Source organism: Callithrix jacchus, chromosome 14 (assembly GCF_049354715.1).
Source record: "Callithrix jacchus isolate 240 chromosome 14, calJac240_pri, whole genome shotgun sequence".
In the NCBI taxonomy this organism is placed as follows: domain Eukaryota; kingdom Metazoa; phylum Chordata; class Mammalia; order Primates; family Cebidae; genus Callithrix; species Callithrix jacchus.
In genome coordinates, this window is record NC_133515.1 from 84,240,958 (window position 1) to 84,312,361 (window position 71,404).

Consider the following 71,404-nt stretch of genomic DNA (forward strand, 5'->3'; position numbering starts at 1 on the left):
TCTGGGCTAACTTGGACCCACCTTTGAACTAAAGAAATTTACCTGCACACGAGATTTTGCTTTTTTAAGCAATGGGGCAGGCTCTAATCCTGGTGCAGTCAGAAGCCTGCAGCCTGGGACCACCTCTTATATATATATGGGTCCTTTCTACACATGGTGCTTGGCCAAGAGTCTGCTATCCCACCTCCCAGGACCTTGGCTCCTCCCTACCCTGTGTTCTCTGGAAGGGAGTGGAGTACCCACAGCTTTGTGACGGGATTACACAAATCCAATTATTTCTTCAGAACACCATACAGAGAGAACCTGTTCCAGTAATGCCTTAATAAAAGAGAGTTAGTCATCTTCTCACTTCCAACCCTGGGGAGGGCATTTGCAGATGTGACCTAGGAAAGCATTTTACTGCAAGAGTACATGACCCCTCTTGCTTACCTCCCCACCACTCCCAGGTCACCAAAGGACCAAGAGAGAGATTCCTGTACATTCCTATGATTAAACTAGACCTTGACAGAAGCCTGGAAAGTATTTTCAAGAGGTGGCTGTGGGTTTTCTTTATGGTTGTCAGAGTCTGATGCAGCCCTCAGGGATGTTTCCTGCTAAGGAGGAAATCTGTGATTCACTTGCGCTATTGAGATAGCTCCTGCTTCCTTCCCAACCTACTTTCCAAATCCCCCATTTTGGCCGTCTGGGATTCACAACATTGACCCCTATTGGTTATCTCCTCATAGTTCATCCTGGGTCCTGTAGCTCCAAATCTGGCTGTTCTTTCCTCAAAACATTTCCTGGCTCTCCAGTGGTTTCTCTACATTTCTTCACTCCCCCCGGGATCCTTCTCCTAGGTGCCCACCACCACTTGCACAGATTTTAATCATAGCAGTTAGTCAGTTCCAACTTGCCTGCCTCCACACTTTTACACCTAGGATCCCCAGAACCTAGAACCATGCCTCGTACCCAGGAGGTGCTCAATACGTGCCAGTGGAATCAGAGTCCCTTCCCTGTGGAAATCCTCTGTCCTCTCCCTTCCTGCCTGCTTCTTGGCCTTTGCCTTGACTCTAATCTCTCCAACTCAATCTTTTTGTGTGATTATCACTCCACCTCTTTTATTAGTATTGATAAATTAACTAATACTGATAATAATAGCCAACATGTTTTTGAGCACTATGACATGCCAATCACAATGCCAAGCACATTGCATGCAGAATCTCATGGAATCTTCCCAACTTTAAGAAGCAGTGCTATTATTATCCACGTTCTATAAAAAGAAAACAGAGGCACCGCATGGTAACTCGCCCAGGATAACCACAGCCGGTAAACAGCAGAGACAAGGCTAAAGTCCCAGGGGTGTCATGTTCCACTAACTTTTATCAAGGAACTGTCTCCCTGCCATTGTCAAGTCAAATCCAAAGCCTTCTTCCTGAGCTCAACGCTCTTTGCAGTCTTGCCTCTGCCTCATGTGCCAAATAGCCACCCTTCCACGCACTGGTCTAAAGGTGCTATGGGGATGGCAGAAGCAATGGATTTGTGAAGATGATTACTATGATTGATCTGTCTCCCAGACATAAGCTTTCATTTCCATCTCCTCATCCTGGCCCTTAGTTATCGTCCCTCTTCTATTCATTATCATTTCAGGAACTCCAGGTGGGGGGCTTCTGCTCATCCTTTGGGACAGCACCCTGTACCTGGCACAGTGTTGGACTTCACTCTAGGTTGTTGTTATGGTCACCACTGGGCTTATTGTAAACTGTGCTGAGGATTCACAGAGCCACCCAGATGCAGAGGGTAAGGCCCAAGGGTCATTTCCTCCCATGACAACTCTTGGAAGTTATTGTCCTGGGTGACAGGAAACAGATGGCTAGGGAGGCTCACTGGCCTCCCACAGCAGCACTGTGCCCTTTTGACATCTCAGAGGTCATCCCTTCCCCAGGCCTCCATTTGTCACCCAGGACAGACTAGTATGCATGAGAAAAAGGCAGTGAAGTCAAGTGCATTTGGTAATGAGCCTTCTGTCTCTGCACGGCACAGGTGGTCCTGACCCAGCAGTGGGCTGTGGACCAGAAGTGGGTTGGCAAGTTTGTGATTTATGACCAGAAATTCACTTTTCTGTGGAAACAAGATTTTAGGAATAGCGAATTTCCCAGAAAGGCTTTAGTGGCCTTCACAAGCTCCTGAGCAGCACAACCAGAGCACTTGCTAGAGTTCTAAGTCCTGGAGGCAAAGCAGAGGGAAATGTGTTTCCTCAGCTGGTGGCACAGTGGAGTTCTGGAGAACAGGACTGGCTTGAGAGTCAGAAACACAGATGCAGGTGCACTACCTTTGCAAAGCTAGGCAAGCTACCTCCTCTTTCTGGGATTCACATGAAACACAGCTGTGCTCATCATCTCTCTACTTTCTGTTACAACATACTGTGATTCTGTTTGGGACCAGCCTTGAGCCAACATTCAAAGGAGGTCAAATGCATCTGTGGCACCTTCTAATGTCCTTCCCACGTACTCTAGAAGAGTCCAAGAGCCCTAAGTAATCTGCCTCTCCCCCAAACCGACATTGCTCTCAAAAGTTTCCCCTCTAATCAAAATTCTCATTCCTTCAGGGCACGGGAAAGCAATGGAATTGAACTCCTGATGTCTCACTACTGTGTGAATCGATTACAAGTCCTTAACCTCATCATAATATTTGCATTTTTAAAATAGAAAACTCCTTTTCCAAATGAATCCCTGATTGTTGGAATTTGGGGCACTAAAATAAGAAGTAAAAAAGTCCACTCGAGGAATAAAATAGAGTACTTGAGACAGTAAATAATGACTTGCTCCAAGATGACCCTTCATGGGCACGCTGGTTAATTTTGGGGTTTCATTAAACTCACATTAAGGAAGAAGTAAACTGTTCTGTATCCAAAACAACTGTAAATGAGAAAAACTACTGAAAGGCTTGTGGCTAAGCTCTAACCATTGATTCTCCCTTTTGCCAATGTAAGAGTAAAGCGAGAAAGCCATGGCGTAGCATTGCCCTGGCCAGGGTTACTTGTGGCAGCACCAAAGATGGGGGATGTCAGGCTCTGGTGGCTGCAGCAGCACCAAAGCTTCATAAAACTGACAAATCATACCATTCCTTGATGGTTTTTTCCCCTTGATTTTTGTTTGTTTGGTTATACATTTTCAAAACCAGGATCTGACAAAGAAAAGAGAAGGGCTTTGGTTTGTGAGTGAAACAAAGGACAATAACAAGTTCAGAAGAATGAAAGGGAAAATTGGTGATTCCATATTTAACTTTCAAGCTTCAGAAATTTATTCGAGAACCAAGATAATAAAAAGAGGCTTTGTGGGGTAGCTTATAAATGAAAAAGTCATCTCCAAGGTTTCAAAGTAAATTCCAAGACCTAAGTTATTAAATCCTTCACACTCACAATATTTTTAGACTGTCATAGAAAAATATTCTTTAAAAAATTCACTGTGAAGTTTCAAATACAAACAGACAAGCCATTTTCTCAACAGCAGGGTGTTTTCCTAAGTTATCAGAGAGCTAATTAAAATTTCAAGAGCATTTATTCATGACAAATAATTTGAGTGAACTCCGATTAACAAAGACTGCTCTGTTTGGGGAGGACTTGGGGATAGTACTGTGAGCCACGGCGATCAGGGAGGCAAGGCAGGCACAGTGCACATTTCTTCTTTTCTGCCTCTATGTTAATTGTGCACTTAGCATTGTTTAATGGGTCCAAATCCATACACTACTAAGGAGCATATTTCTAGCCATTCTCTTCCTGACTCTTTCTTTTTTCCTGATATCATTTTCTCCAAGTGTCTCACAGCTTTACCTTTTGCTTATCTGCCTTTTCGGGGTTTGGTTTTTCTTGGTTTATTGTTTGTTTTGCTTTCCTTTTGACCTGTAAACTACCTATCTTTCTTGGCAGAAAATGTATTTGTATTTGCCATTATGATGCTCATGACAGGGAAAACGGATTGCCAGGGACAACAGCATGGTTTCTGCATTTTCTTCTGAGACACGGTTGCAAGGTTTCTGTTTCATGTCATTAGGGTATAGTTGGAAAGAAGCCCTGATGGTAAATAAACCATGACTAATTTCAAGGATACAAAAGTAAATAAGACATTGTGACTGATGCCCAGAAGATGCAAGTAAAGAGATACAAAGTGCCTTGAAGTCAGCAGCACCCCAGCCGGAGTAAGGGCTCTAGCAGAGTTACCAATGTAGCCGCCCCAATTCCTGGGAGTTTTTCACAAATAACCCTCTGAAGTGATGTATCTAGCATGGAGGCATCAGATCTGCCAGTCAAAGGAATTCCTCACCTTAACAATGATGTCAACTAGCCGCCCTAAGGCTTGTATTATCTTAAAATATAGGGATTCTCTATATACAGAAAAAACACACTTTTATGAAGTTGGGTGAGCTAGTTTTTAATAGAACATGGAAGAGACTTATGTTGAAGTGCATTTTCCTCCTATGGTTTTCTGGAAAGGTTTGTCTGTGCCTTTCAAAGCATTAAAGACCAAATTTCCCCTTAACTGAAAAGCATGACATCTGATAAGTCTTTGAGTCTGGGCTTTTTTGAAAGAGGAAGCAGCTCTGAAAACATGAGTTGCCTAGGTGGCCTTCATACCTTGGCCTTCGAACACATAACACCCTTCACTTTGACCTGCCCTGTCTGGAACTATGTGGAGTTTGCATCCTAGAAAGAGCTTATGTTTGGAGCCAGATCAATCATCTGAGGATACAACGAGAGGCTGGCAACATGTGACCTGGAAGAAGCTATGCTGGTGCCCTGATCTCAGGCTTCCAACCTCCAGAACAGTGAGAAATAAATGTCTATTGTTTATAAGCCACCAAATCTATGGCATTTTGTCATAGCAGCCTAAACTGACTAAGACAAAAGGAAAAGTGTACACTGGAGACAGGAATGTTTAAGATTATCTGCATGCAGATGCAGATAGAAACGGAAACTTTGCAAGTGCATGGTACCACAGGAGTAAATTGATTATTTTTGGCTCACCCTCTATTCACAGTTTTTACCAGCCCATGTGACAGCCCTTCAAATGTAACTTCTAAAATTTTAGCTCCTTAAATTATTCACACAACACAGTTTAGTGTGACCAGTTCTCTCACTGTTAAATATGCCCATTAAACCACATCTGGAGCACATCAGTCAGTTCAACATCCTACCCTTTAGAAAGACAAACACCTTCTCTACTCTACCTCATTCAAAGTACAACGCTTCTGTTTCTTTATCTAGGAGAATAATGACATTTTGAGCTGTCATTGTGCGAATGAAATGAAGTCATCTATGTAAGAACACCTGACATATAACAGGCTCTCCATCAATGTTGATTGTCATTTTTTCCTGTTTGTTTTCATGCACCCTGAATCTCATCATCGTTTTTTGCAACTACATCTCGGTGTTGATCCACATGGAGTGTGCCATCAGTTAAATGTCTTGTCTTTTTAACATGAATTCTGTCCCATCCTGTAAAGGAAAAGCCTTTTGAGAAGAGGCAGGGGAGTGCTTTAGTATTCTTGTGGCTATCAGTAGAGAACTCCTCAAACTGACTGCCTACTCCTGAGTCTGTTCTGTGATCTCAGCTTCCATTGATAGCACCACCATCTACCCAGGCTCTCAGGAAAGAACACTCAGTACATAACATACATTCATATACATTTACATATGAAGGCTTCCATATACATACAAATATATATGTCTGTTAAAGCTGAGAAGATACTACATACCAGATGCTTTGCTTTGGTAGAATACTTTTTTCTTATCCATCCAAAAAGAATAAATATTGAAAGAGATCATCACGCCCAAGCCAAGGGGTAAGGAAGTTGAGGTGGGGAGAGAAAAAAGAATCCAGACAAGTACCAGGATATCATCAAAATCAGGAAAAAAAGAAGAATATTCACATCTTTCTCATTTTCAACATTGTTCTGAAAATTCTAGCCAAAATATAAAATATATATTATAAACCAACATAGTATTAATAAAAAACAAAAACACTAGTTGATGTTTATATAAGTAGAAAACCAAAGAATTAACTAAAATTAAATTAATAAGTAGTAAATAAAATAACTATATATATTGTTTACATTAATGGCATTCCTATATATAAAACAATAAACAGAAGTTACCATAATAGAAATATCTCATTTGTAATAATCATAAACTATAAAATATCTGAGAATAATCAGTGAATGTTTTTGGCCTATTTGAGGGGAACTATAAAAAGTGTATAGAGATGTAAAAGACTTGTGAATAAATAGTCATGCCATTTTCTTGGAGGGAATGATTAAGTATTAAAAAGATGTCATTCCTAAAATTAATTCACAGTTTTAATGAGATTCTGATTAAGAGATCTCAATGATTCTCTTTCGTAGGAGAGAGAGGAGACAAGGAGAAAGTAATTGGCAAAACATTAAAATTAAGTTGGATTAGACACAGACAAAAGATTAATAATGTTCTTACTCTAAAAATTAGAAACTCTTTCAAAACAGTAAGAAAATAACTGGCCAACTACAGGTAACTCACATTTCTAATCTTTCTGTTTGCTCGTCAAAAGCCACATCAGCAATAATAAGTCAACTTCAGTGCCTGAACCAGCCCTGTGCACAGTTAAAAGAGAGCTTTTCTCCTCTAGGCACTTCCTCTGTCTCCCCTAGCAAAGAGACAGACCTGTAAACAACACTTACAGCTGAGGAAAGGTGCTCAGGAACTCATGCTGGTTCTGGGGTCGTTTAACATTGGATTATTTTGCTTTTGGTGTTTCTCTTACCCAAGTGAGGCTGTTGAGTGGGATGGTGCAATCGAGATCCTGCTGGCAGGGATAGGCTGATATATCTGGGCTTAGAACTAAGAACTTGTTTCTGATTTTGCTTTGATCAAGAAGCAGCTCAGAGCCCAATGTGATGGCTGCTTATCTCTGGGGGCCTCTTGCTTATCTCCCTCTGATATTTCTGTACCACCCACCTGCCTATTCTTCTCATATCAGCTGCCTCAAGTGTTCCTTTATTTTTTAGAATTCAAGGGATTTTGGTAAGCTGCCCCCGACTTTTTGTGGACTGAGGGGAAAGTGAATAGGATGATAGATAGCTCAATCACGGATACCTGTGTGGGCAGTTTCCTACCTCTCTGCACCTGAGTTTCCCTCTGGGAAACATTCTTATCTTCCCCTTCGGGATTGCTGTGAGGCCCAGATTCCCACCCTCTGGAAACACATGTGCTACAAAAGCAGGTGCTGATGATAATTAGGAGATTTTCAAATTATAGCTCCCATCTTGTAGGTAGCAAATGTCTTGCCTTTCTTTGAAAGCTGAGGTTCTTAAAAACTGATCCGTGGAGCAAGCATCTTATTAAAACCAGACATACACCACTGCCTCTGGTGGTTTGGGCTTTCCTCTGTATAATGTTGGATTTCTCAGGTTAGCTCTGTTCCTGCTGCACCTAGGGATGAAACTGACTTTCTGCCCAGGAGAGCTGGGAGGCTATGTAAGAGAAAGCCACGTCCCAGCAATTCAGTAGCTGTGGTACTGACGGTATGAAGGGGGAGTGTTATTCCTGGGCAACCCACCAACTAGTCTCAGCAAAACCCTCTTTCTTCATCTCCTTTTTGGCTTATGAACTTCCTAAGCACAGTTCCCTCACCTATGTGTCTTTATTCCAGACTTCCCTTTCCTTGTGCACGTTCAGTACTCAGTCATCCAAGGGGAAAGGGAACTATTCATTTTATAAATCAGTAATAAGGGAGCCCTTATTATAGATTTATAAAAACGTGTCAAGTCCTTGACCTACATTGTTTCATTTTATCCCCACAACAACATTGTGCAGTGCCACTGACACTTTTCTGCCTTTGGGCTTTCTCTTACCCTGGTTTCACCACTCAGGACCTTGTCATAAAAAGAGGTTAAATTACTTGGCCAGATCTCATCAGTAGGAATTGGCTGAGCTGATGTACTTTCCCCTCCAACTGAGGTAAACAGAATGAGTACAACACAGCGCCAGGCCAAAGACATGCCCTGTCTAGTTGGGAGGCAACAGTTTAAACATGTAATTATAGTAAAATGTGATGAATGCGGTAACAGAGGTTCACGTGGGGTAGCTTGGAAGTGGAGAGAGAGGCACAGCCTTCTTATGGGAAAGCTGTTGACTCAGCTCTTCAGAGGGCAGACCACTGCACTGAGCCTGAAGGGATGAGCGGGTGCCCACCAGGCAGAGGGTGGGGAAGGGAAGACTGAGGCTGAGGACAGGGTGTGCAAAGGAGCCCACATGGTGGGGAGTGGGAAGCAGATGTGGGAGGCGTGCCTGTGTGCGTGGTTGCAGGCAGGCCACTAGGATGCGTTCGCAGTTGGGCCAGGTTGAGAGGGCCATAGATTCTTAGGATTGTGGACACTTAGCCACACTTCCTGAATCTTCTAACTCCCCTAGCCAGGGATCACACTTGTATTCCAGGTTGCTGCTACAGTTCCCATCTTCTCCCATTACTTCCGGCTAGACTCTGGTGTTCTGGTGAGAAAGGGAAGAGTCTGTATTCATGCCACCCTGAATGCACCTGATCTTGGAAGCTAAGGAGGGTTCGGCCTGGGTTCGTACCTGCATGGGAGAAGGGGAAGAGATGGAAAAGTCTTCTGTTTCATAGTGTCCGCCCCAAGAACCCATGGTAAATGCCACAGATATCACTACTAACAATTATATTCCTTTGAGTCAATGAGCCATCCTCAGTTAAGACACAAATGAACTGAAAGAAGTTGCTCACTAACTTACTAGGTGCTAGCTTATTAAATATTAAAGCTATTAAATCCTAAGCTTATTCAATAGTTTACTAAATTGCTTGTTAAATAGGATACCAGGCAGTACCATGTAGTGGATAAAAGTAATAGTGATTATAATATTAAGAGCTAATATATACTGAGCACTCTCAATGGACCAGGCCCTGGGCTAAGTACTTAACATGCATTGTCCCTTTAACCCTGAAAAATGTGCTACTAGCATCTTTATTTCAGAGACTGAAATTCACGGTGCTGAGGCTTGAGAGTGGAGCTACTTTCCCCAAGTTCACACAGCAAAGACACCAGATTCCATGTACTGCAGGTTGTCTGACTGGGAACCCCCATGCACCTGGCAGGTGACAGAAATAGGAGGCATGTGCTCGGTTTGGAAGAGACTCCTGGTGAGACAGAGCCCTGTTGTGCCAGATGGGGCTGAAAACAAATGTTGAGTGGGAGAAGAGTCGAGTTCCAGGAGCACTACATGCAGCAGGATCTGCTTTTTATAAAGTCCAAAAACACTAAACCTCAACAATATGTTCTTTCGGCTTGCATTTATGTATGATAACAGTAATTTAAAAGCAAGGGAACAACACACAGTAGGAAAAATGTTCCCCTCTAGAAAGAAGGGGGCAGGGCAGGAGACAGGATGGGGAGGTGCACATAAGTAGATGTAAATTACTGCTAATTTTTCTAGTCCTTGGTTTGAATGATGGGTTCGTCAAGGCTCCATTACATAACGATGTGTTAAGTTTTTAAAGAATACAATAAAAGAGCCAGATACAGTTTGTCTTGAACCACAATTATGGGGAAAAAATCCAACTTTGTGAATCCAAGGACCAGATTTTAAAAAAATAAAGAATAAAAGGAATAAGAAATGAACAGCCAAGTACTCATTATCAAATTTAAGAAATAAGAGCCTGACCAACATGGTGAAACCTCATCTCTACTAAAAATACAAAAATTAGCCAGGGGTGGTGGCTCATGCCTATAGTCCCAGCTACATGGGAAGCTGAGGCAGGAGAATCTCTTGAACCCAGGAGGTAGAGGTTGCAGTAAGCCGAGATGGTGCCACTGCACTCCAGCCTGGGTGACAGAAGAGACCCTGTTTTAAAAAAGAAAGAAAAAGAAAAAGAAACAAAACCGTGTATATATAGTTGAAGCTCCCTGAGTACCCATCCTCAATTCCTTTCACCATTTTTGTCTCCAGAGAACACCCCATTCTTGACTAGTGTTTTATGTTCCTTTGCTTTTCTTTTTAAAAACCTCAATGCACGCATATGCATCCATGAACAATGAAGAGTGGTTTTTACATGACTTAAAACATTGGTGAAATTGTATTATGCTACACCTAATAGCCTACTTCTGGCTTTATTCACTCAATACTATATTTTGGCATCGGTAGCACCACTTCCCTCATTTTCCTCATCTGTAGAGTATGTATTTTTTGTAACTTTTATTTTAGGTTCGGGGGTACTTGTGAAGGTTTGTTATATAGGTAAACTTGTGTCATGAAAGTCTGTTGTGCAGATTATTTCATCACCCAGGTGTTAAGTCTAGTACCCAATAGTTCTTGCTTTTTGTTCCTCTCCCTCCTCCCACCCTCCACCCGCAAGTAGATCCCAGTGTGGTATGTATTTTATATGAACGTGGCACAATTTATTCATTTACTTGGTGAAGGACATTTAGTTGTTGATAATTTTTTTGCTGCTACAAATAATGCTGCCATCAACATTCTTGGACTTATCTCCCTATGCACACATGCAAGAGTTTCTCTAGTTCACACCTTGAAATAGAATTGCAGGATACAGGTCATAGGACATGGATATCTTCAGCTTCACTAAGCAATGCTAAATTGTTTCCCAAAGTGTTCGTGCCAGCCTGCACACCCACCAGCATTTTATGAGAGCTTCCATTGCTCTGCATCATCACCAATGCTTGGTATCATCCAACTTTTTTATTTTTGCCATTTTGGTGGGTGTGGAGTGTTAGTGGGGTTTGGCATTTCTGTAATTACTAATGAGATGCAACATCTTTTCTTGTGTTTACGGGACATTCATGTAGCCTCTTGTAAAATACATTTTTATGTCTCTTGCCAAGTTTTTTTTCTATTGGAATGTTTGTCTTCGTTATCAATGTACAGGCATTAATTCTATATTCTGGATGTGCTTGTGGGTTTTGTGTATGAGAAGTATCTTGTCATTCACTTTTGTATTTTTAGTTGAACAAAAGTTTTACATTTTACTATTGCTAAACTTAGTTTTTTTCATTTTCAGTTGGTACTTCTGATGCCTTAAGGAATTCTTCCTGAACTTGTGGTGATATAGATGTGATCTCTATTGCAACTTCTGTATATATCAGGCTTCCAAATGTCCTAACTATTTACCGTGTCGTTATTCTATTGGTCTATCTCTGTGCCAAAACCATCTTAACCACTGCAACTTTATAATAATGTCCACTAGGCAAGTTCTCTTCACTTAGTTGTTGCCATTGCTATGTTACTGTTGTCTTCTTCTCTTTCTCGCTCTCCTTTTTCTTCCCTCTTCCCCCTTCTCCCCTCCCCTAGTCCTCCTCCTTCTTGTTCTTCTTATCTTCTTTCTTCTCCTGGAATATCTTAGCTATTTTTGACTATTGTTCTATATGTTATACATTTTAGAATCACCTTGTCAGTTTCCACTGAAAACCTTATTTAGATTTAGATTTTAATCATATCTCTCAATTATTTAATTTATCAATTATGTTGTAAACAATTCACGTTTGTGACATGGAATCTTTCCATGATGGAACATAACATGTCTCTCCCATTTATTTAGAACTTCGTGAACATCTTTCTATTTTTCACATAAAGATCTTGCACATCTTTTGTTAGATTCATCCCTAGGTTTTTGTTCTTTTGAAAACAGTATCTTTTTTTAAAATTATCTTTTATGACTTTTTATTGCTGTCTATAGAAATGCTCCATTGGTTCCTTTTTTAAAAAAAGATAGATTTTCAACTACTCAAGATTGAGACGGGAGTAGATGTGTCAACAGGATAACTTGGATATTCAGAACAGACATTCAGCAGCAGACAAATGGCATGGCTGTACTGATTATAAAATCTTGAAATATTTCCATAATGGGGACCCTTAATTTCTTTCCTGTCATACTGGCCATGCTGATCTCTTCCTGGGGACAGGGCCAGACCTCTCCAAGGTCCAGACACCACTGTATTAACACCAAGACTTGAGGTATGGCACGGGGCCTCAAGTCTTGCTACACTAGGAAGGCCAGTGTCTGTTACAGGTGTTTGATTCTCATGCCTTGTGAGTTCTTACATATCTTTAATATTACTCCTTAGGTTCATATATTGGTAGTAATGTAAACACCAAGGGTGAAATATTAATCTGAGTACTTTCTCAACAAGAGGTGATCAGTTTTGGGGTTCAAGGAGGGAGTCAGAAGATCTGAGATGAAACTAAGGAAATTATATTCAGCACTGGCCTCTGATAATCCCCCCTCCCCTGAAATCCCTGAAGCTTCACCATACTCCTCTTGAAGCACCTGCAGGCACTTCAAACGCAACACGTTTTCGATTGAACACATTATCTCTATCTGCTAAATCAGCTCTCTCTCTCTCTCTCTCTTTCTCTCTCTCTCTCTCTCTCTTTCTCTCTCTCTCTCTCTCTGCCTCCCCTAATTAGTGGAATTGGTTCTCTGACTACCTCATCCCCTTCAGTAGAAAATTCAAAATCATCCTAGACTGTGCCTCACCCTTATGTATTCTTTTTTGTTGTTGTTGTTGTTTTTTTTTTTTTTTTTTGGTCACTTACCAAGATCTGACAATTGTATGCCATGAAAAAAATCTTTTGAGTTTGACCTTTTCTCCAATCCCATTGCTGCTGTCTTCTAAGTTTTGGAATCATTTCCTAAATGGTGTCTTGGCTTCTGTATTAGTCTATTTTCACACTTCTCTGAAGAAATACCCAAGATTGAGTAATTTATGAAGGAAAAAGCTTTAATTATCTCACAGTTCTGCATGGCTGGGGAGGACTCAGGAAACTTACAATCATGGTGGAAGGAGAAGCAAACACATCTTTCTTCACAAGGTGGAAAGAGTGTGCGGAGCAAAGTAGGAAGAGCCCTTTATAAAACCTCTTCTGGATTCCAACTTTCTGGATTCTCTCACTCGCCGTGAGACTTAGCCGTTTCTTTTTCTTTCCTTCTGTTTCTCTCTCTCTCTCTAGATAAATCACTTTCTACAAAAAAAAAAAAAAAAAAAAAAAAAAAAAAAACATCAGCTCTCATGAGAACTCAATTACTATCATGAAAACAGCATGAAAGAAACTGTCGCCACTATCCAATCTCCTCCCACCGGCTCTCTCCCTAGACACATGGGGATTATGGGGATTACAGTTAGAGATGAGATTTATTCCAGGACACAGTAAAACCATATCAGCCTCCAACCTCTTTGCTACTCCAGTCCCTGCCCCTGACACTGCTCTTGGTATTCCAGTCCCTGCCTGGTCCATAGCCTACTCCTTCTTCATTTGTGGAAGGGAGGGTAATGGGAGCCATCAGGCTGGGCAGGGAGCAGTGTTTTATCACTGCACTGTTTAGAATGGTGCCAATACAAACAAGCTTGACTTTCAGCTAATTTATTATTGGGTTTAAATTCTCTACAGCAATCACCGCTTTTTCCTACTCCTGGCCAGTGTTCCCACTCACTCTCCTTGGTATGATGCTGGAGGTAACATGATCTGCCATGAAGGTTAAATAAAACAATGTTCACTAAGAACTTAGCCCTACACATGCTGAGCATTTTGTTGATGTAACAATGATTAGTAAGTATTGTTACTGGTTTCCCATCTCCAGCAAAGCCTTTCAGGCTTGACCTCCCTCACTCTCTTCCACCTTCCTAAACCCTACACTCCAGCTACGCCAAACTGTTTGCTCTGACTTGGACACACCAAGTTCTCCCATATTCCTCAAGCCTTTGCAAATGCTCCTTACTCTTCTAGAATAATGAATGTCAATTCATAATTTAGGATCCAGCTTACAGTCATGCTTTCTGTGAAGCCTTCCTTAAATCAGCCACAAAAAAGGAGTGACTCCTCCCTGTGTTCCCATGGCCCTCTGCTCATGCCTCCTCTTTAAAGTCTGCCTTCACTGGAATTCCCAGAAGAGAGTCTGCCCAGCACTCATCTCTGTATCCACAGTCTCCAAAATTGTATCTGCCCTATAATAAATGCCCAATACGGGCCGGGCGCGGTGGCTCACGCCTGTAATCCCAGCAATTTGGGAGGCCGAGGCGGGTGGATCACGAGGTCAAGAGATTGAGACCATCCTGGTCAGCATGGTGAAACCCCGTCTCTACTAAAAATACAAAAAATTAGCTGGGCACGGTGGCGCGTGCCTGTAATCCCAGCTACTTAGGAGGCTGAGGCAGGAGAATTGCCTGAACCCAGGAGGCGGAGGTTGCGGTGAGCCGAGATCACGCCATTGCACTCCAACCTGGGTAAGAGGAGCGAAACTCCATCTCAAAAAAAAAATAAATAAATAAATACCCAATACTTGCAGGGATTTTGCTTGCTGGCTTGTTTCGTTTTGCTGGGATAAATGAATAAATAAATGGGAACGATTTGGACTTCACACTAGGCTTAGTTAAAAGTTTGGGTAGTGACAGTTCTGTTTATTTTGTGTAACCTGATAGTGGATCCTTCTTTCCATGCCTCCCCCCAAAAAAAATCCGCAAATACTAGAGTACCTGTTTTCCTAGGGAATTGGCATCAGCATCAGCAACTGAAGGAGAGGGGATTCAAAGCAGGGAGGGTGATGACTAGGTCAACTCAGTCTTCGCAGCCGTCCCTGAGAGGGCGCTGTTCCCAAATCGAAGCCCCAGAGGCGGGGACTGAGACCCGGGCGCTCTCCCACTGGACTGGGTCAGCATCCCTCACCAGGCGCGGACGCAGGTCTGGAGCGGAGCGCCTGCCCACAAACATGGCGGCGCCCTGAGCTGCTTCCCGTCGCCTGGACCGTGGGGCCAGAGCGGCCTTGCCAGTACTCGTGGACTTCCTCTGCGCGCCGGCTTCCTGCCCAGCTGGCATTTAAACCAGCGCCTGGGGCTGCAGGATGCTGCTGCGGATGCGGAGCTGTCCGCGGGCTGGGCAGCGTCGCCGCCTCCCCTGAGCCGCCTCAGTCCTGCAGGAGCGGAGCCAAAGCACCCCTTGCTGCACGCAGAGCAGAGCAGGCGAGGGCTGGGGGCCGATCGGGAACCCCGGCTTCGGACCCCGTCATCTGGCAGTTTCCTTGCAGGTTCGACTTTAATTTCCAAGACTGCACCCACTCCTCCTCCAGCCCAGATAATTTATCCTCCCTCCCGCCTGGGCTGCTGGACGCAGCAGTGGCTGGGCTTGGTCCCAGGAACAGTGAAAGAGTGCACTCCCAGCCCCGCTAGCCGCGTGCCCGGGCCATGGTGCGGCTGAGCCCGGCGCTTGGGTGAGACGGCGGGGCGGCTCAGAGCCCGGCCGACCGGCCTTGAGAGGCATCTTCCCCTGAGGAGGAGCCTTCCCCTAGGGCTGCGTGCCGCGGGCGAGCGGCGGCCGCGATGTTCAGCTGGCTGGGTACTGACGACCGCCGGAGGAAGGACCCTGAGGTCTTCCAGACGGTGAGCGAGGGGCTCAAGAAACTCTACAAGAGCAAGCTGCTGCCCTTGGAAGAGCATTACCGCTTCCACGAATTCCACTCGCCCGCCCTGGAGGATGCCGACTTCGACAACAAGCCCATGGTTCTGCTGGTGGGCCAGTACTCCACGGGGAAGACCACCTTCATCAGGTGAGCAGGCCCAGGGTCCGGCAGCCCACCCCGGTCAGTGTCCAGTGCCTAGTCCCTCCGGTCACTCCTAGTGCTCCACCCCTGCCAGGGGACCAATGGGAAGACTTCAGTTGAGGGCTCTGAAGAGATGTGTTTGTGAAGGCGTCAAAAGCTTACCCCACAATTTTTGTTGGTCTCTCTCCCCAACTTATCCAATGCCTGTCCACTGTACTTGACCCTTGGGCTCTAGTGGTCAACCTGAGGTACTAGAGTGTAAAGCCATTTCTGGTCTCCCCATCTTATGGATGATGAAACCGAGGCCCAGGAGGCACCGTGGGGGAGCTCCTGGTCTCTGGAGCACCTTATGTTGATGGGGATATCTCACGTCTTCACTTTTTAGGGACATGTTATTCACCGGCAAAACCTCTTCCCTTTCTTTTCAAGGGACTTGGCACTCACATGGGGGCCTCACGGTTGCAGCTGAGCTCTGACGGGAGCAGGCCTGGGAACGGAGGTGGCCCGGGGATGCTACCTGTCCTCCTTTTATCATTTTCTTCTCTAAAGCAGAGCTTCTATGTGTGTATCTTGGAAACGCAACAGAAGCAGAGTCCAGAAGCAGAATGCTGTCTTTTTCCTTTCTCTTATTTGCTCTTAATGACTCAATAATAATATTAAAGTCTCTTAGAGGTGGAAGGGATATTGGCATTGTCTCATCTAGTTCCTGACTTTGCAGGTGAGATAACTGAGGCACAGGGAAGTTAAATGAATTGTTCAGAGCAGTAGAAAGAGTGGGCAGCAGACCTGGGATGCAAGTCCCAGATGCATGTGAGGAGTTGGTTGGCTCAACGCCTGTAACTCTGAGAGTGAGTCATCCATTCCCTTAAATTACAGAATCCTTGGGCTGGAGGGAGCCTCAAGAAGTCAATTTGTTCGCCCTGCATTCAGAGAGGTCTGCAAGAGTAATGAGAATCCTTCCTATCTTTAGAGAACAGGCTTCTCTCTGGTCCTCAATCCTCCCAACCTTCAAGACCAGCCATTTTTCTTGGCCTCTTTTACAGCCATTCCAAACTATTGAGAGTGCTGTGGCCCTCTGTCTTAAGAGTCAGGCACCCACAGCCTGAGAATGGAGTTTGGTGGCCCCTCAAAGTCAAGCATGCTCATCTGCAGAGGACTTGGAAAGCAGGGGTACTCTTGTTCCTATTCATTGGTTCTTTGAGAGTCTGCAACATGCAAAATGCTGTGCTTTGTTTGGTGAGAAGAGCAGAAAAGTTAACAGTCTAGTTACTAACTGTCTAGGTGCTAATTTTCTCTAACATCAACCTTGTAATGCAAGCCTTCTGGAAGTAGCACCATGACGATAGGTCACGTCTCAACACAACACCACATTGAGTTTGTCCTTGTGGAGTGCACAGCCTAGGGCTCAGCAGCTTTGAGAGACCAAGTGATTTCTTTTTTTTTTTTGAGGCAGGGTTTTGCTCTTGTTTCCCAGGCTGGAGTGCAATGGCGCAACCTCGGCTCACCGCAACCTCCGCCTCCTGGGTTCAGGCAATTCTCCTGCCTCAGCCTCCTGAGTAGCTGGGATTACAGGCACGCGCCACCATGCCCAGCTAATTTTTTGTATCTTTAGTAGAGACGGGGTTTCACCATGTTGACCTGGATGGTCTCGATCTCTTGACCTCGTGATCCATCCGCCTTGGTCTCCCAAAGTGCTGGGATTACAGGCTTGAGCCACCGCGCCCGGCCTCTTTTTTTTTTAAACAATCTTCTCCTGTTGCCCAGGCTGGAGTGCAGTGGCGCGATCACAGCTCACTGCAACCTCTGCCTCCCGGGTTCAAGCGATTCTCCTGCCTCAGCCTCCCAAGTAGCTGGGATCACTGGTGCCCACCACCATGCCTGGCTAATTTTTTGTATCTTTAGTAGAGACAGGGTTTCACCATGTTGGTCAGGCTGATCTCCAACTCCTGACCCCATGATCTGCCCACCTCAGCATCCCAAAGTGCTGGGATTACAGGTATGAGCCACCGCACCCAAGAAGCCAAGTAATTTCTGAAGGTGTTCAAGATCTGGAGGTGAAGGGCCTGTTGGCTCTTGTATGTTTAGTAACCTAATCAGTTCCTTCTTAACTTTCTATTTTTAGAAAAATGTATATATATCCCAATAATGTTGGGGGTCCAAGGGCCATCTTTGGATCTTAGGGTGGGAACCCTTGATCTAAGCCATGCTTCTTATTTTATTAAGCACCCATTGCTGCCGGAGGCACTTCAAAGCTGCCTGGGTTGTGTGCAAGGTTTCCTTTGTGAGCCCCGTCCTCCATTTGGCCCATTCATGCCTCAAGAGAAGTGCAGGCCATTTGCAGATGGCCTCTGCCCTCTCACAGCCTTCCCTGGCTCTCTGGACATACCTTATTATAACCTTTCATATGTTAGGCGGAGCTTCTCCTTCCTGGAGTACGAGCACTGACCAGACAGCATCGGTGCCTTAGCATATCCGGGGCCTCCCCCAGGTCTCAGCTATAGGAGATTCCCAGCAGACATTTTGCAGAATGGGAGGGAAGATGGGGAGAGGCGAGGATGCCCAAGCAGCAGACAGGTTTAAGTGCCTTTTGTCTGAGACACTCTCCCAGCTTTGCCTGAGTCATTGCTGGCCGTTAACTGGGTCTAAGAAAGTAGCACAGTCAAATTGCCACAGATGATTCCTTATCTGAGGGAGCCAGCAAGACTGGGAGAGGCAGATCACTCTTCTTTCTTTTCCTCCATGTGCAAGAGTTCCCTCTCCCCACTCATGTCAGTAACTGAATTTAGCTCATGCATCAAAAGTCTCCCCTTGGGGGAGTGTCAGCCAGCACCATAGGAGGGGTCATAACACAGGGAACCCTCCAGAACCAAATCATGTATTTTTCTTGTTTCTCATAAAATCCAATAAACAGTTGTTTTTAATTGGAAAATATAGAAAAGAATAAAGAAGAAAAAAAGTCACCCATAATACCATGACTTAGGAGAAGCTATTTTTATTTATACATAAAACATATTTAGGCTGAGCATGGTGGCTCATGCCCGTAATCCCAGCACTTTGGGAGGCTGAGGCAGGTGGATCATGAGGTCAAGAGATCAAGACCATCCTGGCCAACATGGTGAAACCCCGTATCTACTAAAAATAAAATACAAAAACTAACCAGGTGTGGTGGTGAGTACCTGTAGTCCCAGCTACTCTGGAATCTGAGGCAGGAGAATCGCTCAAACCCAGGAGGCAGAGGTTGCAGTGAGCTGAGATTGTGCCACTGCACTCCAGCCTGGCAACAGAGAAAGACTCTGTCTCAAAAAAAAAAAAAAAAATTATGTATAAAGCATATAATTTATATGTAAAATATATTTCCAGTATTTTTGTAGCTATTTTATAGCACAGTTGAGAATATACTATACATGTAATTTTGTATGCTGGCTGGTTTGTTTTTGTTTTTGAGTCGGAATCTCAGTGTGTCAGCCAGGCTGGAGTGCAATGGCGCAATCTCAGCTCCTCTGCCTTATGGGTTCAAGCTGTTTTCCTACCTCAGCATCCCAAGTAGCTGAGATTACAGATGCCCACCATGCTTGGCTAATTTTTGTATTTTAAGTAGAGGTGGGGTTTCACCATGTTGAGCAGTCTGGTCTCTAACTCCTGATCTCAGGTGATCCATCAACCTCGGCTTCCCAAAGAACTGAGGATTACAAACGTGAGGCGCTGTGGCTTTTTTTTTTTTTTTTTTTAACTTATACCATGAACATTTCCTGTCTTATAAGCATGATTTATAAGCATTATTTTTAACAACTGCATACTATTTCATTGTGTGTATCTACAAGTCTTCATTTACTTAATCTTCTTTTGGATGTTTTAGGTTGTTTCTAATTGTTTTGTTATCATAGAATCATTCTGAATATGTGCATAATATTTTTTCATATATTGTATGTTTTCTTTTCTTTCTTTCTTTTTTTTTTTAGATGACCAGAATTGCTAGGTCAAGGGTTGGGCAGAGTTTTGTTTAAATAATTTTTTAACTTAAAAATTTTTCTATTAAGAACCATATTTCGCAGTTGCTTTCCAAGAGGGTAAGTTGACACTGCATCCCTTCCCCAGGGCAAGTAAGGCTGCTCTGGGGTGGGTAAGTGCATCCCTGCCTAGGTCTCAGAAGGCCTCCTCCCCTTCCTTCTCCCAACCCTGCTTCTCACCTTGATTCTTGTCTCCATCCCAGGCCTGAACCTGTGAGGGGCCTTTTCCTCGGAAACAACGCCTTGCCTCTTCATTCCCCCAGCTCTTGGCGTTTTGCCCCTGAGCGTCCATCACTTTGTTCTATGTGCTTGCCACGGGGTCTAATTCTTGTCTCAGGAAGTACACACAGAAAAGGACATTCTTCTAATAACTAATTAATGTGCTGTGATCTCGCCTGAAATAACTTCCCTGGCCCAAGGCCCGGCAACACAGAGTAATAAAATAAACAGTAAATTGGCTTGGCGGCTGCCCTCTCCAACACAGGCTGCCTCTTTGGAGTATAGTAGCTCTGTGTCCCTCTGGCCATGGCAGCCTTTCCTCCTGCCTCGGCTATTATTCTCCCTTGGCTATTTCTCTGGCTGGCATGCAGCCTCGAATCCCTTCTTCCTTGGACCATCTGACCCTTGGTCACTCCTCGCTGTCTACTTCTGTGGCCCCTTATTCTGCAGGTAGTGGAGGTGAGTAGCTGGTTGCTTCAGGGGCTGAGGAAGGAAGGCCTGAGTACTTCAATCGGCCATAAGGGAGGCCTCCCTGGGCTTTGGCAGGGCTAAGGCAGAGGCTCTAGCGGGTTGGCTGTGGGGCCTAGGGCTGCAGAACTAAGCTGCTCTGTGCTCTATAGGGAGACTGGGCTGGTCTGGAGGGCTGCACAGACCTTCTTTCATGTGACTTGGATTCTGAGGCATGAGCACATGGTGGGGCTGCTGGGATGAGAGTCCACCGTGAGGGCTACTGAGCTGGCCCTTTCAGCCTCTCCCACTTTGGGAGACTCTGCAACATTCCTCCCCAAAGGTGATCTGATATTTGCCTGTGGCTGCCTCAGCTCTCATCACCACCCTGACATCCCCACCCCAGGCATTATAGCTCCACTGTGCTGGGAAAGATGATTCTCCAGAAAGCCAAGGCGTTAGAGTAAGAGGGCCACTACCCCAGTAGACCCACTCACTGCAAAGTCCATCCTGCCAGGCACAGTCCCGCACCACCTTCAGCCCTGTTCCCCACCCAAGGCCAGGGGATGTCATATTAAGAGTCATATTTCGAAGTTGCTTTCCAAGAGGGTGAGGGTGCACCAGCTCTTTTTCTGTCAGGGTTCTGATCTGCTGGGTCTCTAAAGGGGCCTGGGTAAAAACCCACCTGCTTCTTACAAGGCCTGAGTGTTACATAAGGGAGCAGAAGGTCTTAGGCCGGAGGAACTGTGTCTGCCTGCCTCGGCCTGGCTTAGGAGCTGCCTGGAAAGTCAGGTGCCTGGAGGTCATCAGGAAAAACATTTACTGGGAGGAGAAAGACCTTTGGGGAAAGCTCTCCCTCCCATTACTACTGACAGGGGACAAAGGCCATGGAACACAGCCCAAGTCAGCAGATTCTAGCTCCACCACTTCCTGCCCAGAGACCTGGTTAGGAAGGTCTGACAGGTCAGGCCACCCCCTTTTCTGACCCAAAGTTTCCTTATCCATACTATGCGGATAGTAATAACCGCCTTGCATCGTTACAGATGGGATTCGGAAGGAAGCAGAACCAATTTAGCAGCAGTTGTGCCCCAGGCACCGCGCATGGGGCTTTATCATTTCCTCTCCTCCTCCAGCAGATTCTCTAACATGAGACTTAGAGGCAGACCTTCAGGAAGGCCAGGGGAGGCCCTTCTCCAGCACAAAGGGGTGGGCTGGACAAGAGTCACAGTGCTGAGCTCTGGGGATGGTACGGGTAGTGCCCTGGGCAGGCTGACCTGTCACGGGGAGGCTGGACTATCTGGCCACCAGATTCTCCTTTGTGCTGGAATCCCTTCATCGTATGGCTGAGGGTGCTATCAACAGGGCCAATTATGGCTGCTCCAGGGAACACAGGGCTGACTCATGCCTCAACTTGGCTGTGGAGAGTCTCCCATCCACTTCCTTGCTTGGGTCTGTGGGGTGCCCTATAGTCTCCCTCAAACCCCATGAGGCTGACAGGGCAGTATTATCGTCCTGGACTCAGCCTGTCCTGTCCCCCTTCATTCTCGTGCATCCCCGTCTCAGCTGTTCCCACCCAGGCCTGAATTAACTTTTCTTTTTTTACACTGCTGTGGGAATGCTTTCTCCTGGCAACAGAGGCAATCTGTATCGCTTCCCATAAAGAATCAGTGCATGAGATTCCTCAATAGATTTTTCCTTTCTGAACACAGTGGTGGCTTTGTTACAGGAGCACCCGCTGCTGTAAGCCATACCCAAATGTCCCTGAGAATTTACCCTGCCAGGCTGTGCTTCCTGGACTTGCTGGTGGCCTCGTTAGACTCAGTTTTTCCCCAGACCCATGTGTGGTCAGCAAGTTTTGGGTCATGTGGGTTTAGCAGGACAAACCCCAGGACCTTGCCTGACCACTTCGGGCTGCAGCCCTGTAACTTCCCCGGAAACCACCCTGCTAGGCTGGGAATCCTTCACTCATCTGCTGAGAACACCACGTCCCTCTTCAGTGGAATTTGAGACGCCTGTGTGAGGACGATCCTTCATCACTGCTGTTTGGCCCTGTTCATTCTGGGCATTATTGAGGCTGCCTCAGAATGGTTCTTTTCAGCCTTGTCTGTTTCCACTCTCCTGGGGGCCTTTGAAGATCCCTGCTTCCTGCACCCCACTGCTGCTGCTCCCTTGAAGAGCCCTGCTTAGGGCTTGTCATCTACACACTCACCAGGTCGGGTGCCTGGGCAGGCAAAGATGGATGGGGTTTCCTGATCAGGGTGGAATCTTTCTCATGAAGGGTTGCTTGGCGGGGTAATCTTGCCCTACTGTTTGTAAATTCCAAAAGTGTCCTTTTAGAGCCCATGGGGCTAGGTACCTGCTCTGATCACATAATAGCAACAGCTTTGGGATGCCACACTCCAGTCACTGAGGCCAAGCAGGGAACCCAAGGGTTGATATTTATAGAGATGACAATACTCCTGTGTCTGTGGGCCACAAAGCCTCGCCTCTCCTCCAAGGCCTGGCCCTGCCTGCCTCCTGCCAAACCATATTTCTTTGTGGTCTTCTAGTCCCATTCATTGTTCTAAAAGAGAGCTCAACCCTTTTGGCCTGTACTCAGGCTGCATTTCCTGGTCAAGACAGGAAAGAGGAGTAAGTGTAGTGGTTAGAAGTGTGAACTCAAATCCAAATGCCAGGTTTAAATCCTAGTCCTGTGACAATTTACTGAGTGCATTTACTATTTACTGAGTGCACATTGTTAAACCTTTATCTCCTCCTCCATCAAATGGAATGATAATCTAGGGAATTTAAGGTATTGGTTAAATGCTTAATGGCTGCAAAAAATTTAATCCTCAGAACACCCTGTGAGGTGGGTTTTCATATTAGGTCCATTTGATGAGGAAGAGCATAGTCCTCACCTCATAGTATGTGGGAAGGTGAAATGAGATAATCCATGGAAAGTTGAGAACAATGTCCAGCACATCGCAGGTAGTCAGTCAGTCTGAACGATTACCTGCTATGTTACTGAGGGAGGTACTGAGGTTCCCTGAGTTAAGTACCCCCGAAGAGCATAGCCCTCATAGTTAGAGAAAGCAGGTTGGCACCTGTAATCCCAGCACTTTGGGAGGCCGAGGCAGGCGGATCACAAGGTCAAGAGATGGAGACCATCCTGGCCAACATGATGAAACCTCATCTCTACTTAAAATACAAAAATTAGCCTGTCATGGTGGTACACATCTGTAGTCCCAGCTACTCAGGAGGCTGAGGCAGGAGAATCACTTGAACCCAGGAGGTGGAAGTTGCAGTGAGCTGAGATTGCACCACTGCAGTCCAGCCTGGCAACAGAGTGAGACTCCAGCTCAAAAATAAAAAAGAAAGAAAGAGAAAGCAGGTTGGCTGGTCCCAGGCCACTGAGATTCCTAGCCTCTCCCAGGAGGCTCTAAAGGATAAGGTATTCTGAGAAAGCAGGAAGTGCTAGCCAAGGGTGCAGCTGTTAGGATTCCCTCTCATCACATTCTCAGCACCAGCTTTCAAAGTGATCCTCTGACCAGAGGAGATTCTGCCCTCATACTCTGATTATTGGGCTGGGATCTGGAGGGATGACGGACTTCCCAAGGCAACCTGAAACCTATCTGTGCCCTGCGTGCTGAGTGGCCTTTGGACAGGAGGGCTCCGGCTCCTTCCTCCAGGACTGGCTGCCGAGACTCCTCCTTGGGGGCAGTCTATAGCAACTACCTTTTACTACCATGGAACTGCAGAGTAAATTTGCAGCTCAGAACGATGCTCAGAGACACACATGGGATGTTGATGAGTGGGAGGAAGGCCTGAGAGCCTCCCTGGCCACCACTCCTCTGTGCAGACCGTGCCTGCTGCTGCAGTCCACCCACACTGGCCTAACTCAGGGAGTCACAGGATGGGCAGAGAGCTAGGGCATGGGCCCTGGAGATGTGGCCTCTGGTACTAGCTCTGCCCTATCTGCCTGTGGGGCCTCATCAGCTCACTGGGCAGTGATTTCCTCAGGGTAATAGACAGTTGAAGAGTAAAGGATTTGGTCAGACTGATGTAGGTGTGGACTCCAACTCTGTTATAGTTATTTAGCTTTGAGAAGCCATGTAACCGTCTAATCCTCAGTTTCCCCAGTACCTGCCTATCTGTAGGGCTGCTGTGAGAACTGAAGGAGATGCTGTTGTCAAAACAGTTAGCATAATGTGCCACATGTGGAAAGGCTGTGGAATGTCAGCACCTGTTTCAGTCACATGAAGGGCTGAGTCCAGAGTAGGTTACCAACACTGGCTGGACCTAGAATCAGCTGGGTAGCCTGGAGAAGTAGCAATGTCCAGGGCCTACTCCTGATGGACATCTAGAGCTAAAGCCCCACATGGGGCTGGGATGTGCAGCAGGCTGAAGACTACCAACCAGGAGATTGCCAAGTTTCTTTCCCAACTTAACAGGCTCTGTCTTGACATCTCTTCTCCTGAGGACCCCCCGGCTCTTCCCTCTGAGCATAACTACAGGCCTCCAAGGTTTTAAGCAGGAAGGAGATTCTCAGCACTCAGGGAGAGCTCACCCCAAGGGCCTGCATTTGCTGGGCAACATCTCTTAGCTCCTGTCCATCGAGGTCTTGGAAGATGCCCAGGGCTCTCCTCTGGCCGGTCCCAATCCAAGGTAGTTCTGAGCTCCTTCCTTCAGCCCAGCCTCCTGCTTCTTGGCTCCAAGCTGTTCTGAGCTCCTGGAGGGTTGGCTGGCTCTTAGAGGCATTCACATTCCCTTTCTGGCCATGTGCCTCTTGACTTCTAAAGGGGGCTATGAAGAGGGGCAGGGGACTTTGGACTCTCACCACTAAGGTGCAGAGAAGAGTAGAGAGTCACCTGCCTTCCTGGGCCACAGCCAGAAGCTCAGAGGAGCAGTCTGCTCACCATCCCCCTGTCCTTTCAGGAGTGGCCACCAACAAGGGGCAGTGCTGTAGAGGTGTGAGTGACTGCAGGTGGGTACCACCCAGAAATGCATCCCTCAGTCAGCAGATCAGGGAGCAGATGTTTAGAACAGAAGGCACCTGAGCTATCACATTGTCTAGTCTCTTAAAGGGAACAGAGGATGGGGCACAGAGAGGGGAGGGCACCTGCCTGAGGCTGCATAGTGAGTAAACAGGACCAGATCTTGGACCTCTGGCTCCTTCCTGGCCCAACTAAAGGACAGAAAGAGAACATGTTTAAAACCATTCCATAAAAATAAACAAACTCCCTTCCTCTTCTTTACCTCTCTGGTTGGGATAATGTGTAAACTCCCCTACTGCCATTTTTCTTCCATCTACGAAGAACTGAAATAGTTCAGTTATTTGTAAAATTTTAAATGACCAGCAATGTGGCCATTAAATTAGCCAGTGATAATCCATAGAATGGAATTCTGCATTGTCATTAAGAGGAATAGATCTGTCCTGCTGTGTCCTAAACATATTAAGCATGAAAATAAACGTGTGCATTGATAATATTCCTGTAATCATCATGGGATCTGTACATTCCTGCCTGTTCACCATACAGCATCCTTCGTGGTTACGACGCATGTGTACGTTGCCGGGGGAGTGTGTGTGTGTGTGTTGGGTGTAGAAGAAAGGCATTGACAGATAAAAGGTGACTTTTGACACCTATTTAGGTAGCGCAGGTAAGAAACCAAACACATATTTTAAAACATAGCACAATTATAATCTCTATCTGGGAATCCCACCATATACTATTACATTTGTAATGAAATTGCCTAATAGCCAAGGGCACAAGAGAAGACTCATTTGTTGAAAATATCCGTTTTTGCCAGGTACTACATACGGCATTTTGAATGTAGTCTCTTCTTTGAAAGTTGGAATTAAATGGATAATGACAATAAAGAAAGAATGAAAGGTGTGCAGTTTGCTTCTATGTTAAAAAATGAGATCAGGCAGCCGGATGCAGTGGTTCACACCTGTAATCCCAGCACTTTGGGAGGATGAGGCAGGTGGATCACCTGAGGTCAGGAGTTCGAGACCAGCCTGGCCAACATGATAAAACCCCGTCTCTACTAATAATACAAAAAGTTAGCTGGACGTGGTGGCAGGCACCTGTAATCCCAACTAATCAGGAGGCTGAGGCAGGAGAATCGCTGGAACCTGGGAGGCGGAGGTTGCGGTGAGCCAACCTTGTGCCATTGCACTCCAGCCTGGGCAACAAGAGTAAAACTCTGTCTCAAAATAAAATAAGATCAGGCCGGACATGGTGGCTCATGCCTGTAATCCTAACACTTTGTGGGGCCAAGGTGAGCCAATCACCTGAGGTCAGGAGCTCAAGATCAGTTAGGCCAAAATGGCAAAACCTCATCTCTATGAAAAATACAAAAAAAATTAGCTCGGCATGGTGATGGGCACCTTTAATTCTAGCAACTTAGGAGGCTGAGGCAGGAGGCTTGCTTGAACCCAGGAGGCGGAGGTTGCAGTGCGCCGAGATCACACCACTGCACTCTAGCCTGGGCGACAGAGTGACACTCCATCTTAAAAAAATACATAAATAAGATCATAAATGTGTAGATGTGTATGAACACCTAATAACATAGTACTTGTATGCCTGGGACGTTTCTAGAAGGATACAGGGTACAAAACACAGATACTAAAAATGTAGGATAAGATGGATATTCATTTTTCATAGTGTACCTTTTATATTGTTTGTATTTTCTATCATATAAGCTATTTTTATATTAAACAGCTAACTGGTTAAATAAAGACCTATGAAAAGCCAGCAGAGTCTATAAATGGTTTAGTTCTAACCATGCCTTTGTGTGGGTACTCAGCGGGTTACTTTCAGTTATGGAGTCTGTAATACTCTGTGTAAGAATCATTTCAATCCAAGCTTTGTTTCTAAGCTGAAATCTTGCTCCTCCATCCCCCCAGCCCCCAACTAATTGAGAAAAGGAAAAAGATAAGGACCAAAAAACAGAATATTTTAAGATCAGCTGAAAGTCCACCTCCACTACAAAGTTCTTTGGACTCCATTATCTAGCAGGCTTTTCTCTCGGCCGTGAGATCCTGCTGCTGCAGCTCTGCCCTCCCCTCTGACTTGCATGGTGTCTGTCTTATAGTAGACATGCTGTGTTGATCTTGAGCAGAACACGTGCATTATGACTGTGCTCCTTTCTGCCAGGTACCTGCTGGAACAGGATTTCCCAGGCATGAGGATTGGGCCTGAGCCCACCACAGACTCCTTCATTGCGGTGATGCAGGGAGACATGGAGGGGATCATCCCTGGGAACGCCCTGGTGGTGGATCCCAAGAAACCCTTCAGGAAACTCAATGCCTTCGGCAATGCCTTCTTGAACAGGTGAGTGTGGAGGGGAACACAACACTTTGGGGTGCTCTTTTTTCTTTTTCTTGGAGTATGGGATGTGAAAGAACAGTAGGTAGGATCTTGGGAGGCTTGGTGCCTTTTCCATACCTGGAGGCTCCTGTCAGTCTTTCCATAACTAGATTGTCCCTTGCTTGCTGGGAGTATAACTGAGTCAGTTGTGCGATGCAGGAACCACGGATGCTGGGCTGATTCCTCCTTATCAGGAAGCAGGGAAGGATACAACAATAACTTAGGTCACATTCCCCTACTCTGCACCTACCCCTAGTAAAAATGGAGGAGGATGTTCCATATAGTTCCCAGAATTTGCCTAAACATGCAAAGGCTGGGACTTGCATCCAACTAGAAGGAGGCAGACGAAGGTTCTTTTCTGTTTGTGAATATTGTTTCTACTTGGTGGAAAGAACCCTGGACTTAAGACAGAAGCCTTAGGTTTGAGCAGTAACTCTTCCACTAAATGAAGTGAGTGACCTTGCATAGGTCACCACTCTTCCCCTGGGACAAGTTCAGCCTTGCAGATACAAGATCATCCTGATGATTTGAATAGAAAAAGCTCTAAAAATACTTGGCAAACTAATATGAGCCTTCAAATGAATTATTCTGCTTAATCAGAAGCAGGCTGATCCCCTGCTCACACTTACTATATTTATAAATCCAATTTCACGTGTGCATGGTAAATACCTTGAAAATAATTTTAAAACTACTTTTTCTAATTGGAGGTGTTTAGAGTAGAGGTAATGAATATGGGCTTTGCCTTCAGATAGACCTGGGTTCAAATTCTGCCTCATACGGGGGATCTTGAACAAGTTGCAAAACTTCTTTGTTGCTAATTTTTCCCATCTGTAAAACAGGATATTAGGAGTGAAAGGAGAAATAAATGGGATAATAAACAGAAAACACTCTGTTCCCCACAGAACAGAGCCCCAGGCCACTAGGGGCCTGGTGTCTATTGAAATAAAACATGAATTCTATTCCTGGCACATAGTAACCAGCAGGTTAGTTAGTGATAGTGTTACCATGTCTTGTCTCATTTGATTCCTTAATTGTTCGGTGAATGGAATAGACATCCGCTGTGGTAATTTTTCAGTTGTAGAAGTTGAGGCTCATTGCCCAAAGGATTCTCAATGTCTCTTATCCCAAAGAATAGTTTTTATAAAGCTATGAACTTGTCTTTGCCCTTTCCTATAGTGTCATGGTGTCAGTAACAGTCTGAGAAAGGGATGGGAAGAGGACCACATGAATGAAATGTGGAATTCTGAGTGGTCAAGAGCAGGGAGCAGAGGAAGGGTCACGCTGAGAAATCTTGAGAACTTGGCCTGGCAGAGAGGTCTGGGCATAGGGCTTGGTTTGTGTCAAAAATGAAGCTGAGGTCAGTTTAGTAAGAATGCGGAGGCAATTGCGGTGATAAGGGGCAGTGGGGCAGGCGTCCTGGAGTCCAGGGGTGTCTTTCCTACCTGGAACTGAGTGAGGAGGTCCTGGATGCCCAAGATGCTAAAATGCAGAAATGGAGGGGATGGAATGAGCATGATTCAGAAGAGCAAGTCAGCAGAGATGAACAGAAGTGGGGATATCTGAGCAAGGGAGTAGGCTATGAGTTTCATTTTGAACACGTTGCGTTTGCAGTGATGGTGAGTCAGCTGAGGAGCGTCGTCCTATCTGAAGGCAGAGAGGAGGGGCTGGACCCCAGGGGAGGGAAGGGAAATGCCGGGGAAAACAAGAGGAAACGGATCGTTGCAAGAGAGGAGTACACGTTTAGTGGTTAATGCCATTTTGGGATAATTGTGCTTATAATGATACAGTGTATTGTATTATGTGTAATAGCATAGAGTCTATTATGATAACAGAATTTAAATGATTGCCATTATAACGCTGGGTGCATTCCTGAGAGCTGAGTGCCCTTATGTCATTAATCAAACCCAGCAAGTCTCATTAACGCTATTGTTAAATGTACTGAAATCAGGAGGTGTGTGTGAGGTTGGGTGGGAGTGGTTTACTTTGGTAAAGACACTTAACCTCTTTGAATATTATTATCTTCATGTAGAAAGTGATAAAATGTAAATTGCCATAATCCAATCCTGCAAATGTTGTGTGAAGAAAATCTGAGAGAGAAAAGAAAAATATATAATTCTTTACAGTGGTAACATTTTTTTTTAATTTAATTTTTTTTTTTTTTTTTGAGACAAGGTGTTGCTCTGTTGCCCAGGCTGGAGTGCAGTGGTGTGATCTCAGCTCTGCAGTCTCTGCCTCCCAGGTTCAAGTGATTCTCCTGCCTCAGCCTCCCGAGTAGCTGGGTTTACAGGCATGTGCCACCTAATTAGCCATGCCTGGCTAATTTTTGTATTTTTAGTAGAGACAGCATTTTACCATGTTGGACAGGCTGGTCATGAACTCCTGGTCTCAAGTGATCTGCCTGCCTCAGCCTCCCAAAGTGCTGAGATTACAGGCCTGAGCCACTGTACCTGGCCTACAGTGGTTCCCTTTAGGGAGTGGAATTGAGGAGGGCAGAAGGATGGAGAAGAGAAAGACCTTCCTATTTCATTTTATGCTTTGCTGAACCATGTTTTTTTTTTTTTTTTTACCATGTACATTTATTTTACAAAAAAAAATTTATGAAGAAAATATATAGGAAGGTGTTATGAAACAAATAGCATGCACATAAAAGGTGACATTATTAAGGGGTCAGGAATCTCTCTCTAAATCTGTGACTTCAGTGAATAAAATGAAGGTGACTCAGGCAAGATCCTGCATTTCCAGAGTGACCTGGTGTCTGGCCTGGAGGCCAGACATTGATAAGGAAAGGAATGTGGCCACAGGAGGGGTTGTGTCTCCTGCCTCCCTCCCAGGTGCCTTGCTAAGGGATGGAATTCATGTTTATTTCAATAGACACCAGCCCCCTAGCAGCCTGGGGTTCTGTTCTGTGGGGAAATATAAGGCTGATCCAGTCCAGTGGACACAAGCGTGGAGAGAGCCAGTGGTAACCCAGGCAAGAGGAAGAGCAGGGCTGACCAGGCCTTTGTGGGAAAGTTGACATTTGACCTTGCCGTTAAATGATGAGTGAATGACACCAAAAATGTAAAACAGAGAGGACATTCCCGGCAGAAAATACTGGGGAGAGAGAGAGAGTGAGAGAAAGAAAGAGAGAGAGAGAGAGACAGAGAGAGAAATATGCATCAGCAGGGAAGAATGATGAGAGCATGTGACTTACTGCAGGCACCTGTGAAGTCGTGAGGTTCTGAGATTTTTCTCCAGCAGCACGCAGCAGCTGAAGTGGTGGATGTTTAGGTTGGCTGGGGTTCTGCCAGGCATGTCCACTGAAAGGACAACAGGGGATGGAGGAGCTCTCTTGCACGTGCCACCAGCTTCACTGCAGCCCCCATGAGGTGCTGCCCCTTAGATTTCTGGATTCCCGTCTCTGTGCTGCTGAGTGGTCCTGTTTCACACCCTCTGTCTGCTCCCCTTCCCTTGCTTCTCTTGAATTACACTTGACTGCTATCCTAATAGAGATGTTTGGTCTTTAGATTCCCAAATACATGTTCCTGGTTGGTTCCCCTTCTTCAAGGCCAGCTCCAGTGCTTCTTCCTCCAGGAAGCCATCTCTCTGCCTTGAATCTTCCAAACATTTCATCTGACTTCTCTCAGGGTCCCATTGCACTGTGTATTCTGGTTGTCCATGTGTAGGCCTCTCCTGCACCAGGCTGTGCCCCTTGGAGACAGGGATCAAGGTTTGGGCATCTTAGTGTCCCCGACAGTAGGAGCTGCCTCACGATCATAGGGAGTTCCTCAAAGCATAGATCCTGAGTGAGACTCACTTCTGGGGCTGGGATTCTGGCCTGGCTCCTGGGAGTCTGCATTTTAAGCCAGGCAGGCTTGTGACCCTCTGGCCATGGCACCCAGCCTATTATCTTGCACAGAGCAGGGTTTCAGTTACTGTTGCATGATAACCCATTTACAGAGAAGCACAGCCACTCTGCCCACGAGGATCAGATCAGAAGGAGGATGCCCTGACCCTGACTCTGTACAGTGATGCTTTGGGACAGACCCTCAAAATCCCTCCTGCCTCACTTGTCCCTAGAGGTTCATAGGAAGAGGAGGTAGAGGGTCTCTCACTGACTCTCTAAAGAAGCTGAGGTTCTTAGAGAGGGCCAAGCTAAGTGGAGTTACTCAAGGCAGGGAGGTAGCTGGTCAAGGACAAACTGAAGATGGGGCCATAAGAATTAGACCCAGGCTTTGGTCACACGTGAAGATGGGATGTCACTACGGAGTAGCCCTGCTGGTCACACAACATTTTACCAAACACACCCAGGTGCAGGGTTCTCTAACACTGGATGTGGGGAGAGGCAGGAGGACTGGGGTTCTGCCCTGGGTCAGCTGTTAGCCATGCCCTGCACTGAGCAAGCCCCTGGCGAACTGAACCCTTCCACATGCACCTGCAGCTCACCTGAGAGAGACAGGTGGTTGGAATCATGGGGGTGGGTCATGAAAGGTGGGTACTCACCCAGGTTTCCTCTGCCCATGCAGGTTTGTGTGTGCCCAGCTACCGAACCCTGTGCTGGAGAGCATCAGCGTCATCGACACACCAGGGATCCTCTCTGGGGAGAAGCAGAGGATCAGCCGGGGTAAGCAACCTGCCTGAGAGGTGTCGGCTGTGGGCTTCAATGGTTCTGGCATGTTCACTCTGTTATATACCAGAAGAGAAGCACCCAAGGCCATGCTGTTCCTTGGCCAGCCAGCACTTCTCCTGTGCTGCGTGGGATCATTTTACCTGGGGCAGTCCTAGGCAGGGGTCAGCAGGGGTCGGGAGAGGAATTCAGGTCCACCATAGCTCAGGAGACAGTTGGCCTCAGTTTTCCCATCTGTAAAATGAAGACGTCAATATCAGCCTCACCTCACTGGGTTTATTCACGCTACAAAAGGCACCTTCCATGGCCCTGACCCTGGCTTGCCTCTTAAGTTCCTGGGGAGCTTGCAGCTCTGCGGGACAGCCAAATGCATACAGAGAAATTCAGCTCAATAGAAGCAGTGCTCTGGGTCCTAAGAGGAGGGAACCAGGTAGTGAAAGCACTTCGAAAACTGTTCACTCCAGAAAAATATGGGGTAATTGCTCATTAAATGAGGTTGCCTGGTGTGGTGGTTAGAAGATGGAACTCTGGAGTCAGGCTGGCAGGGTTCTAAGCCTGCCTTTCCTACTTCCTAGCACAGTGACCCTTGGCAGGTTTCTAAATTTCAGTAACTTTATCTGAAAAATGGTAGGGGGTGGGGTGGGAAATAGTACTATCCATCTTCTAGAGTTGTTTGAAGATTAAAAGAAATGCTTTAGATAAAAAGCCTTTTCTGGCTGGCACATAGCAAGCACCTAGTAACCATGAGGTATTATGGATCATCATCATTTTCATCATTGTTTTCTTTTTTCTAGTTCTAAAGTGCTAGGCAGATGCTGTCAGAAGCTAAAAGCAACTGCTCTGGGCCCCCACCCCCAGCCTGTCCTGCCACAGTTTGCTGAGTGTCCTGCATAGCCCCCTACCCTTTCTGTGCCATGTGTTGTATCTCTGGCAAGAAAATCAGATGATGCCATACCCACCCCAATATTAGAACTAGTTGCTGGGGCTGGAGCGACATCAGCACTTGGAAGTCAGCCAGTGGTTAAGGGAGGGCTTGAAACTGCTGGGGATCTCTGGGAAGCAGCTAGAACTCTTGTCTGAATGGACCTAGGTAGGTGACCATCTGCATGTGCCTTCACCCTCTGTGCTCTGTGGCTCCAGCTGGGACACAGTTCCATCCTGCCCATGTCTGTGCCACCACAGTGGGACCCAGAAACCTCTGCTCTTTCTGCAAGAGCGTGGCCTGCCCAGGCCAGCACTGCTCAGACTAGACCACTCAGAGGAGAAGTCACAGCCTCATGGTGTGATAGGCAAGTGCTCCCACAGCTGTGTATTGATGAGGCCCAAGTGGTCCAGGCCCTGGGCCCAGGTACAGGCCACTAGTGCCAGACCTGAGCTTCTATTCAGGGCCCCTGTGAGCTGCAGAGAGTAGCTCTCTTCTGATGAGGCCAGGTGTGTGGTGCAGGGCCAGGCTTGGCTCTTTGGGGCTACACTATGGCTGTGTGTGAGCTGCCAAGCCTGTCCTGGCCAGGAGTGGAGAGGGAAGAGAGGCCCTCCAGGCCAGCAGCTTGCTCAAGGGCCAGGTTAACCCCCGTCAGCCCTCCAGGGAAAGCACAGCCTGGAGTCCTCATCCTGTAGCAGGTGGGAGGGAGGAGGATGCTAAACATCCTGAGCAGGAAAGCCCTGCCCTCTCTCCTCACCACCTCTTGCTTTGCTTAGGAGGTGAGACTGGGACGAAGAGGGGAAATGAAGCAGCTGAGTCAGGAGGGACTTGAGAAACTGTGTTAGCAATTCCTGTAATTGGTGGCCTGTGAGTTCTGGGACATCACAGCGTTCCCTGGGAAGGGGATGTCGGGGGACTTTGTTCCCTGGCTCCCTCTCTCTGCTGTATTGTGGAGGTGAGAAGGAGCAGGAATCCATGGCCTGGGAAACAGGGATGTCGACCCTCCTTCCTTCCAGCCCACATGTGCTGTGCACTAGGCTCCCTGCTCAGCGCCCTGTGGAGGGCAGCGTGGGTGATTTCTCTGTCTTGCTTTGGTTTGTTTCCCTGAGCACCCCCCTTCTCCTAATCCACCCATTCCCACCCTTAAGCGGTTCATCTGGGGTTCGCCCTGCATTTAGGCCTAAAGGGGATTTGCTGTTTTACTCAGACAGCTCAGGATTCCTTCAGTAAGGCTGGGGAAAGCCACCTCTTCCCAGGGTGAATGAAGTCCCTGGGGGGCATGCACATGTGTACCCGCAGGACCACGGCAGCCTGACCAGTGGGTCCAGAGAGGACTCCAGCCTCTGAGGTTTCCAAGGACGCTGTACTAGGAGTTCAGAGCTCTGGGCTTTAGAACCTCTGTGTGTCTCAATAGGTCACATTTTCAGTGTCCCCATGTGTAGCAAGGGGTAATGATATGCATCACACAGCCTTCTTGTGAGGTCCATAGACCATATGAAAACACAGTCCATAGCCCTGGGTCTGAATCGCCATGAGCAACCTTCCTCCCTCCTTATCTGTCAGTTGGCACCACCCATTATACAATCCCAGAATAATCTGTGTGATTGGTTTCCCCTGTAGTTGTGCAGTGCACAACCTGTGCAGCTCTATGTGGTGGACTGGTTCCCAGGGACTCCTGCCTTCTTCAGTTTCTATCCTATTTCATTCTTTTCCTATTTATCTACCTCTCTCCTGCCTTTGTCTGTTGGACCTCAGTGAATGCCTTATGCAAATTAAGTCCTCGGTGTTCTTGCCTGCACTTCCTAACCCCTCCCACCCCACATTGACTAATCCCCAGGTCCCCCTACCTCTGGGAGAAGTGATGGCCCCAGGAGTGGCTTTGCAAGCCAGTTTGTTTTCTGCTTTTTTGAGTCCAGACTGTAAATGCAGCTGCTGGCAAAAGCAGCCTGCATTAAAGTCAAGAGCTAGGAGCTGGGCTGCTGGTGCCTGGGGCAGTGCTGACATCAGCACCCTGAGGAGACCAGGAAAGTTGGGCGGAGGGCATCAGACACCCTCAGTTATCTGTGGGACCCCAAACAAGGAGAGTTTCCGGGGTGCCTTTCCTTCTCACAATTGGCCTTAGAACACATAGTTGCAGTTTAAACTGACACACATAGACCCTCCCCCACCCATACCTCCTTTTACGCACACACCCACACCCACGTATGCACACACACTCCCCACACGTATCCCGCACATATACACAACTCCCCTCTTCCCCGCAGCCCTCCCTCCTCCCCTACACAAGTGTGTGCTTAGAACCAAACTTGCTTTGTCATGCTTCTTGCCTGGGGCTCCAAGAGCTCTGGGTTTGGCCACAGAGCAGACTGGGTGCTTCTCACCTTCCTCCAGCCAGCCCAGGGCAGGACTGGACACCCTTGCTCCCTGGGATAATCCCGCCAGGGGATTATCCACTCACTGAGCCTCATACCTGGTGCAAGGCTGTGTCTCACCAGAAAAAAAAGGGGTAATGTTATCAAGTCAGCACAAAGGCCCGGATGGGCCACATTAGACTGCCTGTTCTGCAAAGTGAGCTGCTTCCAAGGGCTCCAAGATCTCAGGCTTCGCAGGAAGGAGCACTGGGGCCCCAGGCTAGAGGGCAGCAAAGTGTCCTCCTTGCTCAGGGTATGACCTCTCTACTGAGCCCGGTGGGAGTGATGTGTCTGGTGGGAAGGATGGGGTACTGGGGAAGCTGATTCTGGGAGGTCCTGGGGCAGCATGTGTCTCTGGATGCAGATGTGTTGGGGTGGGTAGGGGAGGCAGGCAGGGAGGTAGTTCCTGGAAGTGGCAGGATGTGCCCTGGCCAGGCTCATTACTGGGAAGAAGCGAGGATGCGGCAGAAGTGGGAGGGCTCCAGAAGGCTGAGTGTCCTGAGTTTAGGAACCACATTTCCTGGCTGCTTCCCAGCTAGATATTCCCACAGGCACAACCTTAGGAAAGCAGGGCAGGGCTTTGTGCTGACACCACAGACTGCACAGCTGAAAGCTCCTCCCCACAGGCCTCTTACTGTACAGGTGAGCTCAGCAGGGCCAGAGCAGGTTGAAAACCTGCCCAGGTCTCACATCTGGAGTGAGAACTCTGGTCTCCCTATTCCCAGTCCCGTGGCTTCTCAGCATGCTATCATCACCTGCCCAGGAAGAGCACAGCGGGTAGGAATGAATGCAAACCTCCCATCTCCAAGCTTCTTCTAGGGGGCTTTAGGGCTCAGACCTTGGCAGTTCTGGGCTGATCTTTGCGGCCATATTCCTAGCCCATTCGGGGGACTCTCTCTGGAGCAGAGCCTGCACTTAGGGGCCTCTGGGTTTTCCCAGACTATGTGCTGGGACATGCACGCCTGTGTGGGCACTCCCATGCCTGGGCAGAGCAGCTGAGTCCTGACACCCTTCAAAAGGCCTTGCCAACCATCTGCTCGGGCCGCTCTTTGCCATTACTTCTTGCATCTAATGTGGCATTTGTTTCCCATTGTCAGCCAAACTCTTCCCACATTTTGGACATTGATGCCTTGTTATTCCTCTTTTCTCAAATGTCTTTAAATCTTGACAGAGACTTTTGTGAGGGAGGGATGGGCTTTTGCATGTACCCACCGCAAGTAAGTGCCTGGTTTGAGGGCTTAGCCTCCAAGCTTCAGGCTCACGTGGCTGTGAGCTGTTATAGAAAGAGAACATGGGCTGCAAGTCAAGGAGCTGGGTTCCAGGCCTCAGTTGGCCCCCCGCTGGCTGTGTGAGCTTGGGCAAGCCCCCTAATCTCTTTGTGTCCCCATTCCCTGTCATGTAAGATGTGGATGCCCTACTTACCTCCTGGAATATGGAGAATTATGAAGAGTGAATGAGGCGGCTGGAAATGCAAAGAAGTGTGCTGCCCTTCAGGACCCAGGCCCTGCATTTCAGACACAAGGAAGCCGCTGGGTGATGAAGGAGGCTGTGCTCACTGCGTTTGTCTGATTGATTTCCTTCTGCGTGGCATTATGTTTAAGTGCTTTCTTTCCAGTCCTCTGGAGCCTGGGGTTGTAGAGGACCACAGATCCCTGCAGGCTGCCCCATCTTCAGGCCCAGGGCTGGCTGACCAGTCCTCTTAGAGCCAGCAGACTTGTGCCATGATGTCCAGGAAAGGCAGCTTTTCTGCTCTGTCTCCTGGGGCTTGAATCTCCCCCCACTCACTAGTCCATATTTCAGGAACCCTTGGGCTGCCGTGAGTGCTCAAGAACTACTGCTGTGGGTCTCAGAGCCACTGCTGGAACCAGAGAGGGAAAAGGGGCCTGCCACTGTGATGCCGCTCACTGCAGCTGCCGAGGCAGAGTCTTTGCCATCAGATCTGTTGCCACAGCTCTACCACAGACTCCTCATTCAGTCATTTGTTATCCCCATTTTGCAGCTGAGAAAATCGAGGTTCAGATTTGCCGAATAAATGAAAAGTGAATCCTATACCCTTTTTCTTACTGGGTCCCGTCTATATCTTTGAGATACCCCCATTCCTAGATCTACACCAAAGTCCAAGCCAAGTAAAGAATGAAATATCGGTCCTACAGGTGTCACAGACTCAGGGTTAGCCAGGAGCAGGAAGGCTGAGCTTCAGAGGAACCATGGAGTCATTGCTTGATGGTCATGGTCTTCCTAACCGCACCTGGCTGGAAGCTACTGGCATTACTATGTCTGTAATTTAATAGCAGCTTGCTGGAGCGAGGAGGAGGCCTCTGCTTATAAAATCATAGAAACAGTTCCCGAAGCCCTTGGCCTGTCCTGAGGCAGAGATGGACTTCACACAGGCATCTCTGAGGCCTGTAAGACAGCAGCCTGCAGCCTCGTTCTCTTGCTGGGCCTGCAAAGGTTCTTTGGCCTAATCTCCATCCATCCCCCTGTACTCCCGACCTTCATGCCTCTGGTTTCAGATGCAGAGAATTGTCAACAGAGAAAGGAAGCTCAGAGGTTGTCAGCCCAATCCCCTGGTTTGATGAGGAAAGACAGTGAGGACTAGAGAGGGGAGGCTGCATACCCGAGGACACACATTCCATTAGCGGCTAAGCAGAAATGAGAGGTGGGCTCCCCCAGGCCGGTGCTCCTCTGGTGACCCCTTCCGAGCATGTCCCATCTCATAGAACTAGCGCTTAGAAGGAGTACTTTTTAAAAAAAAAACAGCAGAGCAATCAGAACAGCCAAGATCACAGCTCAGTGGTTTCACCTGCATCCTCTGATTTGGTTTGATGCTCGCAATAAGCGTATGACTGAGTCACTGGTTCCTCGACCATAAAACTGAGGCCCAGAGATTACTCATTAACTGTCTCCCAGATGCAAAATGTGTAACAAGGATCCCATGTTCCATTCAACAAATACTGACAGTGCAACTGCTGTGTGCCACGCACTGTGCTGGGTGCAGGGGAAGCCCAGAAGGACGAGGTGCTGCCCCTGCCCTGCCCAGCTCCCAGTGCAGTGAGGATTTCAGTGAGCTGAGCGGCAGAAAAGGAGCATGCATGATGCCTCAAGACCACCGGGGTCAGGGACAGGGATGGCCAGGGGTCTATCCTGTTCTGGCAGCACTGACATATTGCTGACCCTCAACCTTTGCAGACACAGCCTCCTCTTATGTCACTGGCATCCTCAGGGATTGCAACAGTGTTGCAAGGACAGAGCCTCTTCTCTTCTCTGCAGCTTCTCTGGTGCCTTTGTGTTCCCCAGCGTGATAGAGGCGTGGCTACAATGCAAGAGTTGAGTTTGGAGTTCAGGTCTTGGCTCTGACCCCCAGCATTGCATGGCCTTGGGCCTTTCTCTCACCCTCTATAAACCTCCATTACCTTGTCAGCATAGGGCTCAGTGCTGGCCGCCCTGTCTGCCTTAGCCTGTTCTGAGTCATTGAGCCAATGCACGGGGCTGAGATTTGCTGGACAGTTGAGAGAGAGCTGCAGCTCAGTCTTGGTCCTCCCAGCAGCCCCTCCTGCAGCACCGCCACAGCTAAAATCCAGATTGGGGAATAAGGAGCAGCAGAAGGCCAGAGGCCTGGCAGGGAGTTGTGGAGGGCCCTGCTGCCCTACTGATGTGAGCTGTTTGCAGAGGTGGGGGTTGGGGCAGGGGGCTCAGGCTGCCCTGATTTTCTTAGCCCTCCGGCCCCTCCCCACCCACAGCTCTGAGGGACTGCCTTTGGGAGGTGACAGCAGCCTTGCCATGGGCTGTGCCAAAGGAAAGATAAAAATTGGCTGGAGCCATCCCTGGGGAGAGGAGGAGGGATGGAGGGATGGAGGGAAGGAGGGAAGGAGGGGAGGAGTGTGGGCTGCAGGCTTTACCTGGAGTGGGACTGTTTAGGCCTCCCAGGCTCCAGTGAGGACTGGCTGGGCCTGCGTGCCAGGGAACGAGGGAGGCAGGGAGCAGCCAGGTGCAGAACGGCAGGATGGCTGACAGCTGGGTCATCTGGCCTCACCACTTGCCAGCTGTTTGGCCCTCTCCTCTTTGAACCTCAGTTTCCTCCCCTGGAGGTGAGAATGATACTCCTTGTGCTGCCTATCTCAGAGGGTGATGTGAGGGTGAAATGAGGTCATGACATGAACCGCTTCCCATCTGCAGAAAGCACTGAACTTGGAGTTGGAGAGCTAGGGGTCGTGTCCCATGGGTGGTCTTTGCTGAGTCACTTAACCTCACAGAGTTTGCGTGAACATCTCCCAGGCAGGGGTGATGATGCCCCTGCCTCCTGGGCAGAGCAGCCTCTGAAGCAGTTTCCTGGGCCTTGCCCCTGAGCCCAGACAAAGTACCTGTCTTCGAACGAGAAAGCAAAATCTAGTTCACACCAGGTCCTCAATGACGCACCAAGCAGGGACTGTCCTCAGGGTGGTACCTGGAGACACTGGGCCAGCTCTGCCCTTTCCTGAGCCTCAGTTTCCCTTTCTATAAATCAGGGAGTTGGGCCATTGATTGCTAAGCTCCTCATAGCCTCATGTGTCTACCCCTCAGGAGCAGGGGGAGAAGACTCGTGTGTTAGTTGAGATGTATATTAATGGAGCAGCTGATAGTTCTTGGAGAAAATCACCAGGGAATGGAAATACTTTGAAGCACTTCATTTACCAAATACAGAGGAGTTTAAAATGGATAGTACCAGTATCTGGGTAAGCAAAGGAAGGTTTTACCATCCTTTGTTGGTTGGAATTCTCTTACAGCCACTGGACAAACATTAAAGGAGTCCTCCAGGAAGATTTAGGGCAGCAAAGCAAGTTTTCCCGTCCGTGCTGATCCCATCCTCCTAGCCCCTGTGACAGTGCCTCCACATGTCCTAAATATGTATGCCATTAGGTGTTTACTAGATGCCACAGGGTGGGGGAAAGGCTTCTTAAACTTAGCTCCCTTGGCTCCTCCTCATTGATGCCTCCAGCTTAGTCTGAAGTGACAGCCTTTGAAAGCCCGCTCCGTGCAGTGGTCCATTGCACTGACTCCAGGGCCACCTTCCTGGACTTGAGTCCCAGCCCATTGCTTACCAGCTGCGGGACTTTAGACAAGTTACTTTATCTGTTTGTATCTCTGGTTACTCCTCAGAGAAGTGGGGCTGATATTAGTGTAATGACGCTGCATAGGGTCATGGTGAGGATTAAAGGAATTAATGATTATAAAGTACTTAGGTCAGTGCTGCACACCTTTTGAACGCTATGGAAGTGTTAGCTATTGTTCTTTTTATGGACCAGTGGTATTCAAAGTGTGGTCCTTGACCAGCAGCCTCAGAATCTCCTGGGAGCTTGTTAGAAATGCTCTGCGCCAGACCTACTGAAACAGAAACTTTGTGGATAGAGTCCAACCATCCAGGTTTTAACAAGCCCTGTGGGGGATTCTGATGCAGGCTAAGTTAGGACCCCCATTACAGATAATCTGAGCTTCTTAAGTCTGATTCACTCACAAGACAGTTGCCTGATGATCTTGACTGGTCTCTAGTCTCCCTCTGTGAGGCAGGGCAGGCTTTTCCCTAATGATTTGGTTTCCCATTCAATGGTGGCCATGAGCTTTGGGTCCCCAGTAAGTGTCCCCTTGGAACCCTTGTGCTACGGGGAGCCAGGGTGGTTGATCACATTAGAACCTGAGAAAGGGCTCCTACCTCAGTGCCAGAGTTATGCCATGGGGCAGTGGCAGCAGGGGAGGCTGAGAACCCTGCTTATACTCAGTATGGGAAAGCCTGCCACCTCCATCCTCATGCCACTGCTGCTGCTCATGGGCTCTGGGCCCTTCCACAAGTCACTCGACATATCTTAGCTCTTATCTTCCTATTTTATGTCAGAGGAGCCTGAGACACAGAGTTAAGACCTACTGGGGCTCTGGGTGTCAGTGAATGTATAGACTGTTGGTCTACCCTCCCACTTCAGCCCATCCTGGATCCACAGCTACTTGGGATTCAGTATAACAACTTCTGTGGGGCTCCTGGAACCAGCCTGACCTAAAGCAGCTTAGTGCTAGATGACCAAGCTATGGGTGACCAGAGTCCCAGTCACATCCTAAGGAAGAAACCCCTTGTGGTTTCAAGAGTTGGGAATTCTGTGCTGCAGCTGAATACAAAGGAAAGAGCCTGCGTGAGAACAAGTTTATGTTTTTATAACAAGAATTGCAGATTTCTTCCAGACCACTGATGGGCATGGTCTGAACCATCATCAGTATCTACCTTTTACTGTTTCATTGTTTTCAGACCTTACAAAGAATTTCTGAGTTTTTGTATCAGGTTAGGTGTCTAGACTTTCTTTTGCAGCAGGCTGCTAAATACAGTAAGCACGGATAGGAGAGCTGGATAGTGTCGTGTCTTATGGATACAGTGATGTTAATAAGAGTAACTAGGCCAGGTGCCGTGGCTAGCCGGGGGCGGTGGCTCATTCCTGTAATCCCAGCACTTTGGGAGGCGAAGGTGGGTGGATCACCTGAGGTCAGGAGTTCAAAACAGCCTGGCTACCATGGTGAAACCCTGTCTCTACTAAAAATACAAAAATTAGCTGGGCGTGGTGCATATTCCTGTAATCCCAGTTACCCTGGAGGCTGAGGCAAGAAAATTGCTTGAACCAGGGAGGCAGAGGTTGCCGCTAGCAGAGATGGCGCCAATGCACTCCAGCCTGGGCAACAGAGCAACACTCCATCTCAAAAAAAAAAAGGAACTAACATTTACTGAGCGTCTACTAAGTGCTGGATTTTAGGAGTATTTAATCTTCATAATTCTATCAATTAGGTATTCCTATTATTTTAGTATTTAATAGTATTTTTAGATGAAAAAATACTAAGAGACATTGAGTAATTTGCTCAAATCCAAACAGTTAAAATGTGGAGGAGCCAGGATTTAAATTCAGATCTGACTCCCAAGACTGTGTTATTTCTACTGCACCTGACTGCTTCTCCAAACTCCTGCCCTATACCCCAAAGGCTCCAGCCCCTGACTGTCCCTCTGCCGGCAGGGTATGACTTTGCAGCTGTCCTTGAGTGGTTTGCGGAGCGGGTTGACCGCATCATTCTGCTCTTCGATGCCCACAAACTGGACATCTCTGATGAGTTCTCAGAAGTCATCAAAGCCCTCAAGAACCACGAGGACAAGATGCGGGTGGTGCTGAACAAAGCTGACCAAATCGAGACGCAGCAGCTGATGCGGGTGTACGGGGCCCTCATGTGGTCCTTGGGGAAGATCGTAAACACCCCGGAGGTGATCCGGGTCTACATTGGTTCCTTCTGGTCCCACCCCCTCCTCATCCCTGACAACCGGAAGCTCTTTGAGGCTGAGGAACAGGACCTGTTCAGGGACATCCAGAGTCTGCCCCGAAATGCTGCCCTGCGCAAGCTCAATGACCTCATCAAGAGAGCCAGGCTGGCCAAGGTGAGGCAGCCCCCTGGAAGGTGGGCAGCTTGGGCAGGGGCCAAGAATTTGGGGGTCAGCTGCAGGAGGTGAGGGTTGTTACCTCCAATAGCTGGGCTGGAGAATGTCCTGCAGCCACCTCGTCATGTGTGTGGCACCAAGGGGCAGGATAGTGTGAGGGCTGTGGTTCCAGGCTCTGGGATCAGAGGGCCAGATTGGATCAGACTCCACTGTTTACTGTCTGTGGGATTCCCAGCCTTGGCAAGGCTGGTAGTCTCTCTATGCCTCTGTCTGCATCTATAAAATGAAGGGGTTGTTGGAGGACAAAGTGAAATAGAGAGTCTCAAAGCCAACATCACAGTGCCTGGCAGCTTCAGAGATGCTCAGCAAATGTCAGCTGTTGGTATTGTCTTTAGCAGCAGCAGCAGTAATACGACTACCTATCTACCTATCCTGCCTTTTCCATAGCTCCCCACAACCTCACCTTGTCCATAACAGAAAAACAGCCCAGCCCTCCAAGCAATGTGGAGGCATGAGGTTAGTAGAGGTGGAAAGAATTTCAGAAGTAGGAGCAGGGGGAGGCGGGAGGGATGTAGGGTTAGCAATGGGGTGAGAGCCATCCTAGAAGGAAGGGATCGTCCAGGGTCTTGATGTGAAGGCTTCTCTCTGGCCCTGTTTGTCAGGTCCACGCCTACATCATCAGCTCTCTGAAGAAGGAGATGCCCTCGGTGTTCGGGAAGGACAACAAGAAGAAAGAGCTGGTGAACAACCTGGCTGAGATCTATGGTCGCATCGAGCGGGAGCACCAGATCTCACCTGGAGACTTCCCCAACCTGAAGAGGATGCAGGTAGTGAGGGTTGGGGGTTTTAAAACCAGGTACAATGTCTGAGAGCTGGCTGAGCCGCCTGAGTATGGAGGAGGCCACCCTTGGAGCCCCTGGGGAGAACCCAGCCCAGAATCATCAGGCAAGGTGGTGGCCCTGGATCTGCTCTCTGTTGGGCAGTCACTGGCCCAACAGGGGAGAGACACGGAGCCCACCACCCCAATGGGTGCAGGTGTGTTAGATGATGTCGGGGGTCTGACACCTCCAGTTGATGACCTTCTCTAGTCACGGCCACCACTGGCTTGACATCCCACCATCTCTGGTGCAATGAGATGGGCCACCTAACCAAGGTTCTCCAGGCTCTTAAAGTGCCTGAGTTTACATCCGAGGTCCACCTTATGAGCAATTTGAGAAACGAGCTTCGGGGAGGCAGAAGTGCACACAGGAGCTCATCTTTGGGTCATATTGCAGGTGCCTATCCTGGGTCAGTGACCATCACACCTGGTTTCTTGTGGTTTTCCCCAAAGCATTCCTCAGAGGGAGGCATTTGTCATCTGCCGTTTTATAGAAGAAACTGAGCTCTCAGTGTTTTCTGAGTGTAGCATTCGCATAGGCCACAAGAAGAAAAGCCAGGAGCTGTGCCCAAGGTCCAAACAGGAAACCACTATACCACATCGACTGGTTCCTCTCTGAGCCTCCATCTCCTCATCTGTAAACTGAAGCTACAAAATCACCTCATATGCAGGTGTTGTGAGCACCAGTGAGATAATATTTCCAAAGCCCTTAGCATAAAGCCAAACACAAACTGCACCCTTAATACACAGTAGCCATCACTGGGTGGGCAGGGGGAGTTGGGCGCTAGCACAAAGCTACCCTCTGTAGGTGCTTCTTATGATTTTAGTTTTTAGTTGATAAGTTAAAAAAAGGGGTCTTAGGGTCCCTTTGAAATGTTATCTTATCAACTTCTTATTATTCTAGAATTACGGAATCAGAGGCCGGGCACAGTGGCTCACGCCTGTAATCCCAGCACTCCTGAGGTCAGGAGTTCAAGACCAGCCTGGTCAACATGGCAAAACTTCTACTAAAAATGCAAAAAAGTTAACTGGGCATGGTGGCAAGTACCTGTAGTCCCAGCTACTCCGGAGGCTGAGGCACAAGAATCACTTGAGCCCAGGAGGCAGAGGTTGGAGTGAGCGCTAGCACAAAGCTACCCTCTGTAGATGCTTCTTATGATTTTAGTTTTTAGTTGATAAGTTAAAAAAAGGGGTCTTAGGGTCCCTTTGAAATGTTATCTTATCAACTTCTTATTATTCTAGAATTACAGAATCAGAGTATATAATGTATATACACCATAGAATGTATATACACGAGATTGTGCCACTGCACTTCAGCCTGGGTGACAGAACAAGACTCCATCTCAAAAACTAAAAAACAAAAGAACTAGGGAATTAGAAAAATAAAGAAATAGCAGCCATAGAAGGACTTAATAGATGCTGTTGCTCTTGTGTCGATCTTTAGCTTGAGAATCAGTTTCTCGATTTAAATCTAGGGTTTTCATGATATCACTATAGTCCGGAATAGGAAAAAGAAAAAAATACATATTCCAAGTATGCATTTGTTCATGTATCCCTTCATTCATATAACAACCTACCTCAGGCCATTCACTAACGAGCATTGCTTCTGTTTGGAGGATTTCCTGGTCCTTGACTTGGAGCACTTCAGCTCTTCACTTCTCCTTTTGTTAAGAATATAATGATCTGTAAGCAAACATTTGGGAAGATAACATTTGAAAGGTACCCTAAGACCCCTTTTTTAATGTGAGGAATCCTTTCAAAATATAAAGATTCTCACCTCATTTGCTTGCCAGTTTGATTTTCTGTTCTGCGGTTCAGTATGCTGAATCCACAATGTAAATAGCTGTCCTGTGTAGGTGTCCGTGTAGGGTGATGGGAGCACCCGCCCATCATGCCCCCTGGGAGATACTGGGACCCCTGCATGGGAGCCCACCAAACACACCTAGATGTGAGCAGGCTGGGAGAGACAGGAGGAATGAGAAGTGGGAGGACCTTGGGACAAGATGCCCTGAGGAATGGGAAATAGGGCCCTGTCTGCTCCTTCTCCAGGAGGCCCTCAACCCTCAGGCCTCTGTGGCTCAGCCCCACCCTAGGAGGGAGGTGAGAGGTACTCAGGCGAACACCTGCCCTAGAAAGCTATGGGTGTTCTCTGCATTTTCTGCAGCAAACTAGCTGTGCTTCACCCTGCATACTGGCCTCTTCTCAGCCTCTGGAGAGTTCTGTGGCCAAAGCCAGGGCAGGAACAGAAAGCTCTCACCTTGTCACTGTCTAGAGGCCATGGAGAAGTTGCTGTTCTAGACTCTGAACCTTTCAAAATTGCAGAGACCTGAAAAGTGGAACATATTTCTTTTATGGTGTGGTGTGGGTAGCCATGTGAAGGCAAAGGGAGCTCTTCCAAAATCTGCCTACTGTGTCAAACCCTCAAGGGCAGTCATGCCTTGTTCATGACAGGGATGGGTCCTCAGCAGTGCATTGTGAGGTGATTTTGTCATTTCTGTGTGAACACCGTAGAATGTGTATACACCTGGAGAGTAGAGCCTACCACACACCTGGGCCATATGGTATGATGACCTATTGCTTCTAGGCCACAAACCTAGCATGTGACTGTCCTGAATGCTATATGCAGTTGTAATTCAATGTATTTGTATATCTAAGCATAGAAAAGATACAGTAAGGCCGGGTGCAGTGGCTCACGCTTGTAATCCCAGCACTTTGGGAGGCCGAGGCGGGTGGATCACGAGGTCAAGAGATCGAGACCATCCTGGTCAATATGGTGAAACCCCGTCTCTACTAAAAATACAAAAAAATTAGCTGGGCATGGTGGTGCGTGCCTGTAATCCCAGCTACTCAGGAGGCTGAGGCAGGAGAATTGCCTGAACCCAGGAGGCGGAGGTTGCGGTGAGCCGAGATAACACCATTGCACTCCAGCCTAGGTAACAAGAGCGAAACTCCGTCTCAAAAAAAAAGAAAGAAAAGATACAGTAAGAATACAGTATAAAAGATAAACAGTGGTATACCCGTAGAGGGCACTTACCATGAATGGAGCTTGCAGGACTGGAAGTTGCTCTGGGTGAGCCAGTGAGTGAGGGTGAGTGAGTGTGAAGGCCTAGGATATCACTGTACACTGCTGAAGATTTTAGAAACACTATACTGGACGGGCACTGTGGCTCACACCTCATACCAAAGTAATCCCAGCACTTTGGGAGGCCAAGGCGGGCAGATCACGAGGTCAGGAGATAGAGACCGTCCGGTCTAACACAGTGAAACCTCGCTGTTATACTGGAGCGAGCATAGAAAGTCAACACCAAGACAAAGGTATGCTAAATTGCAGGGTCTTTATTGCAGGCCGCCACGGAGGACTTGCGTCTCTCCAACCCGTGGCCCCGAAAGGAGAGCGTTAAGACCTTTTATGCCCGTAAACCACCTCGGGGGTGAGGGTGAGGGGTGAGGGGCTTCAGACATTCTAAGGGCCAGTGGACTTTGGACATTCTGTAAATTACCTCCTGGGCAGAGATGAGGGTGAGGGGCTTTGGACATTCTGATTGTTACTTAAGTGGTTCGCAGAAGTCAAGACAAGCATTAGTTTGCACATTGTCTGGATAGGGTGGAAATTACAGACCTTAGTTACTTATTACAAGTCGCAGGGGCCAAGATGGTGTGGGTTTGGACTGCTTGCCTGTCACATTAGGGTTACAGAGAGCAGTTTCAACAGAAAGCCGAGGTATGGTTGAGGTATGCAGTTTTATTGGGCTTTTACCATGTCACACTCACCTCTACTAAAAATACAAAAAATTAGTCAGGCATGGTGGCATGTGCCTATAGTCCCGGTTACTTGGGTGGCTGAGGCAGGAGAATCACTTGCACCCGGGTGGCAGAGGTTGCAGTGAGCTGAGGTTGTGCCACTGCACTCCAGCCTGGGCGACAGAGTGAGACTCCATCTCAAAAAGAATTTTAAAAAGAGAGAGAAACACTATACACTTAATCTACACTAAATTTATTTTTAGAAACATTTTCTCTCTTCAATAATAAATTAACGATTCTACTTTAGAAACTTTTGATTCGTAGTAACACTTGACTTAAAACATACATTGTATATCTATATACAAATATTTTCTTATTCTCTAAGTTTTTTTCTGTTAAAAAAGCATTATTTTTTACTTTTTAATTTTTTGTGTACCAAAAACTAAGATGCAAACACCCACAGTAGCCTAGGCCTACACAGGGTCAGGATCGTCAGTTTCACTCTCTTCACCTCCGTATCGTGTCGCACTGGAAGGTCTTGAGAAGCAGTAACACACATGTAGCTCTCATCTCCTATAATAACAATGCCTTCTTCTGGAATTCCTCCTGAAGAACCTGTCTGAGGTCGTTTTACTGTTAACTTTCTTTGTAAATAAGTAGAAGGAATACACTCTAAACAATGAAAAGTACAGTATAGTAAATATTGACATAAACAGTGACAGTCATTATCATTATCCAGTATTACGGACTCTATGTAAATGTGTGTGCTAGAATTTTATACCACTGGCAGCACAATAGGTTCATGTACACCAGCATCACCACAGACACATAATGTGTTACGTACAATATCACTAGACAATAGGAATTTCCCAGCTCCATTACTGTCTTCTGGGACCCTCATTGTATGTGTGATCCCTCATTGAATGAAATATCGTAATGCAGCGCATGACTGTATTTTGAAAACTCTCTTCAGGGCACTCCAGCAAGCATCCTGATTAAGAACCATACTTTGGGGATGACCTTGGCATCTGTTATGATTTGGTTTTAGTAGCCTGTGCCTGGTTTTTTTGTTTTTTCACTATGTGGGGATAGAATGTAATTTTCCTACCTCAGAAGGACATTGTGGGAGTGAACGAGGTAATGTAGTGAAGGCCCTTGTGGTGATTTTCAAGTACAGCATAACCCTTATTAAAGTAGAGGCTCACGCCTCTAATCCCAGGACTTTGGGAGGCCGGGAGTTCAAGACCAGCCTGGCCAACATGGTGAAACCCCATCTCTACTAAAAATACAAAAATTAGCCAGGTGTGGTGGTGCATGCCTGGAGCCCCAGCTACTTGGTAGGCTGAGGTGGGAGAATTGCTTGAACCTGGGAGGCGGAGGTTGCAGTGAACCAAAATCAGGCCACTGCACTCCAGCCTGGGCAACAGTGAGGCTCCATGTCAAAAAAAAAAAAAAAAAAAAAAGAAAAGCAATAATAAATAAAATAAAAATAAAGTAGAGGTCCATATGACCTAGTGTCAGAGGGTACAGCATTCAAGAGACAAGATTCAATAGCCAAAATTGACTTAAAGAGACATGTAATGTTTTCCTCTCTGGAATGACATTAAAAGGGATTGAAATAAATAGATCAAGCCAATACTTGTTAAATTTCTCTTTCTTCCCAGCCCCTACAACTCTTCTAATCCCTCCTGAAAAATCCCATCATCAGCTCAGTGGGCCTTCATTCCCCTCCCTTCTTATACCTTTGATTACCATGTCATGTCCATCAGCGGAGCCTCTAAGTCACACGTCTTTCATTGTGGAAAGGGATCAGTTGTGAGCATTCTAGTGTTCATAGGAGGCACGTGACAAATGGAAGGCTCTCCCCTTTCACTGTATCCTATCTTTATCTTCTCTCCCCTTCTTCCCAGGACCAGCTGCAGGCCCAGGACTTTAGCAAGTTCCAGCCGCTGAAGAGCAAGCTGCTGGAGGTAGTGGATGACATGCTGGCCCACGACATTGCTCAGCTCATGGTGCTGGTGCGCCAGGAGGAGTCACAGCAGCCCATCCAGATGGTGAAGGGCGGAGCATTCGAGGGCACCCTGCACGGCCCCTTTGGGCACGGCTATGGGGAGGGGGCTGGAGAAGGTATTGACGATGCTGAGTGGGTGGTGGCCAGGGACAAGCCCATGTACGACGAGATCTTCTACACCCTGTCACCGGTGGATGGCAAGATCACAGGCGCTAATGCCAAGAAGGAGATGGTGCGCTCCAAGCTGCCCAACAGCGTGCTGGGCAAGATCTGGAAGCTGGCTGACATTGACAAGGATGGCATGCTGGATGACGAGGAGTTTGCACTGGCCAACCACCTCATCAAAATCAAGCTGGAGGGGCACGAGCTGCCCAATGAGCTGCCTGCCCACCTCTTGCCCCCGTCCAAGAGGAAAGTTGCTGAGTGATGGGGGTGGAGGGGCATTCAGATACGCAGGTGTTAGAGGAGGAGATGAGAGTGGTGACTACACACACACACACACACACGCACACGCACATGCACACGCACACATACATGCGCAGATCTTGACATTGCACTGTAGGTAAGAGAGGACCATGATGCCCATGTTTGCAGCTCATACTTGTTTGGGCACATCTCTAAGTTCTCGGGATCAGTAGAAGGACAGGAGCACCCCCAGGCCACAGAGTCTAAGCCTAAGTCTCCATCCCTCCTCCCCTCTCATCATCCACTCCCCAGAGACCTGAGGATAATCACTTGCCCACAGATGGCCCACCCACCTTCAGATTCCCCAGTGCCTCCACACCCAGGCTCTGAGCAGATGGAAAAGACTTTTCGTTTAGTAGACAATTCACTTTTTTTTTCTGTGCTTCCCCTACCTGCTTTGGCTCCATAATAAGAAATCCATTCAGGAGCTGGGAGATCTGAGGGCCAGGAGGCAGCCACAGGGAGGAGAGGTGAGAAAGGAAGCATCTTCTAGAGACATCATCCCAGGAGCTCTGTTCTTTCCTTCTAAGATCTAAGCCTCTGTCTTCTTCAGCAAAATCTTGTTTTGAACTCTACCAGTATTTCATTTTAAAGAATCCCAGAGGGGGAGAGAGAAGAGAAAAAAATTCATAGAAAATGTGAGGAAGGTGTCCTATAGTCCACTGAAAACCTGTCAAAGTGGTTTTAGTCCATGGATTTTGTTAGATGTTCTTTCCACCTGGCCTATGGCATTTAGATGCTCACACTTGACTCACATTTACCCAGCCCCCACTGCGTGCCAGGAGCTATGTTAGGTACTTTATATACATTATTCTATGTGGCCCTCCCTGATGCCCCAGGTAAGTATGCATTAGCTTTCCCATTTTGCAGATGAGGAGGCTGAGTAGTCTCAGAAGGGTTTAGGCAACCTTCTAGGACTCACAGAAGTCACATGTGATGGAGAGAGGATTCAAAGCCAGGGCCTCAGACCCTCAGACGCTTCCCTGCGCTATGATGTATTCAGGATCCCAGCATTGATACTCAATGACAAACCATGGAGAACAAGCCAAGCATGTAGGCCCCCTGCAGCCTCCCAGGACAGGCTGGCAAGGCAGGAGGACCAGCCAGCATTTGGTGGGCCACCAGTCTGGCCATCTGTCGTGTCACAGAAGGAAACCGTGCCTTCTGGCTCTGCGCCCTGTATTTCCAGCCTCACAGACGTCCAACAGCACCAGCAGGAGAGTGGGCTGGCCTGCTGGATGCTGTTCATGCCTGTCCCTGCTCTGCCTCCCACCCAGTTGTCTGAATCATCCCAGCTCAGATGCAGCTACCATCTCTTTTGTCAAGTGGGACCTCATGCTAATTCTTAGAAGGTTAACTTGAGAGGTCTGGGGTCTTGTTCCCTAAAGGGTCCCCAGGGACTCTGCAGAGTCCTTGGAAAATCCCCACCATACTCAGTGCCCTACATCTTCTGTGGTCTCTCCCCTGGCTTGCTTCATGGCCACTGAACCAGTCACTTTGTATGCTATGCTCCTACTGTGATGGAAAACTAAATGAGTATAACTTATTTTATATCCATATTCAGACTATATAGAGAATATTCTGTGTATCTAGGATGTGCTTACTACTGCAGTGCGTCTGTCATTAGTCTTCATGTTAATACAGTACATGTATTCTTTGGTACCTGCCTGGCCACTAAGCATCGTTCAATGGAGGCTGAGGGAGAGGGGCCGGGTTCTTAATTGGGGTTCCTGGTGGAATCTTTAGCTGAGCATGGCTCACTGGGGCCACCCAACAACCAGCATCCACAACCAGCTTCCCAGTGGGCTGGAGTTTCTCTGGGCCCAGTGACCAATACAGGCGAAGCTGGTGGAGCCACCGCTCCCTGCTTCTCTGGAGTGAAGATGTTCCCCAAGCCTCTGGGCTTCCTTCTGCAAACACACATTTATCTTTCATATGAAATGAAGAGCAGATGAAGGCCAGGCAGAGGTTTCAGCTGCTCTGGAGGCAACCCTTGGGTGCCAAAGTGCAGGTGAGGGACCATTTCTCAGCTCCACACTTTTCTTTGAGCTGATAGGGAAATGGGAAGGAAATGGCAGAGGTAGGTGAAATTCTTGTCTTTTTATTTTACTGGAAAGGGAGCTATCTGTTCTCCCTTCATTCACCACCACTTGGACACATGCACCACTTTCCTGCCCTTCTACATTTCCTGCCTCTCTTCTCTCTTTTCTCCTCCACCCAGGAGAGATCTGTGAGATGTGGGAATTCCATGTTTGCATAGCTCCCATCGCCCTCGAAAGTGGAACTGATGTTTGAGGGACAGATGGAGCTCACTCTCCCTGGCAGTGCCCACTAGCCTTGCTGCCTTGGCTTCCTGACCCCTTCCAGACTTCAGGGTTCTGGGAGATCTCAGGCCTCAGCCCGGGAAATGTAATAGGGAAAGCAGAGACATGTCATGTCAGTCCCACAGAAAAGAATTTCTAGAGCATTTGTCCTGTTCCTTTCCTCCACATTACTCAGTCTGGGCCATGGAATCCATCCAATAAACATAGCAATGCCCTACACTACCGACCAAGCAAAGCTTGCCTCTGGGACCAAAGAGCTAAATCAAGACCAAAGTGTAACATGAATGTAACCAAAATGCAGGTTGGTTGCTCAATGCCTGCAGAGTCCAATGAACAAGAGTGAGATCTGATACAAATAAAGTGAATGTATTCCCAAGCTAGCTTGGAAGAGGGGCACACAATGTCCTGCGTTTTAATGTGCCGCTTCCCCTTGGGAGCAGAAAGCAGACACTTTTATAAGGTAAGGGAGCAACTGAGCAAGGGTCCACCAGTTATCATGGTGCCTAATCTACCGGACAGTTGAGTAAGGCCTTCCTAGGCAAAAATAAATGGTAAAAGTGGTCAAGCAGGCGTGCTTTAGATATGCCCTCCTGGTGAATGAAAGTCCTGAAGCAGCCCCTGGAGGGTGGGAGTTCCAAGGCAACCCTGGAGGTAAAATTACGAGGAGGGCATGCTTTGGTCTGCAAATTGACAGTCAATTTGGTCTGGAGGACCATTTTGGAGCAGAGAGATAAACTTGCCCTGTAGGGAATGTCTAGTGAAGGGGAGGTGAAAGGTTATATTTGCATTTTTAATTTTTCTTTTTTTGAGACAGAGTCTCGCTCTGTCATGCAGGCTGGAGTGCAGTGGCACAATCTCGGCTCACTGCAACCTCTGCCTCCCAGGTTCAAGCCAGTCTTGTGCCTCAGCCTCCCGAGTATCTGGGACCACAGGTGCCCACCACCATGCCTGGCTAATTTTTTTTTTTTTTTAACTTTTATTAAAAACAGCGTTTCACCATGTTGGCCAGGCTGGTCTTGAACTCCTGACTTCAAGTGATCTGCCCACTTCAGCCTCCCAAAGTGCTGGGATTACAGGCATAGGTGAGAGCCACTGCACCTGGCCTATATTTGCATTTCTAAAGGGCTAAGTATGAAGTTGGGAACCTAGGAAATGAAGAAAAAGAAGAGAGGGGAAAAAAACACCTCCTAGAAAAAATGGGGTGCTTGTTTACATGAATATTTCCAGATGACACTCCTGGCCATAGCAGGGCATGGGCCTTGGTTTGCAGAGTGATGAGAAGTTGCCGTGAGTCATCCCCACTCCCATTTGGTTCCAAAACCTGTATTTATGAGTTAACTCATCAGAATTAGCAGAATGATCTGGAGAGGAGAATAAGCTACTCCCTAAGCGATGCTGAGTGGAGTCTATACATCTTCAGTCCTTTATTTAATTTGTCCATCCATCCATCCATTCATCCTTCGATCTTTTTTTCTCTCAAAAGATGCTGAGCACCTCTTACAGAAAATATCCTGAGGGAGAATAAAGAAATTCATTTCTTGAGTCATTCAAAAACACTCAGTAAAGTTCACCTGAGTGTAGAGACAATTCTATAGGGATCAAAGAGCTCACAGCCTAGTAGGGGGGAAGAGGCATTTATTCAAACATTAGTAATACAGTGAGGGAACTTGAAAGGGGGGTGCTCAAGAAAATCAGAAATGGCTTCAAACTGGGGAGAGGTGGTCAGAGAAAGCTGGGGGCAGGGTGGGCACTGGAACTGAGAAACTGTCTATGGCCAACCTCTTGGGCCTCTTTTCTTCCTTCCTAATCTAAGAAAGACAGGCAGAATTTTTACATAAAACACAGCATAGAGCATTCTCAGCCCACCAAATCATGACAGACTGAGAACCACTGAATTGTTTGTGGAAAAGCACAATTAGAATTTTGCCTCTGGGGACTGTGCTGTTTTTTCACAGGCCATTTTCAAGTGAAAATTATATCAGTGTCTTTCAAGTTGAAATGTTAAATGCCTAGAAGGAAAGAAAAATGGTGATGGAGGAGTGTCAGTTATCCTGGCCAAGGGATGAGGACACTGGGAGCACTTCATGGGCATAGACTCCTAATTAGTGCTGTTTACCACAGGTCGGTTCTCCTGTCGTCTGTCTCGTGGGAGGATTGTGCTTTTCACCCCTTTGAAGTAGGCAAGCTGTGTGACTTGTTTTGGCTCATGGAATAGATGTGTAAGCAACATGTCAACATGTCTCTTCCTTGCAGAGACAAATGTGCAATTTGCCACATTCTACTTTTCCTGGCTCTCCAGCAATGCGTGTGGGAGTGTGTTTGAAAATGGAGCCTCCGTCCCAGTTCATGCTAAAACCCCTTCCCAACCTATAAGGGCAGATGCCATGAACAAGACATAAACTGTGTCATTTTAATGTTAGGCCATTGAGAGTCATGGGGCTGCTACATGACATAGCCTATTCCATCATGACCAGCAGACCTGGTAAGTCTTTCGATAGTTTAGCCCATGGAGCAAGTGAAAAGAAAGTTCCTTGGAAATCAAGTTCCTGCCTTCTTTTTTTTTTTTAAGATGGAGTTTTGCTCTTGTTACCAGGCTGGAGTGCAATGGCGCGATCTCGGCTCACCACAACCTCCGCCTCCTGGGTTCAAGCAATTCTCCTGCCTCAGCCTTCTGAGTAGCTGGGATTACAGGCTGCGCCACCATGCCCAGCTAATTTTGTATTTTTAGTAGAGATGGGGTTTCACCATGTTGACCAGGATGGTCTCAATCTCTTGACCTATGATCCACCAGCCTCAGCCTCTCAAAGTGCTAGGATTATAGGCGTGATCCACCGCGCCTGGCCTTTCCTGACTTCTTAAGAGCTGAGGTCACTTGAAGCTGAAGGGATGGGTGATTCACATAAAGCCTTTCAGTGTCTGAGTTGTATTCTGCCATATCCTAGCCCCACCCTTCAGTGTGGCTTTTTATGTTGGAGAATTTTCGACTTAACAGTGTCAAACGCTAGTAAGACTTGCCTTCTCTCTGCAGGAATGTAGGTACTGGGGATTCACTGGGTATTTGTCTGCTTAGGGTTACATAGGGAGGTATCCCGCTTGGAAAGAGGAAAACTACAGTTCCCAGACTCCCTTGCAGCCAGGTTCAGGATGTGATTTTAGGTCCTACCAATCAGATAAACTTGTGGGAGACTGTGCTATAGCACATCCTGCCAGAGGTGGACCCAGCAGCTATACAGCTATGACAGCAGCTTCCTGGCTTCACAGCTTCCTATTCCTGTGCGAGAAGCTGAAAGTCTTGTTTGTGAGGTCAGAGAAACAATGGCAACACTAGTACACAGCGTTGTAAGTGACCATCCACCACTTTATGTTTGCTCACCTACCTATGGTGCCTGAGCATTACTGCCATGTACAGATTGCACAGCAGGGACCTGGGCTGCCGCAGGAGAGGCTTCATGGAGGCTTCGTGTCTGTGTGTGTGTGCGCGTGTGCATACCTGTGTGTGTTTGGGTCAGATTGGGACGCTACACAGAAGTGGTTCTTGCAAGATAAGTGAAGATAGGAGAAGATGTGGCAGGATTTCTCAGAGAGAATGCTGCAGGGGAATTTTCAAAGCAAGAATTCCTTCCTAAGGATTAATTGGGATGCATATGTGCATGTAAGACACTTGAGGCTATAAAATATAGACATGTCAGAAGTAGCAGTTCTATCTCCTTCCCTTAGAATTTCATGAAGTGTAGGGTGCCCTTTCTCACCCCAGGGAGCATCATTGAAACATCAAGGTGGCAGCCATGGCCCGAGGGCAGGTAAGCCCAGAAAAACACGGACTCCACAGAGAGAGACTCAGGAGCTGGAGCTTGAGCATCCGGCAATCTGAGTTCCTCCGTCAGAACAAGCCATGGGGCCGCTCTGTGCCTCTGTTTATTCTTTCCCCAAGCAGGGTCATTTCAGACATTTGGAGATAGGAGGCTACAAGGAGATGGAAAAGTTCACCAACAATGTAAACACTCTACATGAGAGAGTTTTGTTGCCATGTGCTAGAAGAGGCATGCTTCAGGGAAGAGGTGAGAATCCTATACACGGGAAGGAAGGAAAGAATCAAGCCCTGTAAAAGTACAAAGGAAAAAGAGACTAGAAGAGATGTGGAGCTGGGGCATCCTGCCAAGGATCTCGGTGCAGCAATGCTTACAGTGTTGCATACTTGAAAGATGTCAGGACCCTGGAGATGGCCTGTGGGGTATCTGCAGCCCTCGCCTACTGTGGCCACTGCCACATCCCGAGTCCCTGTCTAGCTTTACAGCCATCATGATCTGGTGCTGGCAGGGGGCTGTGAACACTCAAGGGGCACTCACTGGGGTGGGTTTGGGTATGACACGGCATGACAGTCTGCTTACAATGCAGACCATCTGAGAACTCCAAGGGCGATAGCAGATCCTCCAGTGTGTTGAATGCATGACTCCAATGGCAGATGTTTCTCTTCATTTGCAAAGTGTCAGGATCACACTATGTTATAAAGTTTCCTTTTCTGACAGCCAGTGCTTTTTATAGCATTTCTTAAACCTTCTTTAAGACAAGGAGCTAAGGCCATGGCAAATGCCAGATCGCTATGGAGAGAAGAGGACCCAACACTGCATCCTAGTCCCATCACAGGCTAAAACGAGGATTTGGTTCACCTTTGAAAGAATCTCAAGCTTAGTGGCATCATGGTACCATTGGTGAAATCTGACTTCAGTCCAGGTTTCCTTTCTCACAGACCACTCCCCTTCCCATTCTCCTGCCCATCCAGGCCCAGCTCAGGATGCCAGAGGATCACTCCTCCCCCAACTGGGCATTCTTTTCTCTCTAGGCCACTAATGCATGCATACATGCACACACACACACACACACACACACACACACACACACACACACACACTGTCTCTCTCTGTCTCTGTTTCTCCCTCTCTCACACACACTCTCTCCATTCCCAGCATCCATGTCTGCTCCATCCCACAGGGCTGGGTTTTGCTATGGGAAAGCTGGCTGATCTGAGGAACCAAGAGGCTGCATGTGTGACTATGGGGTCAGATGCTGCAGCCCTGACTTTGGTCACAGATATGAGTTCAACAGGAGCCTCCTGAGCCCAGTGAGAGGGGTTCCTGTCAGTCTTGCAAGAAAAGCAGCAAGAGAGGAGTGTCAGGCAGGTGTTTGGACCTGACACCATGTGGGCACCTGCTTACAAGCTGAATTCCCCTCTGGATCAACTCTGCTTCCTAAATGCCTCCAGCAGCTTTCTTGGCCATACAAGGCAATTCCCCTCATCCCAGAAAAGCCTAGTCTTCAGGAATATGCAATGGAATGAAAAGATATAACTCACTGCAAGGAACTCAGCTGGTGCTTCTTGCCCTGCTCAGAGTAACCCTTCTAGCCTCAAGCAGCTGCAGCTTATCCTCTTGATACCCTGGTGCATTCAAGAGCCACAGGAACTCAGGCCCGAGATAACATTAGCCTTGAACTCTTCAGCAACATTTCCTGGAACTTCTTGAGATGAAGAGAAAACAAGAAAACTAACTCTGAGCTACAGCACTTGGCCAGATGTTACTCCTCAGCCCCGGAGATTTACTTTACTAGTCTGTAATCCTGACTTAGTGTTCTGTGTAAAAGAAGCCCTGCTTTATGCATCAAGGGTTTCACTCAGGCTAATGACTAGAAAATGACAAAAATCCTCAAGCTAGGATTTTCCAAGACCCAGTGCAAATATCTCCTCCAAGCCAACGTGACACCCCACTCCCACCATCCCTGCCATCTGCAAACCCCTAAAGTTTTGGAAGTGCTACCTGCCTGATGCCACCTTATAGCACCGCCACTTGCACACTTGTTTAATTCCACCTATCTAGATAATAAGCTTCTTATGGGCACAGAATATGCTTTGCACAGAACAGTACTTATCTTGCTACTCCCCCAGGTCCCCTTTCAGGGACAAAGGACTTATTTCTCCAGCTGCTGCACTTCAAGCTGTCTCCCCACTGCTTACATCACACCCTCTTCCCAAGGGCAGCTGTACCGAACGACTGGTCAATGAGGGTATATAAAGGTCTGGCCCCCTTGCTTCAACCTGGAGCAGTTCTGAAGGGATGTCCCAGCTCCAGAACTCCCTATGGGGTCAGCTGAGCCCTTGTGACTGCATTACAGTCCCATTGCTCCCTCTGCCCAATCTTGCTTCTCTTCCTTCCCCTTTCCGAGTGTAAAACCAAAGGCACTCTTTAATAAATGTTTTGCATAATGAGCTCCATCTCAGAGTCTGCCTCCCAGGGAAAACGACCTGCAACAGTGTCTAACAAATAGAAGCTACTCAATAAATGCTTGTTGGCATTAATGAACCACCAATTGCTTAATGACAAATCCAGAGGATGGCCTCCTGGGGATTACTTAGCTGACCATGTGAATAGGTGCAGTGCCCTTGCCAGAAAATATGTACCACCTGGCACCAGATCCTTGGCAGGCCACTTTGAATCACTGGGAGAAGATAGAGCCATGGAATGTGCAGGACTTCTCCTGTCAATGTGGCCCCAAAGTTACCCGTTAGCTGGAGTGACAGCTCCAGCTAAAGGGTCATTCTTACAGAACGATAAGGACCACAGGGCTCATTCTGTGCAGAATGAGACCATTGCTCAGATTGTTCCATCTGCTGTTTCTTGTTTTCTTAGAAAAGCAAATTTCTCCTGTTATAGGACATGCTACAGCTCAGAGACAGAAGTTGGCAGATGAGAGGGAAGGCCTCCTTTCCTGGGGTCCAGCTCCAGCCCCAGCTTTACATAAAGCAAGCATTCAAGGGAGGGACACTTCCTTAGGAATGAAATTGATGAAGATACTGCCCTTAAGCAGCAGCCTAGAACAACCACACATAGAAAGTGAGACTTTCTAACATTCAATCTGAAAGCCCCAATGATAAGGATGAGATATTTTCAACTGCAGACTTCAGGATATGAAAGATCAGAGGATGACAAAGAACTATGACAACAGAAGACCTGACTGGGGTTAGGATACCAACAGTTGGTTCCAAAATCGAAGACACCATGGATTGGCAGCAAGGCCTGGAACCTGCTGGTGATAGGAGTCAGAGAGCAGCATGGCTTCCATGACCAGTTGGCATGTCTTTTCTGGCACAGACCTGGGGAACTGTGGCACATGCGTCTTAAGACTATGGTTTTACCAGTTCCTCAGTGAAGAGGAGTCAAATTTAATATCAAGGCCATATTGTATCTTATATATAGTTTATTATATACATAATTGCATGCTGTAAGTAGTTAATAGTTTTGTGAACCATGAAGACCTTATTCCATATTCTTAGTCACTTTACTATCTTTGAAAGGTCTTGAGAAAAAGAATCCTCTGCAGATACTTTTAAAGGAGTAACAACCTGGCCATAGTGAATTCCAGTTGGTCTTCGTGGTGAGGATCCTAGTGATCGGAGTTTGTAGGCAACACTCCCTCATGGAATATGCCTTTAGAAGGTCTGTTCCTGATTGTGTATGGCCTAGGCTATAGGACCTCAGGATCTGGGGACTGAACATGATCTGGGAAATCACCATGTCCCCCCAAATCTCAGACACCCACTGATGAAGTTCTGTCTCCTTGTGACTGTCCCTGGCCACTCACATGTCCAGACCAATTACTTCTGGATGCAGTATCTTCCAGCAGTGACTGTCTAGTCGTTATAATACTATGGCTTTGAAACATGCTCAAAGATTACATTCAGAAAGCAGTTAGAGTCATTAAAAATTTGTCAAACCTACTGAATGTATAACACTAAGAGTGAACCCTAGTGTAAACTATGGCTTCAGATGACAATGATGTGTCAGTGTAGATTCTATTGTAACAAATGTAATTTTTGGTGCAGGAAGTTGCTAATGTGGAAAGTTGTGTGGGGCGGGGTACAAGGGATATACGGGAACTCCCTGTACTTTCTGTTCAACTTCGCTGTGAACCTAAAATTGCCTTAAAGATTATTTATTGGCCAGGGGCAGTGGCTCATGCCTCTAATCCCAGCACTTTGGGATGCCAAGGTGGGTGGATCACCTGAGGTCAGGAGTTCAAGACCAGTCTGGCCAACATGGTGAAACCCTGTCTTTACTAAAAAGGCAAAAATTAGCCAGGCATGGTGGTGGGCCCTGTAATCTCAGATACTCAGGAGGCTGCGGCAGGAGAATTGCTGGAACCCGGGAGGCAGAGGTTCCAGTGAGCAGAGATCACACCACCGCACTCCAGCCAGTGACGACAACAGTGAGACTCAGTGTCGAAAAAAATAATAGTAATGTTTACTAATTAAAAAAAGAAAGAAATCCTGGTCCTCTCTGTACAGGTGGACCTCAATATCTATATGTAGCAGTAAAAGAAATACTGTCTGGTATGAGCTGAGTCACTGGAGTTGGGTCCTCTGGCTCTTTCTTTCCCATCAAAATAAAATTAAAAACTAATAAAATCAATGACTGCTGGGTATTATAGTGAGAGTTTTGTGTTTTGAGCTGGGGTCTGTGGCCTGGTTATTTGATTGATTATCTGCTTATTCAGGAGCACTTGGTTTCCTTGTCCTGTGGTCCCCTTCTCTGCACCCCACATCAGTTCTCTTGCTGAATGCCCATCTTCCATCATGGACAAGTTTTGAGATCATCATGTCCTATCATTTCTGTTAGTTGTTGGTCTTATGCAATTCACATATGGAAAAAACTAACCCGGGGTGACTTATTCTGGAAGGAAAGGGAGATAAGTCACGAAAGGGAAATATACTTTTTTACTTTGCAGCTCAGGAAATGCAACTCTCTAGATAAGTTGTTGTTAACACCTTAATTTTCTTCCAATGCAAAAATAAAATTTCCCTGGAACACCAAGTGTATCATTCACGTGGCCCAAACCACAGTCATTTTTTTAGATAAAAAGGTCATATTTGTGATGGCAGAAAGATGATCCATTTCAGTCCACCCTCCCATCACTGAGCATTCACTAAGCAAGGATTAAAAGCAAAATAACCTCTCCAGTGCCCTTCCTCTGACTCTTCCCACTGCCTGCAATGGTTTCATACAAAGTTATTTCAGTTATTGTAGTTTCTGGCCCTAATCCAGCTTTTTTTTTTCTACAAAAGCATTGGGAACACTGCAGTGTCGACAGGGCTTCAGCATCCACGTGTGTGTGTGTGTGTGTGTGTGTGTGTGTGTGTGTGTGTGTGAGAGAGAGAGAGAGAAACTATTTGTGTGTGTGTTTGCTTATGTCTCATTTCTTTAGCAGTGCAACAGTTTTGAAGAGCACCTGGGAAGAACTTTGCAAAGCACACCTTACCACAACCTTCCTATCCTGTTTCTATTAAGCAATTCCAGCTTTGGAAAGAAAACATTGAAAAGGGCCTCTACTTGAGCGATTTGAAGATTCCAGACAATATTTGCATATTGTTAAACAGCCTCTCTCAAGGCCACAAGGCCCATTACGAGTGCCTCTGCAGCATATCACCCAGGCAGGTTATTGAACCCTTCTTTGAACCACATCTGTAAAATACAGGCAATTAAACCCACTGTCACAGGGTTCTCATGAGAATAAAGTGAAACAACGTCTGTAATGGACCTAGCACAGAGGAGGTGCTCAATACATTGCGATTGCCTTCCTCCCTTTCACCCCTTTGCAGTTCTTGGGCAAAGGCATGGCTCTATCCCCTTTCCTCCTGACATTGCCTGCCGACAACCTCCAGCAGAAGGCAGGTAGGACACGAGCCCACTATGATTGTTAGCACATTCCCCTCTTTTCAGCCCTGTCATAAGTCCACAGTGACCTCTCCCTTTCCTAACTTAATTGTACCCACAAACGCAGCACCTGATAACATGCAACTGAGTGCTTATTAAGGGTTCACATGTCTTTCTTTTGTCTGACAACAAGGCTGTAAGCTAACAGAGGGTATGAGCTGAGTCACTGGAGTTGGGTCCTCTGGCTCCTTCTTTCCCATCAAAATAAAATTAAAAAGTAATTTAAATTTTATTATAAACAAGAGGGCAGCCTACTTGTAGGTGATCTGCTGGTCTTTGGCACTGGATATGCCAGCACAGGCCCAGTGAGTGGAGTCCCTCAGGGCAGCGACCTAAGAAGCCTCCAGCCTGGCCCGGCTGTGCCCATCACCCACCAAAGCTGGTGAGTCTGAGATCTGGCCTTGCAACCAGGGGAGAGTCCTCCAACCTTCCCAAAGCCTAAGGCTTCTGTCCCCTCTGCCTGCTGAAGTTGCGTCACAAAAATGGTGACAAGGACAGATCTTAGAAGGCAAGAGTGGGCCTGATGTCAACAGTTCATCTGGGGCTCCCCTTTGCTCAATGGACACCCAGACACCACACATAACCTCACCTTCTGTTACCATCAGTTCCTCCAGAGCAGAGTGAAATGCGCCTCCTTGAATACTGAAGCCTTCTATTTTGCTTTTCTGAACTCTTGGTATTACTGGGACAACATTACACTGTGTGAGGGAGGGAGAATCATCCAGAAGAAAATGCTTATTTTATAAAGTCAGTAGGCCTAAGTTGGAAGCCCAAATCTACCATGTAATAGCCTTGGTTGACTACGTATCAGGCATTTTTAAAAAAGATAAAGGTAGTATCACCAGAACTTGTATGAATATTAAAGTTACTAATGATTGCTCACATGTGTTAAGTACTTATTATATACCAGGTAAAGTCCTTCACATGCATTTCATCTGGACCCCAGAACAACCCTCTAAAGTCAGCACTATCATTATAACTCCCATTTCACAGAAGAGAAACTTAAAGGGTAAAGCTGAGACGAGGTGCCAGACATGAAGTTACTTGCCCGTGGTTGCCATCTGGTAAGTGGCAGATCTAGGATTAGCAATAAGAAGTCTTTCAAGAGTCATTGCTCTTGTGCATATCTTGTCCTTTCATCGCTAATAAAGACTTTTTAAGGATAGAGATGTACATTTTACTGACTTTATATCCAACTCTAAAGCCTGTAAAACATGCACCCAAAAAAAAAATGCTAAAGAAGAGAAGGAAGAAAAGGAGCCAAGGGCACAAAATCTTTAGGGAAATAACAAAAATTTGAAATATATAAAATGTGAGATTATTTACATGCAGCTCCACTGGAGACCAGGAGAATAAACAAATTATTCTTCACAGTCCTTTCCAGACATGTGACAGTGAATACTAAAAACGCTTAAATATTCAAGCTGTTGACCTTGTTCATGTCTGAAATTACTTGTGATCTATCTGCTCATTAGTTGCCTATCATCATGGGCTCACTATCACGCCACACTCTGCCCCTTAATTGCAGTGGAAAGATGAATGAATCTGCGATGAGTGAAAAGATTTTTATCAGCTAGAAGATTTTTTTTTCCACATTAACAATGTTCTCAGGACTTTACTAGTAGGCTCTTATCTGTTCCCATCAAGGTCATAACTGCTCTGTGATGACCTGTGTGATTAGGAACTTGTTGAGCACCTACTGGAGGATGACGGTGGCACAAAGTCAGGTGAGGAGAAGAGCCTTCTCGACTCAACGTAAGGCCAAGAACACTTCTCCCACGTCAAAAATGGGATATTTCCGAACCTGAATAGTGAATTCTTGCTTAAGGTATAGCCAGATTTATCACTGTGCCCTTGACTGGAAGTACTCCTTTCCCAGGTTAGATCATGTGTCCTCCTGAAAATTTACTTCCAATCACAGCTATATCTCAAAAGTTGTGCACTCAAGACAGGGTGTGGTGGCTCACGCCTGTAATCCCAGCACTTTGGGAGGCTGAGGCAGGCAGATCACCTGAGGTCAGGAGGTCGAGGCCACCCTGCCCAACATGGTGAAACCCTGTCTCTACTAAAAATACAAAAAAATTAGCCAGATGTGGTGGTGGGCACCTGTAATCCCAGCTACTTGGGAGGCTGAGGCAGGAGAATTGCTTGAACCCAGGAGGTGGAGGTTGTTGTGAGCTGAGATCTCGCCACTGCACTCCAGCCTGGGTGACACGAGTGAAACTCTGTCTCAAAAAAAAAAAAAGTTCTGCACTCAAACCAAGGGTGGCCAACTCTTAGACATCTGCTAAAGTGAAAACCTCTTTAGATGGAGCACATACTCTCTGGTTCGCTCCATCTCTATTCTAGCTGCTTAGCAGGCTGCATTGCCCACCTGACTCTTATAGGCTTTTCCTATAGAAAAAAATCAGTGAGACCACAGGCCCAAGACCTGGACCTTGAGTGCCCCAAATGGACAGAGATAGCAAAGGCAGGGTTTACACCCTAGATCAGAGACAGAGAAATAGCAACTTCAGCGATGGAAGGAGAAAATGTGGTCCCAGAACCCAGTAGAGCTAAATGCAATGAAACCATTATCAAGAGTGAGGGGAAGTGAAGTTTGATAGGAGAAGGTTCCAGAGTCCTCTAGAAGGTGAGGGACATAGTAAGAGCATGGACTACACTTGGAGGAAGTTTCGGAGGCCATAGATAAAAAGAATGAATAGGAGCTCAAGGGGAGCAGAATTGGTTAACAAACAGTAGACATGGGAATGTTCACAGGTTAAGAAGGGGTCAGTGGAGGAAAAAAAGCTTTCAGGTGACCAACTGTCCTAGCTTACTATTGGGGGTTTCATGGGTCATGGGACTTTCAGTGGTTATGTTAGAGGTGTGTGAACCAGAACAACTTCATCTTAAATAGGAGCGGGGTAAAATCAGGCTGAAACCTACTGGGCTGCATTCCCAGATGGTGAAGGCATTCTAAGAATGAGATAAGAGGTGAGCCCAAAATACAGATCACAAAGACCTTGTTGATAAAACAGCTTGCAGTAAAGGAGCCGGCAAAAACCCACCAAAACCAAAATGGCCATGAGAGTGACCTCTGGTTGTCCTCACTACTACACTCCCACCAGTGCCATGATAGTTTACAAATGCCATGGTAATGTCAGAAAGTTGCCCTCTATGGTCTAAAAAAGGGAGGCACGAAAAATACACCCCTTGTCTAGCATATCATCAAAAAATAACCATAAAAATGGGCCAGCAGCCCCTGGGCCTGCTCTGTCTATGGAGTAGCCATTCTTTTATTCCTTCACTTTCTTAATAAACTCCCATTCACTTTGCACTAAAGACTTGCCCTGAATTGTTTCTTGCATGAGAGCCAAGAACCCTCTGTTGGGGTCTGGTTTGGAACCTCTTTCCTGTAACACTTAAACCAGCAAAGTCCCAGGCAAACTGCAATGAGTGAGTCATCCTTACAAAACACAAAAGGGACAGGGAGAGGATGGAGTGAGACAATTACAGGATCCTGGAGAAAGCAGAAAGGGTGACCTGGGAAAGGAAGACAGATATTTTTATACACCAATTTTTATGTCACTGAGAAGTAATATCGTGGCACACAAAGGACAGATAGGTTTATAAATCACAGAAACACTCTCAGTAGCTCAATTAGCTTGGTGCAAGATTAAACTCTTCATCTCTCTTTGCTATCTAGAGCCTTCTGATCACTGACCTTTAGCTGTCTGTCCTCCAGCTTAGGTCAGGCTATCACTGTTAGATGATAGCCTAGATGTTAGATGTTATTTATCACTCAGCCCTGATAAATAGTTTGTAAAGCCAAGATCACAGGCTGGTCCCCTGCTTTGGCTCAAAACACTCTCCCAGATGCTACAAAATCCCCTAATGTCTGCTCACAGAAATTCCCAGAACTTGCCTCTCCTCCATGGTGCTCCCGAGCATCTTCTGACTGTTTCTTGCTCTTCCTAAAAAGTAACAGTGTTAGTACATTCATTACACCAATTCACAGTTGGCTGCCAGCTAGTGACAATGCCCTTTTCTAAAACCTCAAGTCCTCAAGAGGGGTCCCCAGGCCCTTTGGAGGTAGCACCCAGGCCTGCAGCATGTGTCATTGTGTGCCCCATCTTTCTCCCTTCCCACCCAGCCATTTCCCAGTAGAGCCACATTCTCAAATCCCTTTGACACCTCATCCTACCATCTTACCCAGCCTTCCCCCATCCTGGACCCACTTTTTGTACCAGCGATTTCTCAGGAGAAGTGTTGAGACACACAATTTCTTTTCAGTACATCATTTCTCAGAGTTTAGGAAATTCTCCAAAGCTCAAATGCCTTTCCTCTTTTAGTCAGGAGTTAGAAACAAATGGGTATCTTGAAAAGATAAAACCAGAGGATCAGGGGATGGCTCCTGGCTCTGCTGCTATTAGCTCTGTGACTCTGAGTAGGTAACTTGAGCACTCTGAGTCTCCATTCCCTCATCTGTAAAATGGGCATTGCTGTGATCTGAATGTTTGTGTCCCTCCCAGAATTCATATGTTGAAACCTAATCACCAATGTGATGGCATTAGGAGGCAGGGCCTTTGGGAGGTGATTAGGCCATGAGGGTAGAGCCCTCACAAATGGGATTAGTGCCCTTATAACAGAGGCCCCAGAGAGCTGCCTGGCCCCTTCCACCATGTGAGGACTATGAACCAAGAAATGGGCCCTCACCAGGCACTGAATGCACCAGTGCCTTCATCTTGGACTACCCAGTCTCCAGAAATGTGAGAAATAAATTTATGTTGTTTATAAGCCATCCAGTCTATGGCATTCTGTTATAGCAACCCAAATGGACAGACAGGTGTTTAATGTGTATCTCCAAGTGTTAGCCTACTGATCAAATTAGAAGGGATAAATAAAAACAGATTGTCAATTCTGAGGCCCATTCTAAGAATTCCTAGGTCCATTCTATAAGTAAGTTGGCAGCACTAAAAGTAACAATGAAGTGGGGTGCAGTGGCTCACAACTAGCACTTTGGGAGGCCAACGTGGGAGGACAGCTTGAGACCAGGGATTTGAGATTAGCCTCGACAACATAGCAAGATCTCATCTCTACAAAATTAAAAAAAAATAGCCAGCCAAGGTGGTACACACCTGCAGTTCCAGCTACATGCAAGGGTGCAGTGAGAGGGTTGCTCGAGCCCGGAGGTCTGAGGTTACAGTGTGCTGTGATCATGCCGTTGCACTCCAGCCTGGGCAACAGAGTGAGGCACTACAAGTTAACAATGAGTTAACATAAATATTTGTTGGATGGATGAATGAATGAATTAATGAATGAAAATGGGATTGCTCAGATCAGTCAGACCTGTGGAGAACCTTCACATCAGTCAGTGCTAACAATGTGGGTATAAAAACCAGGCCAAGCAGTCACAAGTTCAAGAGCCCATGGTGGTGGAAATATGAAGTGACTCAGTCAGTGGGCAGGAAGAGAGGCAAAATGTCAGGGCACTAGGTATGAAGTACCAGCCATAGAGGAGGCTTGACATGGAAAAAACAGCATTGCTAGTGAGAAACCTCTTGAACAGGAAGCAAAGGCCAGGGTGAAGGGGCATGGTAAGCATCTTAGAATCTCATACACAGGGGTTGTTGGCACCAGAAGAGGCCACAAGAGCCATCTTGTCTGACAATTCAAACTCAAAAGAAAACAAGGGAAGTAGATGCATCTGAGCCAATGAGCAGCGCTGGATTGGTAGCGAACAGGAGATCACACACCCTGGTAGAAAAAGGCATTCAAAAATCAGCTACAGACAAAATTGTCCACCAGCCAAACAAAATAAAGATGAAGACACCGGTTCAGAAGTACAAGTGCCTGCCAGTTAATGATAGTCCTGTTATTGAAATCGAAATCTTCTGACTCCTAAGAAAGACATTTTCAAGACAGTGAGGGAGGAAGGAGGGTCGGTGGAGGAGGCAGCACCAACACAGATTGGCCCTTGTGCCTCAGCTGCAGGTGGACCTCTGAGCACTTTAGAACCAGCTTTGTTCTAATGCAGATTTGGAGAGAAGGAATCTTATAATAAGAAATGGGAGAGGAAAGCCCAAAGTCGTGGAACCAACAGAAGAATGTAACTCCCAACAGGTAATTAGAAAGGGAGAGACAGAGAGAGAGAAACTTGATCTCAGTGAAACCCAATCGGTCCCTCAGCATTTTTGTGAAATTTGTCATCTCTGGTGCGGTGAACACTAGAAATAATCAGAACACTTCATGGAGACAGGAACAAGGAGGACTAGCCACAGGACACCGCAGCCAACAGACTCCACACCTTCATCCTTTCATCCGGAATCTGTTTTCAAGTGCCTGCTCTAGTCCAGGCACTCTGCCCAGTGTTGGGGACACAGTGGGGAGAAAAGCTGGCCTGGCCTGGGCCTCAGAGTCACTCAGAGTCTATTGAAAACACATTTTCTCTGGGCTTCACTTTTTAGTCCTTACGTGACGTTGACCTGGTTGCTTAACTTCAGTGAGCTTCAGTTTCCTGTGAGATGGAGAAAATAATACCTGTAGTTAGAGAATATAACATGACCCACATAAAGTGCCTATCACAATAGCTTCTCCTCTATGACCTGTTACCTAGGTCATTGAGAATGCATTACTTTATGTGAAACATTACCTTCATTCTCAAGAATGAAGCTTTTCAAACCTGAAATGCAACATCTTGACTTCACCTGAATTTACTACTCCCTATTCCAGGACAAGACAAAAACAGGACCATAAGTTATGAGTGAAGACAACAAATATGTTATCATCAGAAATGTACATTTCAAGATAATGCAAATCCTGCTTCCCAGGATCCCGAATATACCTCCCTCTCCCACCCCAAGGGCCAAGGAAGGGCTGGAGCCATCTTGGACCATAAATCATTTCAAAACAGTTCCTGGAGGGCACAAACCCTCAGGGCAGAACCTTCCACACAGCTAAAGAATTTCCTGCCAAAACAGATAAGAATTTCCTGTTTTGCTTTTCATTATTACTTTAAATAATCCCATTCAGCATCTTGAAGGAGGATGGTGAGCAGCAGGGGCTGAGAGACCAGTCAACATCTTTTCCAGATTAATTCAGGATGATAGCAGTGACTTTGGAAATGGCAAACTGAGAGCTGGCCAGAATACACAAAATGACTGGTGGAAACTGAGCCCTCTCTGGAAGGAACAGGCGATGCCAGCCTAGTTATTCTACAGACCCTGAGCTCCAGGGGTCGGGGATTTCCATCTCTGTCCAGTGGAGACAGGGGCTCCTTCAGTCCCACAGCGGGGACTTGGAATCAGGGCTGATAAGTCCATCACCTGCTTTTGCCTCTTCTTCCTGTCTCTGCGAAGCCATCAGCCTCTCAGCATGGAGAAGAGGAGACCTGCAAATGACTCCTTAGAGAGATGAACAGCTGATGAACCAGGTCGCCTTTGCTTGGCACTGGACTTTGTCCATGCCTTTGTGTCAGAGTGTCCTCTTGTTATGGCCTTAGAGTTCAGGAGGGAGCACCAGAAGCTCTTGGTCTACCAGAGAGGCAGAGAATACCCTTTCCTTTCTCAAGAAGTCCCCCTTAGAAAAACACATGTCAAGGCAGTTCCAGGCAATTCCCAAACAAAGTACCCCAGCTCCTTTGGGACACTAGGACCACTGCACGTATCTGTGCGTGCTCAGAAAATACAGGCTGGACAACTCAAGGATCCTCTCAGAGTTTCATTTCTAGACCAAACTGAGGGTTGGGCTGCTTGTTCTAATAAGCTGCTTATTCATTATTGTTCTAATAATAAGATACAGATGAACTGAGAGAGAAGGGAGTTTTTATTTCTGTAACCAGTTATAGAGAGAAGGCCTGGAAATTCTCCCAAGACCAACTCAAAATTACAAAGTTTTCCAGAGCTTATATACCTTCTAAGTTATATTTCTACACGTAAGTGTGCATTCATCTAAAGACATAAGTGATTAAATTCCTTTAATATACAACTAAGGTCTGCATCTTGAAGACCTTTCTCTGGAGGCTCAGTAAATTTACTTAACCTAAATGGGTCCAGAACTTGTCTCCTGCTAAATCACGGAGGTCTGGGGAGTTCCTTCAGACTCCCAATAAAACTTGTTTAATCTTGAGAGGGTCTTGTTAAGCATTCCTCCATTATCCTGTCATGCTTGACAGCCCAGGAAAGGCCTAGGCAAACTCTTTGTGGGCTTTTGTTACATTCCAGCCTTTGTAAAAGGGCACTGGCTCTTTCAGCTTTTAATATTTAACTTAACCATTCAGTCAGTGCTGAAACGTTGTTATGGAGGCCTGTGTCAGTGAGATCTGGCCTGCCACAGTTTCCCTAGTGGTTTTAGGAACACTTGCTTGAATTTCATATCTGGAAGAACTGCTTCAACCCAACTGCACACTCCAGCAACCTGTTCTCCTCTTCTCTACACTCCCATGAAGAGAGGAGGGAATGAAGAGACTCACTGGTCACCTTTAGAACTGAGTGCTTCTCACCACACCCCTCATCCCAAACCAGCTCCCCATCCTGACTCCCTGCTTTCCGCAGATGGCACCCCTTTTTTTCCAGGCAGGGGACTCAAATCTTCCAGCTTGTCTTCATTCTTCTCTCTTCCTCTTTAGATACCATCAACTGGTCACCAAATTCAGGCCACATGTCAAAGGTGCCAAGAGCTGTGCTAGGTTCTTTCCCAAGTCATTACTCTTGCATTTGTTCTATTTCCTCTGAGGCTCCCGTCCTAAAATAAAGCATTAGGCCTCGAGGCCTTGTCACCTCTCCCCAAAGGATAGCAGTGGCCCGCTGGTCAGCCTTCTTCTTTGTACTCTTCACAGCTCTTCTCTAGAGCTGCTGCTGCCATCCCATACACTGCTTGATAAGCTCACAAACCCGCTCAGAAATTTCAGGGCCTGGTCGGGCATGGTGGTTCACACCTGTAATCCCAGAGCTTTTGGAGGCTAAGGTGGGCAGACCACTTGAGCTCAGGAATCTGAGACCAGCCTGGGCAACATGGCTAAACCCCATCTCTACTAAAAGTACAAAAATTAGCCTAGCATGGTGGCATGCCACCTGTAGTTCCAGCTACTTGGGGGTCTGAGGCAGGAGAACCACTTGAACCTGGGAGGGAGAGGTGGCAGTGAGCTGAGATGGTTCTTGCACTCCATCTCCCCCCCCCGCATCCCCCCACCCCCACCCCTGCCAAAAAAATTCAGGGCCTAGCAAATGCAAATAAGGGAGCACACACCCCTTCAAGGCCCTTGATTGCCTTTAAGGTCCCGCATA

General features: G+C 47.0%; 1 protein-coding gene and 1 long non-coding RNA gene across 2 annotated transcripts; one reads left to right on the plus strand and one right to left on the minus strand.

Moving 5' to 3' along the window:
- Positions 1-12,732: 12,732 nt before the first annotated feature.
- On the minus strand, positions 12,733-14,731 carry LOC128929648 (uncharacterized). Its single transcript, XR_008476421.2, has 2 exons — positions 14,503-14,731; positions 12,733-12,994 (listed from the first exon to the last, which is right to left on the minus strand). It is a non-coding gene; the product is annotated as an uncharacterized LOC128929648 (long non-coding RNA).
- Positions 14,732-14,837: 106 nt separating this feature from the next.
- EHD3 (EH domain containing 3) lies at positions 14,838-51,713 on the plus strand. The gene is made up of 6 exons (XM_035272889.3): positions 14,838-15,569; positions 27,376-27,552; positions 32,094-32,191; positions 42,547-42,959; positions 43,622-43,786; positions 49,488-51,713. The coding sequence occupies exons 1-6, from the start codon at positions 15,343-15,345 to the stop codon at positions 50,013-50,015; spliced, it is 1,608 nt and encodes a 535-aa protein (XP_035128780.1). The 5' UTR covers positions 14,838-15,342; the 3' UTR covers positions 50,016-51,713.
- Positions 51,714-71,404: the final 19,691 nt, after the last annotated feature.

Bases quoted from the DNA above. Each gene is read 5' to 3' on its own strand.
- EHD3 (XM_035272889.3), top strand. From the start codon at position 15,343: ATGTTCAGCTGGCTGGGTACTGACGACCGCCGGAGGAAGGACCCTGAG. The intron at 42,960-43,621 runs GTGAGGCAGCCC...CCTGTTTGTCAG, and splicing joins AGAGAGCCAGGCTGGCCAAG to GTCCACGCCTACATCATCAG. The intron at 43,787-49,487 runs GTAGTGAGGGTT...CCTTCTTCCCAG, and splicing joins CCAACCTGAAGAGGATGCAG to GACCAGCTGCAGGCCCAGGA.